The sequence below is a fragment of the Dipteris shenzhenensis genome, chromosome 16 (assembly GCF_047967505.1).
Source record: "Dipteris shenzhenensis isolate YYH24624 ecotype China chromosome 16, Dip_SZ_1.0, whole genome shotgun sequence".
NCBI classification, from domain to species: domain Eukaryota; kingdom Viridiplantae; phylum Streptophyta; class Polypodiopsida; order Gleicheniales; family Dipteridaceae; genus Dipteris; species Dipteris shenzhenensis.
In genome coordinates, this window is record NC_141611.1 from 16,278,120 (window position 1) to 16,350,208 (window position 72,089).

The window sequence follows — 72,089 nt, forward strand, 5'->3', positions numbered from 1 at the left end:
GAATTTAAGAAACACTTTCTTCCACCTGACGAAGAGTCCCGAGCTTGGGATGCTTATAGAAACCTTCGCCAGAGGAAGTTATCGGTGGCAGAGTACACTGACAAATTCAGGGAATGTGTTATGAAAATAACAGACCCTCTCCCTATGTCGGTTCAGTTGAAAGACTATATCTATGGACTGAACGACAAGATTAAAATGGAAGTTCAGGCTAAATATGTGACTACATTAGATGAATCTATTGCAGTAGCCCTAAACTATGAAGATGCCAGAGGCAGACCTAGTGGGTTTGTGCAGGCAGGGACTCAGCATGAGTACCCGAGAAAAGGGGGATTTTAGAGGAAATGGACTTCAAAGACAAGTGTCTCGCAACCAGCTGGCCAAACCAAGCAGGTGAAGCCGGTTGAGGGACCAGCAAAGACAAGTACCACCGTTGAAAAGAAGGATTGTGCTTCTGCTGCCTTCAGCGACATCAGTGGAAAGATTGTCCACTGAACAAAGACCGTCGCACGGCCAGTATGATAATATCTGAATGCGACGCGAAAATGCAGGAGAGTCCCAATGCGGAACATATGCAAATGCAATTGGCGGGACCTTCTCAGAGGTTAGTACCTGTGTTGTTAAGTGTGTCTGTTACTAAGTTAGTAAGCGGTGCACCTGATAACATCCTTTCAAAGCCCGCAGCAACGGGGTATACGTTTTTCGATGAGCTCGAGTTGATTAAAATGAAAGGGCAAGTAGCCAATCATGATGTGATTGTGTTGTTTGACTCAGTGTCAATGCACAATGTAATTAACTCGAAGCTTATTAAGAGGCTCAAGTTGAAAACTAGTCCGTCTGACTATGCTTATACGGTCAGGATGGTGGACGGAAGTTCAAGTAAAGTATGGGACCAAAGGGTTACCTAGTTGGAACTTCGAATTCAGGACTATGTTGAGAAGCTGGACTTTGAACTGACCAAGCTTGCTCACGCAGATATAGCCCTAGGTATGGCTTGGCATTTTTGGAAAAATCCAACCATTGATTGGAAAAAGCATATTTACCAGTTCAAGATGAACGGGGTAGAATATGTTTTGCGAGGTGAAAAGGATTTACCTCGAGGACCATTGATTTCAGCCATGGAAATTCGGAAGACTCCGAAAGAGTTTCTGTGTCTGTGTATAGCATCGGTAGAGTCGAGTGATAATGCGTCGACTAGCACTGAGGCTACACAAGATGGGAAAATGGCCGAGTTGGCTAAAGAGATATCGGAGAAGTTCTCTGATTGTTTTAGGAATGAGTTGCCTTATGGGTTACCTCTAGAGCGGAATGTTCAACATAAAATTGAGCTTATCCCGGGGGCATAACCTGTAAATAGACCTCCCTATAGATTAAGCTTTATAGAAGAAGCTGAGGTGCGAAGACAACTGGAAGAATACCTGAAGCTGGGACAGATTCAATCCAGTTTTTCACCTTTTGCTTCGCTAGTGATATTAAAGAGGAAGAAAGATGATACTTTTCGCCTCTGTATAGATTACAGAGCATTGAATAAGCACAGGTATCCAATGGCTCAGATCGATGATTTGCTAGATGCATTGCATGGAGCCGTAATTTTCAGTAAGATAGATCTTAAGTGTGGCTGCCATCAGATCCGTATTAGAGCCGAGGATGTGCATAAAACCGCTTTTAGAAGCAGGTTTGGTCATTATCAGTTTTTGGTAATGCCCTTTGGACTTACCAATGCTCCAGCTACATTCATCATGCTTATGAATGATTTACTACGTCCGTATATCGGAAAGTTTGTAGTACATTTTATTGACGATATTCTGATATTCAGTAAAAGTATTACTGAGCATCACAAACACTTAAGAATAGTGTTCAGTACTTTGAGAAAAGCCAGTCTTTATGTAAATAAGAAGAAAACTATACTGTGTATGGTTAGACTTGAATACTTAGGATTCATAATTACTCCAGAGGGGGTAGAAATGGATCCAAAGAAAGTGGCTACGATACTGACTTGGCCAATCCCTCAGAGTCTGACCGCTTTGCGATCATTCTTGGGATTTGTCCAATTTTATCGAAGGCATATCAAAGGATATTCCGAAATAGTATCGCCATTGACTGATCTGACCTCGGATAAAGTACCTTTTATATGGGGACAAAATCAACAAGAAAGTTTTAACACCATAAAACAAGCTGTGGTCACAGGTCCAGTGTTAAAAATAGTTGATCCCCAGAAACCGTTGTTCTTGGAAACCGATGCAAGTGGCATTGCGGTAGGAGTAGTTCTCCTCCAAGAGGGAAGGCCAGTAGCCTTTGAAAGCAAGAAGCTTTCTCCCTCTCAAAGAAATTGGCCAACTCATGAATTAGAGTTGTATGCTGTTGTCCATGCTTTGAAAACATGGTGGACAAGTTTGTCCAGAGTCTATGGCCTAAGGCTCATGTGTTAAAACCCGGGGAAAACGAAAAGGATGACCTGGCATCCAGAAAAGGCCAAACTTATGCAAGATATGCCATAAGAGATGGTATGCTGAAAAGAAATGGCAAGGTAGTAGTACCTAATCAGAATTATCTCAGGCAGAGTCATTCAACAATGCCATGATAGCCCGTGTGTGGGACATCCAGGAGTCGAGAAGACATATGATCTTGTGAAGCGAGATTTCTTTTGGCCAAAGATGAAAAAGCATATTCATGAATATGTGACACATTGTTTTTCGTGTCAGGTAAGGCCGAGCGGGTGAAGCCACCCGGACTTTTACAGCCCTTGGAAATACCACTAAGTAAGTGGGAGAGCATTTCCATGGACTTTATTGTAGGTCTGCCTACGACACAAGGTGGATATGATTCTATCCTTGTGGTGGTTGATCGTCTTACCAAGATGGCTCACTTCATTCTGACTAGAGAGTCCGTTAGTGCCCCGCAAGTGGCAGATTTGTTTATTAGACATATATTTCGTCTGCATGGATTACCTAGATCCATAGTGTCAGACAGAGATGTCAAATTTACCGGTCATTTTTGGACTGTGGTATTTGAAACACTAAGGACTGAGTTGGGAATGAGTAGTGGGGATCATCCAGAAACGGATGGTCAAACGGAAAGAATCAACCAAATTTTAAAGGATATGCTTAGAGCATATGTGTCATTGAGGCAACATACATGGGACAAGTGGTTGCCATTGTTGGAGTTTACCTACAATGATAGAAAACATTCCTCTACAGGGTTCAGTCCGTTTGAACTGAACTATGGTTATAGGCCAGCGAATCCAACTATAGTTGGAGTACCTCAGAAAGTGCCTAGTGCCGCGAACTTTGTGGTTCAGATGCAGGAGATGCTAGCACTTGCAAGAGCTAACATCCACCAAGCTATGGATAGAGCTAAGGTGTATGCGGATGAGAACCGATCCACTAGAGAATTTAAGGAAGGAGAAAAAGTTTTTCTCATAGTCTTTGACTACAGGAGAGTGTGCTAAGTTATCACCTCGATATTGTGGGCCATGGTTAATTCTAAAAAGAATAGGCAAGGTAGCCTATAAATTAGAATTACCACCGGGGTGTAAGGTGCACCCAGTGTTTCATGTTTCTCGTTTAAAGAAATTTTTGCATACTGGTGACTCATTAATCGAAGGCGTTTTGTTGTTTCAGGAGATAGAGGATAATGCAAGACGCAAACCAACAAGAATCCTGGACCGAGGAACAATGCAAGTGCGCAATCGGAAGATACCCACGGTGTTGGTTGCATGGCATCTACCTGGGAATCTGTATACCAGTTACGGAGAGTGTTCCCAGATTTCATCATCGAGGACGCTGATGCTTGAAGAGGGAAGGAATGTTATGCTCTAGCCGAGATAGCATAACCTCGGAAAGATCGGTGGGCATTTTCTCTTAGATGACCAACTTCTGTAATATTTTATGTGCGTAAATAAAATGGTCAAGGGTAGTAACTGCCAAGGTCCTAGGTGAGGGTGTATTGGCATCGACTAGGTGGTTCTAAGTGCTCAGGCCTAGGTGCACCTAAATGTGTAAAAAAATGCCAAGGGGCAAATGTTTTAATTGTGCCCCAAGAGAGGGGTAAATGGTGTACCAAGCTAAAGGTCTAGAATGATGACGTGTGGCAGAGGGAACCATCTAGGGAATTGTGGGCTTGTGGATAGGCATGAAGGAATGAATTACATATCTTTGTGAGCATGCCATCCATGAGATAGGCTGGGAGGATATTTGGGATGCCAGCGCCTGTGATTTGTCTTACCCTCGATTGACGAAATGAAAAGAGAGACATGTGACTTTGTATTGTCCGTAATTCGACGGAACAGTGAAAGAAAAAAAGGAGTTTAACACAGGAGGGTCCGAGGGAGGGGAACAGACCAGCCTTCCTCCACTATAAAAAGAGGACTTGGGCCTTATTCTTTGGCCTCTAGCAGCTACTGAAGCCTAAGAGGGCATGGGGCGTGCCAGGAGAGTAGGAAGTAGAAGCAGAAGGTACCACTCCTGAACAGCCCTGAGGCTGCAGGTGTTAGTAGTCTGAGGGCTACCAGTATTGTCCAGGCTTGTGAGGCATTATGCATACAACAGATTGTTGCCCATATGTGTGAGTATTCTCTCAGACGGTATACAAGTGGAATCTTCCATGATAGTGATTTCCAGCAATATTTCTGCTGCAGCGGTTAGGCGCAAGCTAGCTTCTCTATAAGGTGTCAACTTAGCCCTCATAGTTGACCACTATAGAGTAGGAGAATGACTGTTCCACTAATCTGTGGATATCATCTAGGAGGCTACTACTGTCTTAACCACATGTGGTAAGCTATACGGCATTTTCTGAGTTTGTACTTCCTTTGTAATGAGGACACCCAATACTTCTGTTGTGATAGCTGGGAGTATTTAAGCTCGTGTCGTCTGTGAGATGAGAACAACTCCTCTTGCCATGGCCTAATCTTGGCAGTAAAACATCACGTACCTTTCGAGACTTTGGCCACCTAATTTGGTTGCCATGTGAGTCCTATGACTGCTAGAATGGCCTAATCCCTATTGCTGCCCTATCTATCTCTGGAACTTTGGCCTTTGTTCATCATCCAAAATCCTACGTGAGCTCAAAAGCAATATCCCCAGGGCAACTTCTGTGAGCCCATTGCCATAACAGCTACCAGACTCTTGAGCTGCCAAATGCCTCCAGCATTGTCATTTCATTTAAATGCAAAATACTATGCATTCTGTTTGTTTTTTATAACTTACAACTGTGAAACTGACTAATGGATGACAAGACTAACCTAATGGATGACAAAAAATCTAATCTATGGCAAGATCACCAAGGATTGGATCTTGTCATCATATTGCAAAGGGGAACTCTGGCATACCAGATTTAGTGGTGGCTATGATTGAAATACGATTTTAGGCTGGTAACAGCAGAAACAGCTGCAAAAGTAATGACGCCAAGGAGCTCATCGGGGATGGAGAAGGGCTGGAAAGGCTTTGCAGGACAAAGTATGCCAAAGCTGCCATTTTTTTAATAAAAGGCTTTGAAACAGCGACAATCGCCATGGCAAAGAGAGCATGAGGGTGCCCCAACAGTGCTGTAGATGGGGTATCTGAAAATTACTGGCCTCAGTGTGCATGGCAAAGCGCAACAATAGCCATGGCAAAGAGAGCGAGATGGTTGCCCCAAGTTCCAACAGTGCTGTAGATGAGGAGTCTAAAAACTTCCTGGTTCAGGTGTGCGATGGAACTGCAATCACAATCAAGAGGGCAAGAACGTACCACAGCCAGGGAGCCAAATCAGCTCCAGCCCTGGAATCAGAGGCGACCAGCAGTTGGCCTTAGGACCTGCTTTCGGCCCTTGGTTAACCCTCACGGATGACTTTTGGATCTTGAACAAGCCCCATAATGCTCCCTTCAAGAATTCAGCATGTAGACCAACCATGGGAGTCCGGATGGATCCTCATTCTTGCAGGAATAATTCCCTCAGTGCAAATTTGATTCCTATTGGGCATCCAGCTTGCCGGAACGTGGCTGTCCTACATGTGCCCTCTACTCATATGGAGGCATACATATGGGTATACTCGCACAGACATGGCATTGCCATCATAAAACACCTAAGATGAGAAGATACATCTGAGACCAATGCAAACACCTGTCAGAAGGTTATGGGCCCCTGCCTCATCCGCCCCATAATGGTCCCTTCAAGAATTCAGCATGTAGACCAACCATGGGAGTCCGGATGGATCCTCATTCTTGCAGGAATAATTCCCTCGGTGCAAAGTTGGTTCCTATTGGGTATCCAGCTTGCCAAAACGTGGCCATCCTACATGCGCCCTCTACTCATATGGGGGCATACATATGGGTATACTCGACCCATGGACACTGACAGGGCATTGTCATCATAAAACACCTTAGATGAGAAGATACATCTGAGACCAATGCAAGAGACTCGAGATACAAGCATAACAGTGCCTAGGAGAGAAAAACCTACTTTGAATGGAAGGTCCAATATCTTCCAAATGATAAGTTATCAAATCTTCCATAACTATTCCACAATTATCAGCACTGGCAGAAGGCAGGTTCATGGTGCATCGAATAGAATGTGACATGATTGTGCCACTGGCAGGACGTAGGTGATTGCATTTAAAAACCCTTCACCGGGCGATGACTGCCAGGACCTAATCAAAACTCTGTGGGAATAGGGTGCAACAATTGCCTCATTCTAGTTTCAACAAGTTGCATGTCAAACGGGAAGCTCGATACTGATTGAAGGACCACCAAAAATCGAAATCAAAGTCAATCTGCACAAAGAGATGCTTAATTTTGGGGACAATTTCAATGCTTACAGACGTGCTGCGAGCTTCAACAAAAAACCCAAAATGTTACAAGTAGCCCCGACTGCATGGTATGAAACTGTAGGCGTACAGAAAGGATTATGTTAAACGACGACACAAGATGTTTCTGTAAGGGCGCCATAAATAAGCCACCACTTCTGTCATGCGATGGCTTTTAGATAACTTGGAATTGGACTCAGAAATTGTGTACGTGAGGGAGCAACGCAGAGTTGATTTCCGGCGATCCGCTGGCTAATACCAACCGGAAGAGTGGAGATATTGGGCCACAGATCATGCAGTTCCGACAATGTTTCGCACCTACTACCTTCGTCAGAACTATATAGATCCATGCCGCTCGAAACCTCTTCCGACTCTGTGTCGTCGTCCTCTGAAGGTAAAGATGCAATCACCGAAGCTATCATATCAGCAATAATGATCGAATCAGACTTCGGAAATTGCAGCGCTTGAACCATTTCTTCAGCCACGCTCTGCGGGGTGTCGCTATTCAAATCGAAGCGGAACTGGACTTTGCGAACGGGGGCAGCTTCACTGCGCTCAAAAATTCGGAACCGCATCAGGATTGTCGTTTCATTCTCTTGCTCCCCCGTGACTTCCATTTCCCTCTGCGTCCGATTTCGAGGACAGCCATATTGCGATGGCCAACCTGCATCATCAGCTGTCACTCCACGTTCTCGTCGCGCTTGCAGCATCAAACCGTGGAAATCTGGCACGGAAGAGGATTTAATCAAAGTGGCGCCTAGACCCGAACATAAGCTCCCTTCGCACTGCAGGAAAGGATCTAGCTGCAAATCTCTGGCGGAGGGTCTTTGAGCGGCAGGTGCCAAGCATTTTCTGATGAACTTCAGTGCCTGAAAATCCTTCACGTTGTCGAGAGCCTGTGGCTTCACTCCTGTACTGATTTTCTTGTAGACTTGAGCTAAATTCTTGCACTCACCGTAAGGGCACTCGAGCGTGAGGAGCTGCAACATACACATTCCGAAGGCGTAGACATCCACCAGCTCGTTGTAGTCCCCTTCATACATTTCTGGCGCCATGAATTCAGGAGTCCCGCCTAAGCTCTTGAGATCGCGAGTTTCCTGCAGAAACGTCGCCGACCCGAAGTCGCCAATCTTAACCTTGCCACTGCTGCCATTCACGAAGATGTTCTCGCATTTCAAATCCCTGTGTATGATCGGCGGATAGTGATTGTGCAGATATTCAAGCCCTCGCAAGATCTGCCTCGCCCAATCCTTCACTGCCTTCAAGCACACATGCTTGTGCTGCTTGCGATAACTCAGCAGCGTCCCCGAACAGAGCTCTGTGATGAAATTGATGCTTTCCTTCTCCACGTCCACCCAGTAGCTGTACAGCTTGATTATATTCTTGTGCTTCAGCGTCTTGAGGAAGTGCAGCTCCCGCTCGATGAGCTTCATATCCGGCAACTCCGCTTGATTCCAAGCGACTTCGATGCCTTCCTCCTTATCGAAGGCACGATAAACTTTCTTAGTAGCTCCTCGGCCGAGCAAGTCGGCGTAGCGCCCGTAACGGTCGGTGGGATCGATTTCGACAAATTCGTCTTCCTCCTCTGCGCAGGCAAGGAGCTGGGGAAGCTCCGCGGGAGGCTCGGAAGCATCGTGAGAGAGGGAAGATTCAGGCATGGTCTGGGGGAAGGCGCTGAGGGGGAGGGAGTGGAGCTAAGAGGAAAGAAGGAGGAGATGCATGGAGGGAAAATCGTTGGAGATGCTGGGGATGGAGGGTCGAAAATCGTTGGCGATGGAGAGGTGTAAGGGAGGAGATTGAAAGAGAGAGGGAAGGAGAAGGGAGGCCATAGCTGTGGAGCTTGCGAGCTCGCTGGCAATGGCTATGGCGATCTCGAGCTCGCTGGCTGGCGATGGCTATGGCGATCTTGAAGCTTTTGAAGCTCGCTGGCTGGGGCGTTGCCAAAGCTTTTTCACTAATCCTTAATTAATTAGTCTTAATTAATTACCACAGCTTTTCATTCCTTTCTCCCTACGACATTCAAAAACCTCAAAAAGTAAAGGCTAAAAATCAATCCATACCCAACCCCTTCTAGATTTCATTGAACAAAAAGCCACTCACACACACACACACACACACATGCGTGTTTCATGACTTCGTTTCTCGTGGGTTCCATTGCCTTCTTCACCTCATGATCAGCGCGCCTCAAGACTTCCCCCATTCGTGCGCTCTCAACACATCTTCATCACACGTGTGCGTGCTCAAAGTTCCCTCGACACCTTACCTGAGCCTTATCTCTCCTGCCCACCACCCTTTAGCCAATAGGGAGCATTCATCATCACTCGTGGATTTCGCATACTTGCATGGCTCAAACAAAGTTCTAACGTTATTACATTTCCATACTTGCATGGCTCAAACAAAGTTCTAACATTATTACATACGCCCAATTCTGTGTGCTAGTGCAAGACCTTGACTTCAACAATAGTTGTGTGCCCTCTAGCCGCCTATATTCAAATCTTATCTCCATGACATTGAGATGCCTTCAACACTTTACACCAAGCTTGTAGTTGAGAAGTGTGAACAAGGGCGATCCTTTAAGTCATTCTTTCTACTTAAACCTCTATTGAAATTCAACATATCTCTATTTTGCACAATGTTTGTGCGCCTTACTTGTCGGCCCATTCATTTGACATTCTCCTCACAAACACTTCCACATTCTTATTGAAAAAAACTGTCAACATGAAAATGATTAACATGCTATGTCACATAGCAAGGGCAAACATTCTTGTCCCATTCCACATAAGAGAATGGTTGCATGACTCAAAAGGCTCTTACCACACAAAAAAAACAAGGTTGAGCCCTATATGAATGCTTGGTAAACAATCGTCATCCCTTAGTAAAGCTATGCATATGCTCTTGAAGAAAAGGAACATGTCCTTTTCAATACATTGGAGGCAAACAATAGATCATTATATTATGATACATGATTCTCCTACAAAAGGATTATTTTCCCTATCTAATAGATAATATGATTCTCCTCCCAAATGACTATCTTGTCTACCTAATTCACAAATCAAAAGTAGCAAGGTGTTAGTCTTGCAAACTTTTTGAGCCTTGCTAAGGCAAAACTAATGAGGTTTCTGTTGGCACAACTGGAAAGGGATTCTCATTCAATTGATACTCTTCCTTTGAGCACCAGTCCCCATAACAATTATTTGCTACATGGTCCATACTTTTAAGATCTTTGCTAATAGATTGCAACTATAAAAGACATAAGCTCATATGAAAATCCAATCTCTTAACCCCTAAATTTTTGGAAGGCTCTTACATGTAATTGCATGCGAAGTGCATCACACCCTAGTGTTTTTCAACCACATCCTATGCATGTGCTTTTGGTACACAGATCTTTCGAATGCAAAATGAAGAGGCCATGCTGAGTCAATAATAAAAACCATCGATCTCCAAGAATTTTGTGTCACAATGTGGGATTTCCTGATGTTCGTCTTTAGTAAGCGGGGTGTCTATGGGAAATAGCTCCACAAACGAAAGGCATTGAAGGGGTGAAGGGGGTAGAGGCAGAGTAAGAGGAGCGAGTGATGTACCCCCCTGATGCTTGGCTCTGTGTGAGGGCTCCACATCACTCGTCCAGACTCTTTGAACCATGAGTCCTACTATTCATACTATTTTCTTCAAGATCATAACATAGAACATGACAAGGTCTTTCAGGTATGAAATATGTAAATTGCACGTATATATCTCAGTAGGATTGATTATATAGATTTTTTTCAGTCCTTTTCTTCTTAAAGGCTCTAAAAGAATTCATTAAAGCTTATACTATAAAATGTGTGGCCATGCCATGCTCTTGAATTGCATGTCAACTCAAGCCCTTCCACATACCCTTTGTAATGATTGCCTAGATTTTTCCCTTGACTATATAAAATCATCATCATATATGAATCTCATGAATGTTTATATACAAACATATTTACCATTTACAATTTATTGGGTAACTACTTCTCTATTGAAACTCTACATCGTTATTACATTGCATGTTTTAAGTGTATACATGAATATTGGTTATAAACTTAAATCATCATTGTTGTTCAAAATATATTAACAAAGCAATCTCGAAGACCCGCTCAATTTGATGTCAATGTGAAGGGACTAGATTTTATGCCTAGCTTATGATAGGCTATTGCAACTTGATGTTTAAATGAAGTGATTCTTGAAATCCTTCATGTCAATCAAGTCTTCTAAATGTCAATTGCAATCATTGCCTTTGTTTCTCTCATATTGATGCAATAACCATCATACAAAACTATAATATCTTGAAGTTGTCTTGAATTCACTTTAGTATATCTCAAATTGTGTGCTAATTTCTCGAGTAATCCACGAGCTTAAAAATTTTAATTATATTCAACTTGAGTAACATACTACTGGTGGTGTCCTTTGAAACACCAAAATTTCAATCCTCAAGGAGTCACTTCTTTGAAACGCCAAAATTTCAATCCTCGAAAGTAGTTAACAATTGTCCACAATTTTCATAGAGAAATATGCATCTTTACTATTGAAACCCCCTCCTATTTCAATTGATTATTGAAAAGATTGCAATCTATTTGGATTGTATGTTGCCAAAACTTTAGCACATTTCAAACTGAATACATTCATTTTTAGTGAAATGTAGAGCACAACATAAATCAGAATCTTATGTGATGTAATGCTACGTAGCCCTTTTCTTAACTACAATCGTAAACATCCAATATGTGTTCTAAATCTTTCCTAAACAGTTGCTTGTGCTCATATATTCTTTCAGTTTCCCTTATGCAGTTTGATGCAAAAGTGAAGAAACAGAAATTAAAATGTGTTTATAAGCTTAGGATAGTGCATATTGCAACTATGATGTTCAAATGAAAGGATTGACCTAAGGCTAGTGCTATTTAATTCCAAAAAAATATTAGGACAGCCACACGCACACACATGCATGTTTCATGACTTCTTTTCTGCGCTTGATCACAATCCACACTGTCCCTCTCAAACTTTTCAAAAGCCACACACACACACATGCATGTTTCATGACTTCTTTTCTCGTGGGTTCCATTGCCTTCTTCCCCTCATGATCGCCGCCACAAGACTTCCCCCATCCTTGCCTCACTCCATCAGCACATGAGTCTCTTCCCGCATCTCACCTCGGTGCTCTCAACACATCTTCATCACATGTGTGCATGCGCAAAGTTCCCTTGACACCTTATTAGAGCCTTATCTCTCCGGCCCACCACCCTTTAGCCAATAGGGAGCGTTCATCATCACTCGTGGATTTCACATACTTGCATGGCTCAAACAAAGTTCTAACATTACTACATAGTCCCAATTTTGTGTGCTAGTGCAAGACCTTGATTTCAATAGCAGTTGTGTGCCCTCCAGCCATGTATATTCAAATCGTATCCCTATGGCATTGAGATGCCTTCAACACTTTACACCAAGTTTGTAGTTGAGAAGTGTGAACAAGGTCGATTCTTCAAGTCATTCTTTCCAGTTATACCTCTATTGAAATTCAACATATCTCTATTTTGCACAATGTTTGTGCACCTTACTTGTGGCCCCATTCTTTTGACATTCTCATCGCAAACACTCCCACATTCTTATTGGAAACTGCCAACATGAAAATGATCAGCATGCTATGTTACATAGCAAGGGCAAACATTCTTGTCCCATTCCACATAAGAGAATGGTTGCATGACTCAAAAGGTTCTTACCACACGAGAAAAACAAGGTTGGGCCCTCTGTGAATGCTTGGTAAACAATAGTCATCCCTTAGTAAAGCTATGCATATGCTCTTGAAGAAAGGGAACATGTACTTTTCAATACATTTAAGGCAAACAATAGATCATTATATTCCGATACATGATTCTCCTAAAAAAGGATTATTTTCCCTACCTAATAGATAATATATAATTCTCCTCCCAAATGACTATCTTGTCTACCTAATTCACAAATCAAAAGTAGAAAGGTGTTAGTCTTGCAAACTTTTTGAGCCTTGCTAAAGCAAAACTAATGAGGTTTGTGTTGGCACAACTGGAAAGGGATTCTCATTCAATCGATACTCTTCCTTTGAGCACTAGTCCCTATAACAATTCTTAGCTACATGGCCCATACTTTTTAAGATCTTTGCTAATAGATTGCAAGTGTAAGACATAAGCTCACATGAAGCTCCAATCTCTTAACCCCTCGATTTTTTGAAGGCTCTTGGATGTAATTGCATGCGAAGTGCATCAAACCCTATTGTTTTTCAACCACATCCTATGCATGTGCTTTTGGTACACAAATATTTCGAATGCAAAATGAAGAGCCATGCTGAGTCAATAATAAAAACCATCGATCTCCAAGAATTTTGTGTAACACTGTGGGATGTCCTAAAGTTCGTCTTTAGTAAGTAGGGTGTCCATGGGAAATGGCTCCACAAATGCAAGGCATTGAAGGGGTGAAGGGGGTAGAGGCAGAGTAAGAGGAGCGAGTGATGTACCCCCCTGTTGCTTGGCTCTCTATGAGGGCTCCGCATCACTCATCAAGACTCTTTGAACCATGAGTCCTACTATTCATACTATTTTCTTCAAGATCATAACATAGAACATGACAAGGTCTTTCAGGTATGAAATATGTAAATTGCATGTATATATCTCAGTAGGGTCGATTATATAGATTTTTTTCAGTCCTTTTCTTCTTGATGGCTCTAGAAGAACTCATTAAAGCTTATACTATAAAATGTGTGGCCATGCCATGCTCTTGAATTGCATGTCAACTCAAGCCCTTCCACATACCCTTTGTAATGATTGCCTAGATTTTTCCCTAAATATATAAAATCATCATCATGTATGAGAATAATTATAATCTCATGAATGTTTATATACAAACATATTTACTATTTACAATTTATTGGGTAACTACTTCTCTATTGAAACTCTACATTGTTATTACATTGCATGTTTTAACTGTATACATGAATATTGGTTATAAACATAAATCATCATTGTTGTTCAAAATATATTATCAAAGCAATCTCGAAGACCCCCTCAATTTGATGTCAATGTGAAGGGACTAGATTTTATGCCTAACTTATGATAGGCTGATGCAACTTGATGTTCAAATGAAGTGATTCTTGAAATCTTTCATGTCAATCGAGTCTTCTAAATGTCAATTGCAATCATCGCCTATGTTTCTCTTATATTGATGTAATAACTATCATTCAAAACTATAATATCTTGAATTTGTCTTGAATTTACTTTAGTATATCTCAAATTGTGTGTTAATTTCTAGAGTAATCCATGAGGTTAAAATTTTTAATTATATTTAAATTGAGTAACATACTACTGGTGGTGTCCTTCTTCTTTGAAACACTAAAATTTAAATCCTCAAGGAGTCACTTCTTTGAAACGCCAAAATTTCAATCCTCAAAAGTAGTTAACAATTGTCCACAATTTTCATAGAGAAATATGCATCTTTACTATTGAAACCCCCTCCTATTTCAATTTATTATTGAAAAGATTGCAATCTATTTGGACTATATGTTCCCAATACTTTAACACATTTTGAAGTTAATACATTCATTTTTAGTGAAATGTAGAGCCACAACATAAATCATAATCCTATGTAATGCAATGCTATGTAGCCCTTTTCTCAACTACAATCGTAAACATCCAATATGTGTCCTAAATCTTTCCTAAACAGTCACTTGTGCTCATATATTCTTTCAGTTTCCCTTATGCAGTTTGATGCAAAAGTGAAGGGACAAAAATTAAAATGTGTTTATAAGCTTAGGACAGTGCATATTGCAACTATGATGTTCAAACGAAAGGATTGACATAAGGCTAGTGCTATTTAATTCCAAAAAAATCTTAGGACAGCCACATGCACACACATGCATGTTTCATGACTTCTTTTCTGTGCTTGATCTCAATCCGTGCTATCCCTCTCAAACTTTTAAAAAGCTACACACACACACATGGATGTTTCATGACTTCTTTTCTCATGGGTTCCATTGCCTTCTTTGCCATGGGGAGTCAATAATAAAAACCATTGATCCCCAAGAATTTTGTGTAACAATGTGGGATTTCCTAAAGTTCGTCTTTAGTAAGCACGGTGTCCATGGGAAATGGCTCCAAAGATGCAAGGCATTGAAGAGGTGAAGGGGGTAGAGGCAGAGTAAGAGGAGCGAGTGATGTACCCCCCTGATGGTTGGCTCTCTGTGAGGTATCCGCATCACTCGTCCAAACTCTTTGAACCATGAGTCCTACTATTCGTACTATTTTCTTCAAGATCATAACATAGAAATGACAAGGTCTTTCAGGTATGAAATATGTAAATTGCATGTATATATCTTAGTAGGATTGATTATATAGATTCTTTTCAGTCCTTTTCTTCTTGATGGCTCTAAAAGATTTCATTAAAGCTTATACTATAAAATGTGTGGCCATGCCATGCTCTTGAATTGCATGTCAACTCAAGCCCTTCCACATACCCTTTGTAATGATTGCCTAGATTTTTCCATGAATATATAAAATCATCATCATATATGAGAATAAAAAGATCTAATAGATTGCAAGTGTAAGACATAAGCTCACATGAAGCTCCAATCTCTTAACCCCTCGATTTTTGGAAGGCTCTTGGATGTAATTGCATGTGAAGTGCATCACACCCTAGTGTTTTTCAACCACATCCTATGCATGTGCTTTTGGTACACAAATATTTTAAATGCAAAAATGAAGAGGCCATGAGGAGTCAATAATAAAAACCATCGATCTCCAAGAATTCTGTGTAACAATGTGGGATTTCCTAAAGTTCGTCTTTAGTAAGCAGGGTGTCCATGGGAAATGGCTCCACAGACGCAGGGATTGAAGGGGTGAAGGGGGTAGAGGCAGAGTAAGAGGAGCGATTGATGTAACCCCTTGATGCTTGGCTCTCTGTGAGGGCTCCGCATCACTCATCAAGACTCTTTGAACCATGAGTCCTACTATTCATACTATTTTCATCAAGATCATAACATAGAACATGACAAGGTCTTTCAGGTATGAAATATGTAAATTTCATGTATATATCTCAGTAGGATCGATTATATAGATTTTTTTCAATCCTTTTCTTCTTGATGGATCTAAAAGAATTCATTAAAGTTATACGATAAAATGTGTAGCCATGCCATGCCATGCTCTTGAATTACATGTCAACTCAAGCCCTTCCACATACCCTTTGTAATGATTGCCTAGATTTTTCTCTGAATATATAAAATCATCATTATATATGAGAATAATTATAATCTCATGAATTTTTATATACAAACATATTTACCATTTACAATTTATTGGGTAACTACTCTATTGAAACTCTACATGATTATCACATTGCATGTTTTAAGTGTATACATGAATATTGGTTATAAACATAAGTCATCATTGTTGTTCAAAATATATTAACAATGCAATCTCGAAGACCCCCTCAATTTGATGTCAGTGTGAAGGAACTAGATTTTATGCCTAACTTATGATAGGCTATTGCAACTTGATGTTCAAATGAAGTGATTCTTGAAATCTTTAATGTCAATCAAGTCTTCTAAATGTCAATTGCAATCATTGCCTATGTTTCTCTTATATTGATGTAATAACCATCATACAAAACTATAATATCTGAAGTCATCTTGAATTTACTTTAGTATATCTCAAATTGTGTGCTAATTTCTCGAGTAATCCACAATCTTAAAAATTTTAATTATATTCAAATTGAGTAACATACTATTGGTGGTGTCCTTCTTCTTCGAAACACCAAAATTTCAATCCTCAAGGAGTCACTTCTTTGAAACGCCAAAATTTCAATCCTCGAAAGTAGTTAACAAGTGTCCACAATTTTCTTAGACAAATATGCATCTTTACTATTGAAACCCCCTCCTATTTCAATTTGTTATTGAAAAGATTGTAATCTATATGGACTATATGTTCCCAATACTTTAGCACATTTCAAAGTGAATACATTCATTTTTAGTCAAATGTAGAGCCACAACATAAATCATAATCTTATGTGATGTAATGCTATGTAGCCCTTTTCTCAACTACAATCGTAAACATCCGATATGTGTCCTAAATCTTTCCTAAACAGTCACTTGTGCTCATATATTCTTTCAGTTTCCCTTATGCAGTTTGATGCAGAAGTGAAGGGACAAAAATTAAAATGTGTTTATAACCCTAGGACAGTGCATATTGCAACTATGATGTTCAAACGAAATGATTGACATAAGGCTAGTGCTATTTAATCCAAAAAATATCATAGGATAGCCACACACACACACATGCATATTTCATGACTTCTTTTTTGTGCTTGATTTCAATCCGTGCTGTCCCTTTCAAACTTTTAAAAAGCCACACACACACACATGCATGTTTCATGACTTCTTTTCTTGTGGGTTCCATGGCCTTCTTCCCCTCATGATTGCCGCCACAAGACTTCCGCCATCCTTTATCACTCCGTGAGCACATGAGTCTCTTCCCGCATCTCACCGCGGTGCTCTCAACACATCTTCATCACATCTGTGCATGCGGAAAGTTCCCTCGACAGCTTATCAGAGCCTTATCTCTCTGGCCCACCACCCTTTAGCCAACAAGGAGTGTTCATCATCACTCGTGGATTTCACATACTTGCATGGCTCAAACAAAGCTTTAACATTACTACGTACTCCCAATTTTGTGTGCTAGTGCAAGACCTTGACTTCCATAGCAGTTGTGTGCCCTCCAGCCATCTATATTCAAATTGTATCTCTATGGCATTGAGATGCCTTCAGCACTTTACACCAAGCTTGTAGTTGAGAAGTGTGAACAAGGGCGATTCTTTAAGTCATTCTTTCCACTTAAACCTCTATTGAAATTCAACATGTCTCTTTTTTGCACAATGTTTGTGCACCTTACTTGTGGGCCCATTCTTTTGATATTCTCCTCACAAACGCTCCCATATTCTTATTGGAAACTGTCAACATGAAAATGATCAGCATGCTTTGTCACACAGCAAGGGCAAATGTTCTTGTCCCATTCCACATAAGAGAATGGTTGCATGACTCAAAAGGTTTTTACCACATGAAATAAACAAGGTTGGGCCCTCTGTGAATGCTTGGTAAACAATAGTCATCGCTTAGTAAAGCTATGCATATGCTCTTGAAGAAAAGGGACATGTACTTTTCAATACATTGAAGGCAAACAATAGATCATTATATTACGATACATGATTCTCCTACAAAAGGATTATCTTCCCTACCTAGTAGATAATATATGATTCTCCTCCCAAATGACTATCTTGTCTACCTAATTCACAAATCAAAAGTATCAAGGTGTTAGTCTTGCAAAATTTTTGAGCCTTGCTAAGGCAAAACTAATGAGCTTTGTGTTGGCACAACTAGAAAGGGATTCCCATTCAATCAATACTCTTCCTTTGAGCACCAGTCCCCATAACAATTGTTAGCTACATGGCCCATACTTTTTAAGATCTTTGCTAATAGATTGCAAGTGTAAGACATAAGCTAACCCCTCAATTTTTGGAAGGCTCTTGGATGTAATTGCATGCGAAGTGCATCACACCCTAGTGTTGTTCAACCACATCCTATGCATGTGCGTTTGGTACACAAATCTTTTGAATGCAAAATGAAGAGGCCTTGGAGAGTCAATAATAAAAAACATCGATCTCCAAGAATTTTGTGTCACAATGTGGGATTTCTTGATGTTCGTCTTTAGTAAGCAGGGTGTCCATGGGAAATGGCTCCACAGACGCAAGGCAGTGAAGGGGTGAAGGGGGTAGAGGCAGAGTACGAGGAGCGAGTAATGTACCCCCCTGATGCTCGGCTCAGTGTGAGGGCTCCGCATCACTCGTCTAGACTCTTTGAACCATGAGTCCTACTTTTCGTACTATTTTCTTCAAGACCATAGCATAGAACATGACAAGGTCTTTCAGGTATGGCATGTCTGCAAGTTTTTGAATCTCACAACATGCTTTCCAAAGATGCCAAGGGTAAGCTTTTACTATCCAATGCAATATAGTTGACGAAACAGAAAGGATAAAAAATATATAAAGTTATCAAAATATAAAAAAGGAATTCGAGTGTTGGTAATGATTGTTATTATGAGGTGGTGTATCCTTAAAAGTAGTTTTTATTGGTTCTTTGTTTCTACAAGTTGGTTAGTGAAGAGAATATTATCATATCGTTCTAAAAACATTGTATTCAAAATTTTTGGGCATTTTCTCTTATTTTGGAATATCGCCTCTACTTCATATTCATCTAGTATGCTAAAAAACTGGTGTTTTTGGAGCACTAATTCACCAACATACAAGTATGCCCGACAAAATAAAAATCGAGATGTAGGTGGGCAATAGAATTTAAGAGGAAGGATGTTTCTGATACACTATTATGCACGTATGACATAAAAAAAGAACCTCTCCCTTTTCAACCTATTTTGACCACAAACATCAAAAACTAACTTCTCTTGTTTTAATTTTTCTTCCTTATACATGTTCTTCATCTCTGGGTGAATTAAAATATCAAATTGAAAAGAGTGTATACATACACCACCTCTCTCTAAGAACACTTATCCTCCCATTTGTCCAAGGATCGAAATCACTATATGCAAGGAGATGTCTAAAGTTTCAAGCAATATTGCAATATTTGTTTTTCAATGGGTGAATTAAAACACCAAATTGAAAATGGATAATATATACACCGCCTCTCTCTCTAAACACTTATCTTCCCATTTGTCCAAGGATCAAAATCACTATATGCAAGTAGATGTCTAAAGTTTCAAGCAATATTGCAATACTTGTTTTTCAAATATATGGGAAAAAAACCATGTGGCTACGATATTCACAAAATTTGGACTTTTGTTTAGTCCAGTTCTAAAATTAGACTTTGCTAAAGTCTAAATATAGTGTTTAAAGATTCATAGTACTCTAAATGGCCTAAGAAAAGACATCCATCGACACAATAAAGCATTCATTATATCTATTACACATGTTGAAGCAAGCATTTAAGAGTCTAGTTATTTGATTCTATAAGTGTAGCACTAAATGAGGCTTCTCCATAGGGGTTCATTTGTGGCTTATGATGGTTTTCTTATAAGAATTAGCATGTACACATGAAGTACCACTTTATAACCTAGGTTATCTGTTATAGGGTTTTCTAGACTTGTGCTACGTGTGTGTGTGTGTGTGCTCGCGCGCGCATGCACCTGTGCCCTCATTAGTCTAAAATGAGTGAGAAATTTATGACACTAAGGTAAAAATGGTATTTAATGCTCGATCGACCATGCAAAGCATATCCGATGGCCACAATACTTTTCCTTAGCTGTAGCTTCTCTTCTTTTGAGCAATCCTTTTGCAGCTTTGTCTCTTCAACAGCAGCAGTAGGAGGAGCAACCCTCTGTATCTCGTGCTATGGTTGTTGGGATAAATATAATCAAGGGCTTGCTCTAAGGTGCATGTGTGCATCTAGGGGAGTCATGTGTGTGTGTGTGTGTGTGTGTAGTAGAAGCACACCTAGAGATATGAGGTGTCTAGTCTATGACATAAGTGATGATGTAAGTACAAAGTCCCCCACATGGGAGGTTCCTTTGATTTAGCCAGCTCCACTGATGTAGGGGTTGATTGCCACTGATGTAGGGAAGGCGCCTATGATCTAGGCCACTCTCTCCCCATTTTTATAAGAGAGAGTCACCTCTCTCAGAATCGATAGAACACTCATTTCGATATCTCATGTGTTCTCACTCCTTGCCATGATGCACCTCTTCTATCCTAATCACGTCTTCATTTGGTATCAGAGCTTTAGGTTCTAGATCTTGCCTAGCCTAGCATTAGATGCTCTCTCTAGCATGAATTCCTAGTTTTTTCAAAGATTCCTCACTTCTACCATCTTCATTTCTCCCCCAAATTTGTGAGAGCTTGTTCTCCCTCATCGTTTCACCATTGCTTAGGTACTTCCAGTAGGAGATTACCCACTCTAGGGTGCATGTCTGGATCAGTGGGTTTGTTAAAATTTTGCCTGAGCTACTTGTGCCGCTTAGAAAAAAGTATGTCGAACTTTTGCATAATTCTGTCTTTGTGGTCATTCATTTCAAAATTCCTCTGAGGGCAACTTGGGCGACACTACAAGAAAGTTGTTAATGAAGTTTAAGCTCATTTGGTCAAGTATTCGAGGAGAAACAGGCAAAAAACCAGTCGAATTTGCTAAGCTTGGCTATGGCGACCTAGTGCAACATTGCACTCTTTCTTGGTTGAGGATAATCTCTAGTATACAGCCTTCATTTCTGCATAAAAATGCTCGTGGAGCTACGAGCTATGTGAATTTTGGTCTCCAACTTCCATGTTTGTTGTTTGCAAAAAAATTACTCTCTGTAATTTTATACCAGAGAATGAAATTGCCCTCTTTAGTGCATCAAAATGGCATTTACTACATCATCGATGTATCACCTCACATGTGCAACCCTTTGGCATCAAAATCAAGCATTCACCACTTGCTAAATGTGCCAAAGTGACTTTCCAAAATGCCAACAATGCCCTTGGACTAGTATTTGGCTAGTTTGAAGTGATAGTTGAAGGGAATATGCCCAATTCTTGTTGTTATTGAACGAAACTCTAACTACTTCAAGAAGAAGAAAACAGTTTTGAGAGGTTTCATGCTTGAAATAAGTACAAATGTGTGTTGAGGTTGATGCATTGACAGGAGACTTCAGTTCTAAAAGCATTGATGCATAACATGGTGGAGACATGCCAACATATATGGAGATAAGCAAGTATGGTATGCATATGGTGAGACAAACTTTATGGAATCCTCCTCTACAATCATGAAGTTTATGTTCACTCACAAATGGATGCAAATATGGATGACTATGTTTCAAAGTATGTTTCCTTTTGGAAATGTTTTGTACTTCTCAAGTACAACATTCTTGCTGATGAGATATTCTTGGAGCTACCATTGAAAAAGGGAGATCTACTCTCTTCACACTTTAATTTCATGCCAACTTCATTGGAAAATGACAAGATGTATATGGATGTCAAGCATTGAAGGCTTCCTCAAAGTTTTCAAGATGAAGGATGATACTCATATTGCTTGTGAGTCTCTTCAACAAGAGACATCACTTTTGGACACTAGAAAGCTTGAAGATGATCAAACATTTACAAAGAATTCCAAGGCAAATATGATTGAGGAAAGTACATCAACAAATGCACAATCAAACTTTGTGGTAGAAGACAAGGACTATGCCTTTTGAGCACTTTGTCTTTGAAATTTTGTTTATCATCAATTGGTTAAATTTTGAGGTTCTTTGCCTGGAGTAGTACTCCAAAAAGAATAAACCTTGACCCTTGGGCACCTTTGCTAGAATGAGATCTTAGCCATAGATTTATCCTTGACCACCATTAGATGGCATGAGAAACTACGTGACTAGATGTATCCTTGACATAGCAAGAGGCAAACCCTTGAGGGGGGGTATGTTGGGATAAATATGATCAAGGGCTTTGCTCTAAGGTGCATGTGTGCATCTAGGGGAGTCACGTGTGTGTGTGTGTGTGTGTGTGTAGTAGAAGCACACCTAGTGCTATGAGGTGTCTAGTCTATGACATAAGTGATGATGTAAGTACAAAGGCCCCCACATGAGAGGTTCCTTTGATTTAGCCAGTTCCATTGATGTAGGGACTGATTGCCACTGATGTAGGGAAGGTGCCTATGATCTAGGCCACCCTCTCCCCATTTCTATAAGAGAGAGTCACCTCTCTCACAATCAATAGTACACTCATTTCTATATCTCATGTGTTCTCACTCCTTGCCATGATGCACCTCTTCTATCCCACTCACCTCTTCAGTGGTTTCCACGGATCCTTCTTTAGTTCAACAACACGGTCTTCTTTGGTTGGTGTGGAGCCTTAGCTAAATTTTTCGACTCTTGAATCAAAATCCTTTGAGCTACTGGTGGATCTCTCTTCTTCGGATCTAGTGTATGATGGCCTTATGGAACCAATTGTGGATTTGCAAGGGCAAGTTACTCAAACTATGGTTGCTAATATGGATACCTCTGTTGGACTAGATACTGATGCCCCATCAATGTCGGATCTAGCACCTGCCTCTACCTTTCGGTTGCAGTAGGTTTTTGACCCTGTAATTCAAAAATTTTGACTCCCTGCTTATCTAAAGAATAATCACAAGGGTAAAAAACACCTTCATTTTATTGATGGTGATGTGGTTCCTTTACAACAATTTTGGCAAGCGAATAATCTCACCGTGGTGGATATCCTGCTGGATGCCTCCGCTGGTGATTTGTGATTATTTTCACTTTTCCAGTTTTCAGTTAACCTCCTAGCTTTTTCCAAGAACCTACTTGTAATCTTTTTACTTTTGTACTTCATGGTGGGTTTTCACCTCTTCTGAGGTTTCCCATGCAGAAATATAAGATTTCACTTTAAAAATAATTATGTGTGTGTGTGTGTGTGTGTGTGTGTGTGTGTGTGAGAGAGAGAGAGAGAGAGATTAAGTAAAACCTAGGTATTGTAGATATTATGTTAATTTTTCACAATGCTATATTTTTGTATCTATGATTGTTGCAAATAAATGGAATCAAATGAAGCTAAACTTTTTACCTTGGTGCATCTCTACAAAGATTTGCTCCACTAGTATATTGGTTTGCTAATACCAAACCCACTAAGAACATTAAACCCTACTCATGAGGATCAAATAGGGGTTAGAAAGAAGACACTTAATGCTTCATGAGGCAAACGCAATGTGCCCAATCAAAACATATAAAATCACATGCATGATTGGTAGCAATGTGAATGGTGATGAGAGTGCCTAAGTGACACGTGGTGCCTACTATTCCTTCCATCCCAAGGTGGATAATGCCACTTCATGTGACCTGTTAAAATGTTTTTTTAGTAATGGTAAGTGCATGTTGCAACAGCGGATGCTTCAAACAAGGTAGGCCAAAAGAGTATCTCAATAGATCATGGAAGAGACAACCGTATGAGTTGAAAGAAGTAAGCATGAGAGGCCAATCAAATGCACCTGAGATGAAGCCATGAGCAATGGGGAAAGAGTAGGAAGTGGAGGAGTAGCCATGAGGATTGAGTCTAAGAGTTGGGAGGACGTTGACAGCTTGAAGGGGGAGGGAGCGGGGGAGGGAGCACTCTAGAAATAGCCCTACAATAAATGTCCACCATATGCACTGCATAGTAGGCCAAGGATGACAACCTCTCCCATCTTTTAATCTATCCGTAAAATTCTTAAGTCAGGTGCAAATCTATTAGTTCTTAGATACCATCAAAACCCATATGTTCATTCATAAGTCCATAGGGTGGCATATAATATTGTAGAACCGTAACCAAGGGGGGAGCGAGTAATGATAGGAAAAGAAAAGAAATCATATGCATTTTAACTACTACTAATAAAGACGTTAGAAAAAATTTTTGCTTGTTAAATCCATGTAAGGAATAGATTAGGACTTATTGAAAGATGTCATTAAAAATTGGATTAGCTAGTGTGTTGTAAACCCATGTGTGTGTGTGTGAGCCTTGAGGGGGTATGAGTGGGATAAAGAGAGAAAGTGTGTGTGTGTGTGACTATTGTAGGGCTAGGGGAAGATTTTCATGAGTTTTGGATTTTAACCCTTACTTACGAAAATATATTTAGAAGCATTATCTACTATTTAAATTTTTGTGAGGAGGAAAAGATTGTCAAAGAGACATCATAACAAGTATGGACTAGCTCATGTATGTAATTCCAAAAAAATGGACTATCAAAGTATAAAAAGGTACATTATGAGTTTGCAAAGATTTCCGGAGTCTCACCAATAAAGACTTCCAAGGTAGAAAAAGTTGCGTGTGCATATGCGTGCGTGTGTGTGTGTGTGTGTGTGTGAGAGAGAGAGAGAGAGAGAGAGAGTAAAACCTAGGTGTTGTAGATATTATGTTAATTTTTCACAATGCTATATTTTTGTATCTATGATTGTTGCAAATAAATGGAATCAAATGAAGCTTAACTTTTTACCTTGGTGCATCTCTACAAACATTTGCTCGAATAGTATATTGGTGTGCCAATACCAAACCCACTAAGAACACTAAACTCTACTCATGAGGATCAAATAGGGGTTAGAAAGAAGACACTTAAGGCTTCATTTGGCAAACGCAATGTGCCCAATCAAAACATATAAAATCACATGCATGATTGGTAGCAATGTGAATGGTGATGATAGTGCCTAAGTGACACATGGTGCCTACTATTCCTTCCATCCAAAGGTGGATAATGCCACTTCATGTGATCTGTTAAAACCTTTACCCTTATAAAATCATTATATGAGTGGAGATTTCCCATTAAAATGTGACTACAATGAGAAGCCATGAGGCCTAAATGGTCCTCCCCCACTCCTTCGTAGTGCTTTCGTTTCCTAAGACCCCCTAGCATAATAGTGCTACTCCCACTTACTTTATTTCTCCCCTCTATTACACTTTGTAAATGCTGGCAAGCAACAATTCATAAAATTTTCATAATTGAGCTTTAGGACAATGTAAGCTGCGGTGGGTTATTTCCATTTAACAAAACTTCCTACTCCTAAAGCCTCGTAAAATAACTTCACAAATGGTAAATTTCCACCTTCATGTTTTGTCGAAAGTGTGGTGTTAACATCATTTTAATAACTTGAAATTAAAAAGCAAACTTGAGCTTTGTGAACAAGTTGTAAGAGAGGGGGCCTTATGTTAAGTTTTGTGTACATCGACATTTGTGCATCTTCATTTACGAGTACAAGTCTGCACCACTATCTCCCTCGTGCTTCATGCACATCCTTCCATTCACCACTATCTGGCCCTCTTTAAGAGGGCAAACACACATCATGCAGCTTATACTTGCTAGCTCTTGCTTGACTGCTCTCTTAGCCATTCTCTATGACTTGTATTTGCTTCCTTGAATTAAGGTCTTACTGTGATATTACCAGATTCAAGAGGGAAGTCTTCACCTTGCTTCTTACCAACTCATGCTATTCTTGGAAATTTTATGTAGAAAGCTAGTAATGCAAAAGCTTCTTTCAAGAGTCTATTGCAAAACACATGCTAGAGAGAATCATCATATAGTGCATACCCCAATCAATTTCCAGCCTTTGTCAGCCTGCTAATGCTTTAAAAATGTGCATTGGGGGAACAGCAAGCTGCAGCCCACACTTCTGTGGTCCTATGGATGCCTTTAATCCATGGTCCTTTGGATGGCCTGTGTCGTCTCCTTAGCCTACTGATGCTTGCATGCAGGGCTCATCCAGGATCCTAAAACAGATATCGGTCGCCTCTTCAGGCCAAATGCTACCAGCATCCACGGCTTCAGCATCCCCCTTCCTTGAAAAAAAAAGTTCTCAGAACTGAAGAAAGACTTCTCGGAACTATGGTGCATTGGAACCTTTTCTTCCCAACCTGCCGTGACAACAATGTACCTCATTGTGCCTTTGTATCTGCATATAACTCCTTTCAGCCTGAGAGGAACAACCACCATGGCTATGGTGAAGCAGCAGCTTGTCATCTGGCTGCAGCTGTTCTCTGCGCATAACATTTCCACCTCCACCTCCGTTGTCAAGCTACAGCATCTTTTCCGTCATCCTCTTCTTTTAGCATGTCCCTTCTGTTTGTTCTTTTCATTGCTGTCGAAAAAGTGAGTGTTGGAACTTTGGATTTAGTTCATTGGTTCACCCTTGGGGTCGTTATGTGGTTTGGGTCATTGAAATCTTTAGCGTGATAGGTCAGGCCTTAGGGTCTCGGATAGATCACTAATCTACTCTCTCTCTCTCGCTCTCTCTCTCATATAGGTATCTGCATTCTGCAGCCCATGGGATGACTGCCTTGCTGGCAACAGCCCCACAGTAGACACAGCAGACAGCATGGCAGCCATACAGCCTGTACAGGCTGCTGACATCATCCACAGCAGCAGCAGGCACAGCCATCAGCAAAAATACTGACTGCCAGGTCAGCAGTGCCACATATCAAGCCTGCTGACAGGTTGGGTCTGACAGCAGGTCCAGCCACTCTGTGGAAGACTGCAGGCCACACACCAGTCAGTCAGTTCCTGCCCTAACACCTACACAAGGACCACTGCCCCTTCTTTTCCATGTTCCAACACAAGAACAAGCTGCAGATAACTTCCCCAAACCACTCTCCCTTTGACACGTTCAGGTACTTTCAACAATCGCTTGATCTTCCTTAGAACCAGGGAATCACGGTTAAGTTGTATACAGTTGTACATACTCTTTCCACTCTTTGCAATATTTTGCACTCTGTGCATAGTCAGATTTGGACCAGGGGCCTCAAAGTCCACCTTCAGTACAGCCACCACAGGAACCAGTGACATGCCAGGGATCTTACCCAGCAGCAAGGAAGAGGGCACAATAGATCTCCACCCCTGCCAGCTTGCACCTCTAGGAGGGAGCCTCTCCTCCATTACAGTTGTACCCATTCATTTGCTACAGTTGTCAGTAATACACGTGCGCAGCTTCAGGCCTAAGGATTACAAAGGTGCTTATGAGCTTGCTCATAATTTTCAGCTCATGAGCAAGGGTCGCAGACCCAAGGCATCCCTCAACAAGAAGTACCACGGTGGTTCTAACATTGGGAAGAAACCTAGGAACGGGCAATCAAAGTAGAACTAGACCACAAAAGACAGACATGACTATGGCCGTTTCTTGAATTCAACAACCAGGGTGACATATGCCAAGGAGAACCGTTGCTTTTATTGTCATATGCAGGGTCACAAAAAGTGGGATCACCCTCACTTCAAGAAACTCAGTTGGTTCTCTATTAGCTTCGGCACCCACGAAAACGATGTCCATGGTCATCAAGGAGATTCAAGATCAGCAAAAGGGGGTGCTTCACACATTTCCCACTATGTTCAAGTTTTAGGGCAAGGGGTCCTTATCCTCACAGCTAAAAGAGTTCATACGACATCATCTCCACCAAAGCTGCCAAGCAGGCCCGATTGACTCTCCCCAATAGGTACAGTCACCTTGAAAGGAACATTCCGGAGACGACAAGTAGAGAGTGGCATGGAGGCCACTTCAGCTACTATCGAGATTTCAGGGTGGATCAACAGCCGGCTCAAGGTTCGCACCAACGCAAGAAGAGGACATCATATTAGGTGCAAATAGGTTCAACCAAACTACCATCAGAAGGGCTTGGAACTCATATTCTTGGCCATGGCTTGAAGTTCATTGTGTGGCTTCAAGACACTCTTCCCTGATCTCTAGTCTCAGCAATTTGAATGTCCCACGAGATCCATTGAGGTGTCAAAGACGTAGTCTATGGCAATTTGGCCACAGCAACTACAGCCACAACCCCAAGCAAGACGCCTTGTCACATCAGTACAATGAGATTTTCCTCACATCCGATTTTCCTCCACGTTACCACCAAGTCGACTGAAAGATCATCACATTCAGCTTATTCCTCACGCATCACCACCTAGCAAGCATCCCTACCCTTTCAAACCAGAAGATGGAGGATGACTAACTAGAGGACTTGTTGAGGAGCAGCTTCATCAGATGAAGCAACTCTCCAGATTGGGTGTGAATTCCCACACACTAAACAAACTGACGATTTCCAATGGCCCAAATCAACTACATTTGGAGTGCCTAAAAAATGGGGCCAACATATTCTCAAATTGATTTGAAAAGCCGATACCACCAGATGTATTTTCCAAATTCAGCCTTCCCAACACTGAAGGCCCAATACAAGTTCGTTGTTATGCCCTTTGGCACTGGGGTGCTAGCAACCTTTAATCACAGGATGCTACAAATCTTCAAACCTCTAATTGTTAAATCAATCTTTGTATTCTTAGATGATATTCTGATTTTTTCGAAGGATCCAACACAGCATGCACGTCATGTCCAACAGGTTCTTCAGTTTTTGAGAAACAATCAGCTGTACATCAACACCAAAAAGGGCAGCTTCTTTTTGGAAGAGGTGCATGATTTGGGCCACATCATCATCCCCACAGGTGTTCGTTTGGATGCAAAAAGCATATCAAGGATCTGGCAAAGACTGGTTTCCATCGCTAACTTGCTACAAGGAGTTAGGATTAAGAAACTGCCCATTCACCTTACCCATTATAGCGTTCAGCTGTTTGAAGGAAGCAGTAACCACAGCACCATGCCTCACATTGCCTCAGTGGGATCAGCCCCATTTGATGTGTGGGTTCCTATGCCATTAGAGCAATCCTGGAGCAACATGGATGCAAGCTGAACAAGGCCAGGTATTCCATATAATACAATAAGTACTCTTCAGGGTTGGGAGGGCTATTGGAACCCAATCCCGCCTCAGATTCTCTCTCTCTCTCTCTCTCTCTCTCTCTCTCTCTCTCTCTCACACACACACACACACACACACTCAAAGGTAGTCGCAAGGGCTAGCATTCAAGTTAAAGTATAGCACAAAGTGGTTATTCAATACTGGCTTGAGCAATGGCTTCGTGCTATTCAGCTCTGAATACAGTTTTAAATATAGTAGGAATTGGAAAGCCACAGATGGCTAAATCTTTATCTATGCCAAAGAGTCACACTTGTGGACAAGTGAAGACGCGCATGTGAAGGACCTCCATGCATCTAAGACATCAAGTCACAAAACTATTTAAGTCTTTAGCTGCCTGAGTTGAGCCACCAACCATTTATCGCTTCCGTGGAAGCATAGCACTTTTTACCAGAGGGTCAAAAAGTTCAGACTTTTTCATCAAGCTTCTCTTCAACATGCCTTCCATCTTCTGCCAATGCTTCTTTCAAGGCTTCAAATAACGCATGATCTACATCCGGATTCTCGCATTTTTCACCATCCTAAATTTGCCAACCAAGAGTGTACTCCATTAAAAACCTCGTGACACAGCAGACCTGAAAAAACTAAAACCCTATACTAAAACCTGAACACACTGTAACAAGTATTCTAGGGGAGGGGTGAAAAGGACGGTCCCACATATATGCATGGACACGCCTGAAAGAAAGCAATACTTCGAAAAGCAGCCACATAAATACCCGCTCCATTGCCAGCGTCTCAAAGCACAGAAGTTAAAACTGAAACATAGGTGTATTACCTTGCTAATAGTAATCTGCTTCCGGCCAAGTTTTTCTAGGGTGCGCAGAAACATTTCCTCTTCCACCTACACACAACCCTTGTTTCAGCATGATCAATTTTCAGAAAGTGAGGTGAAGCTTAATAAGGGTCAACGATTGCATACCTGGAGGCGATGGAGCTCCTCAGAAATCTTACCGTGCATCTGCGTCAGCACCGATTCTTCCTCCTCCAAAATCCTGGAGAGAAGAATCAAGCTTGAGATAAATGGCAAAACGATAGGTCAATGAGCGAGAAAAGCGATGATGAGCACGAATGAACGATACCGAAGCATGTCAGGAAGACTGATACGATCCATTGGTACTTCTGCGAGGTTACATGTAATGGTAGTAGCAAAGCTCCATTGCTTCTGCGAGGCCGCAAGTCCTGGATGTCGCCTCCTCCCAAGCTTCTGAAAACAAGATAGCAATCCTAATTCAAAATTTTATACCTTGTCCTTCCAAGCCCAAGATTTTTGGCATGCCAAAGGGTTCTCTCCTTATGGGAATTGTGCAAGGAGTGGCTTTAAAGATTCTTTTACTTGTAATGAAATTTTCACTTAATTCTCACTTTGTTACCGTAGGCAGCCTAGAAGGAAGTTTTCCTTTTTTAAGCCCTCGTTAAGCCATGTGTCGTGATTATAGGCGTTGATCTTTATGAAGATCCAAGGGATTGAAAAGTGCTTTCTAGAAAAGCAAAACTTTTGTGAGCTCTCCTTAAGCCACGGGTACAATTTTAGGCCCTTGATTTTAGATTGATCTAAAGGACTAAAACAGTCCTTCCAAATTTGACCCAAAAGCATACTTTTTTATTCATTCTTCCCACAAATCTATTATATAAGGAGGGAGATAATTGCATATTTTCTTTCTTGCCATCACTTGATTGAGTAATTGTTGGACAAAGCTCCCGAACTTGCTCTTGAAACTACAATTGTATAATAGTGAATCCTACCTTGCTAGTGAAACTCCAATTGTATAATAGTGAGGATTCAGTTCCAATTTAGAGCTAGAGCCATGACGGAAAGGCTGCCTACCGCAACCTAGTTCTCATTTCAGTGGAAAATTCCCAAGCCCATGGGTGGGTTCATATGGGGAAGGGTCATCCGCCACATACTAGTAATCATTCGTTAATTTGCATGCACATCTTCGCGTCCGATTAGTTGAACGGCCTTCAGTGAGGGGGGGTTCTCTACTATTGGACATGCCGGCAATCGAATCAGCTTGCTACAAATCACTCCATGTCCCTTATGTAGTCACGACCACCGCCCTATCTGAACCGCCCTAACCTAACCTAACCTTAGCCTAATCTAACGTAGCCTAACCTAGCTGAGCGAGAGAGGAGAGGATAGGACAGGGGGAAGGGGAGGAGAGGAGGAAGGGGGGAGCAGAGCAGAGAGAGGAAAGGAGAGGGTGAAAGGGGCGAGAGGGTAAGCTGAGCGGAAGAGAAGAGGAGAGGGGAAGGGGGCGAGCAAAGCACAAGAGGAGAGAAAGGCGGGGGGGGGGGGGGGGGGAGCGAGCTAAGCAAGACATGAGAGGAGAGAGGGAATGGGAGGAGAAGAGGAAGGGGGAGAGAAGGAAGGGGAGAATGAGCAGAAGAGGGGAGGATAGGGGAAGGCGAGGAGACAGGAAAGATGGGGCAAGGGGAGGAGAGTGAGGAAGGGGAGAAGAAGGAGTTCTATGGGAGAAGAAAGGAGAGGGGGAAGGGGGAGGAGAGGACGAGAGAAGGAAGGAGGTGAGTTGAGCAAGAAAGGAGAGGAGAGGGGGGAGGTGAGTGCTAAGGAGGAAGGGAGGGACGCGGTTATCCTGGGATCCTAATACTAATCGATTTTTGTTTGTTTGCTCAATAGGTATATAGGTACCCCCATATTAATTATGGGGGCATTAATTAATTTTCACGTGGGGGCGAAGGGCGATTTTGACAAAAATTAAACCTGGCGACAAAAAAAAATTAAGGGCGATATATAACGAGAAGGCGAGATATGTAGCGATACGTATCAGAAGCTTCAAGATAAGAGGGCAGCTTCTTGGAGAAGCTTTTGCCCTCCAGAAGCCGCTGCAGCTTCCTATAAAGCCCAGACAGGGTGAAGAGAGGATGGTAAAGCAGGAGGAGGGGCCTCTAAAAGGCTCTCATAGAGGAGGAGAGAGTGTGAAAGCCTCTCTATGCCTCAAAGTGGAGATAGGGGAGGGAGAGATAAGCGAGGAAGGGGTAGAGGGGAGGGAGTTGAGGGTGGGACAGGAGCACATGAGATGAGCGGAGAATGCGAAATGAGGCACAAGAATAATCGAGGCGAATTAATTGAAGAGCAATAGGTTAATGGAGGCAAAAGGAAGAGCGGAATAGGCAAATTAATTGAATAGCAGGAGGAGCTGAATAGAGGCCTAGATCAATAGAGCGTATTGGAGGCCTTGCTATCTTAATTGCGAGCAATTAAATGTTTTGAGCAATTAGCATCAATTTGAGAAAACAACGCAAAGGACATAACCATAATGAAAATACTACACCTCTAGATTGGGTGTTGATGGATGGCTTATAGTGTCCCCATAGTGTCTTTCCTTTTGTTCCTATTAGTGAAATTTGTGCTTCACTGCATGACATTTATTGATTGATAGTGGGTTGCATCCCAAAGTATTCTTCAAGTATTTTGTTAGTAAAAGAGTGAATCTACTAGTGATGTAACACAAGCAATTTGTCAGGTAATGGAAATAAAAATATTTTCTCACTTTTGATGGGGGCGACATGCTAGATGTATTTCAACACAAGAGAAGACCAATTCAATAATAAGTTTCAAAATACAAATACACCACATAATTTATCATTGCAACACTCATAAATGGGCAATCAAGGCCATTCAAGATAAATTCTTTCCTTATCATGTGGAACAAATTTAAAGAATTTGTTTAAGTCCTTGAGGTTGGTAAGACAATTCACCTCTTTGCTTCATCTTGCAAACTTCTAAAAACTAGGATTAGGTTCAAATCGTAGGTTCAATTTTCAAATACTTTTCCTCCCCTAAATCAAGTTAGTGTACACGAGAGAGAGTTGTGTGTGTGTGTGTGTGGTGACTCACCCCATCACACAATGTAGTGGTATACATTAACATACATCTCTCGTACAATATTGCTAGAAGCAACATTCGTACATTGCATACTTCCTTTTTCTTTTTTTCATTCCATAATAATTTTTTAAGTAGAGGCACAAAAGTTTTTTCTTTTCCTCCTAATAGGTTCTCAAGTAAATAAACGCAAATTTTAAATTCTTAAATAAATAATAATAACATAAAAATTTATTGTTACAACTCATAAATGGGCAATTAAGGCCATTCAACAAAATTTCTTTCCTTATATGCATGTGGAACAAAATTTAAAGTATTTCCTTGGGTACATGAGGTTGGTAGACAATTCAACTCTTGCTTCATCTTGTAAGTTTCCTAGGCTCAAGTAGTAGGTTCCATTTTTTAATACTTTTTCCTCCCCTTAATCAAGTTAGAAAGCATTGTGTGAGTGTGGGCGCACAAGTTTGGTGACCCATTCCACCACACAATGTAAAAGTTGACATATATACATACATCTCTCCTACTGCATCCCTTGACGAGATATTCCTTTCTCGCATTCCATGACCACAACTAATAGGTTCTCACCTAGAGGTAGGAAAGCTACAAAACACGTAGATCAAGTCTCTATGACTACTATTATGTTCTTGGAACATTGAATTTCAAATATTGCAATACATAATTGATAAAGAAGTTCAAACCACCACTTCAAGCACATCCCAATCTCAATGTAACCAATTCTTTGGCCACAGACAATCGCACCCTTCTTGGATTAGAACTCCTAGAAACACTAATCACTTCAAGTGCATCCCAATCTCAATGCTTTTCGAAGAGAGACACGGCACTTGACCTTGGCAATTTGACTGGTAAATTTTGTATTAAGACACCTCAAAATATAAGGTTACAAAATCTAGAACTCCCACATCATTAAAAACTTCGATCTCCATCTACAGCAGCCTCAGCCTTAAGCTACAAAGTCGTTATGGGGCTCGTCCATAGAATCAGCACGAATTCGTGTTGTAGTTCATTCTATGAGATGAGCCCTGGGGTAAAGAAGGAGACGAAAATGATACAACTCAGTGGCATCTGCAATAATCATGGAAGGTAAGAGTCGACACTCAGTAAGTGTAGCCTTTGACAAACATTCCCTTCTTGGCCTCTTCACTTTCTCCTTCTTCGGAGTATTTCCCTAGTTGAGCTAAGGAATTGGCCTTGGCTCGGATCAGAAGACCTGTCTGAGCTTTCTCTACGTTCTCTGGCTGCCCACCCCATGTCTTCAACACGGTATTTTGCAAAGCTCGGGCATATGAGAACGATACATGCCATGGGTTAGGGGACTGGTTCATGGCATTCAGATTGAGGGTAGCCTCCACTTCTGACTGGCCTCCTGACAAGAACTGCACAAAAAGAAGTACGCAGCTCAATACTGCTTAAAAAAAGAAGACGACAAGGAGAGGAAAATTTCCAGAACACGCAAAATTACCATAATTCCAGGGACTGATGGTGGCACTCTCCTCTTCAGCATCTTGAGAGTGTACTCAGCAACCTTCTCAGGAGTGGCTCTCTCCTTGCACTCAGCTCCAGGAGTAACCATGCTGGGCTTCAACAAAATACCTTCATACATAACGTTGTTCTTGGCAAGGAAGTAGAAGACCTCATTCCACACCTTCTCAGCCACTTCTAGGGTCCTGTCAATGCCATGTTCGCCATCCAGAAGAATCTCTGGCTCAACAATGGGTACAAGTCCGTTGTCCTGCACACCGAGGCGTAGGTGAGCAGTGCAAAAACCATTGCAATAACAGTTTCTCATTACGAAGACTGCACTCAATCCTAACCCATGCTATGACTAAGTAATACAGATAGGAACATACCTGAGAAATTGAAGCGTATCTGGCTAGTCCCCATGCAGCCTCTTGAACTGCAAGCTCCGATGGACCATTGGGAATGCTGATCACAGTTCTCCTGCAAAGAGATATGCCATGTGAGTGAACTTTTCAAATAGAGTTTGTGTAGGAACTGAGATTGTTTCAATCCAGAATAGAACAACAAACCCAACTTCTAACGGGCCAAAACTTTACACAAAGGAGAGATGGAATATCTCACTAAAGCTGAACACGAAATCTTACCACTTGGCGAAACGCGCACCCTGCTTGTAGTATTCCGCGGACCTAGAAGCCAAACCGTCTAGCCCCTGGCACCAGGACTCGTCGTTCGAGCCTGCCAACGGCACAAGACCCTGCATGTATCACCTAGTACAACGTTAAACACTAGAAGAGGCTGACCTTTAGATCAGGAAATAATGCCTCCCTCCCTCCCTCCCTCCCTAGTGCAGCTGTCTGGCTATCGAATTGTCGGATTAAACTCCGCAATCTCACATAACATTTGGCTTACCTTGTCCACCTTGATCCCAGGAGCGATGCCCTGTGCTTTAAGGCAGTCTACAAACTTCTTCCCGTCCAGTGTTGACTGATAGAGAGTCTCTTCGAAGAGGATGGCACCCGAGATGTACTCTCCAAGTCCAGGGGTGGTGACGAGGAGCTGTCTGTACGCTTGGCGACTAGCCTCCGTGTTCTCAAGGCCGATAGAGGCGAGACGCTTCCCACAAGTAGCGTTAGACTCGTCCATGGCCAATATACCTCGACCAGGCGAGGCGATAGATTTCTGAGAAGGATTCAGATTCAAAATGAGTACTTAGCGGAGGAAGCGCAGAGAAGCTCAATGTGGCACTCGCTTGTCGCCTTTTAATAGTAAGGAATGCTAAGAAATTCCTTGCATCTTGCAAAGATCGTGTATAACAGCCACGTCAAAGACAGTAACGAAACTCATGAGCTGCTTCAAACGTGTAGACGAAGATTAAAAGCGTCTACCGAGACGTCAGGAACGCTCACAGCATTACGTGCAGCACATACGTGATCTGAACGTTCAGCTCGAAATACCCCGTAAGGAAGACTCAGAAGTGCTTTGTGACACACACAGGAGGCTTCAGAGTCACTTCCAAAGTTTTGCAAGACACAAATAACGCTGCAGAAATGACAAAAGACAAGAAATTAGAGCGAGAGAGAGCAGTGAAGGGGAGGCATACCGCGGTTTTGACGAGCTCATCGGAGTAAGCCCCAGCGCGGACAGACAGAGGGGAGAAGTGCTGGGAGGAGGAGGAGGAGGAGGAGGAGGGAGGGGAGGAAGGTTTAAGGGATTGGCCAAAGAATTGGGAAGAGGCGAGGGAGACGGCGGGCTTGAGGAGGGCAGCCATGGCTATGGCGACGGAGGGAGCTTGAAGGTGGCGGCTGAGGCTGGTGCTCGTGAAGATAGAATGGAGATGATAACAAATGGAGTGCGTAATATTAGGAAATGGCTCACCCAAATGAATGGCTGTCCTCCCTCCCCTCCAACGTGTGGCTCCCCTCCAACGTGTGGCTCACACCCCTTTTTTTTTTTTTTTTTTGGGGCCCCGGGGGGGGAAAGGGGGTGGGTTTTAAGATACACAACACCCTTGCACACTTCCATTTCCCTTTCCCTTTCCCTCACCCATCGAAATTTACCATTCATCACCTTTTTTCATACTTGCACTTCAATATCAGAGTCACACAAGTTATAGCCCTCCATGCACTCAATGAGACTTGCCGAAAACTTTGCCCTTGGGACCACTTCGTCATGTTACTTTGTGGCATCAATTGATTCATTGCAGCCTTTTGATGCTCCAATGGGCCCTAAGCATTGGGTTGCCATGAAGTTTCTACTCTTACTTTGGCATCAATGGCAACCTCTCGATGCTCTGATAGGCCCCTAAGCTGGAGGCTACCAGGAGGTATCGATTCATCATCACCTATGATGCTTGTAAAGCAGAGGCTCCCTCTTCTCTTATGCTCCACTATAGTACATGAACCTTGCTAGGCCTACTCATGTCTCCTCTTGGTTTTGGCTTTTCTTTGTCGTCTTACCTTCTTTGAAGCTCACTATCATGGGAAGTTTCGTAAGAGCTCCTTCCAATCCTACTTATTGAAACATGAAGGAAAATCACACGAGGAGCTACCTCATGAATTTGTTTTATGACACCTTCCTTGCCATCTTGATGATCGTTACATTGACACACCACATCCAATGCTCTAAATTGTATCTTTTGCTACCAACTTTTAAACACTAAAATTATATTGCATTTGATATTGCATTGTAGCTCCTATCCTACTATCAAAAGCAATTTTATCATTTTACTATCAAATGCAATTTTATAATTTTACTATGGAATACAATTTCATAATTCTACTTCCATGAAAGATACTTGCCCCCGCATTTCGTCGTGATCACCTAGATCATCTCCTCCATGAAATTAAATAACATATAAGCTGTAATCGTATCAATCCTAACCAATACCTTCTTTAACCTACTTGGATGATCGTCACTTGCCACATCACCAAAAGGTTTCTGCATTATTAAAGATGTTTGACTAGGTTTTGTTCTCACTTGGCCTAATGGTGCTCATCTAATTCTTCCATTGGTTTGCTAATCTATACTTTCCATCTACCATTTTTAAAGGCTCTTAATCCCAACAAATTATTCCATACATATAACTTAGCCTAAGAAGAACATTAGTTGGAAAGGCCTTTATTTTTCAATGGAGAAATTCAATGAATATGGAGATAGCACAATAAAGCTAAGATAAAACAGATACCTCCAAAATTAATTGGAGGCCTTTATTTTTCAATGGAGAAATTAAATTATTTCTTAGGGAAAAGATGGAGATAGCCCAATAAAGCTAAGTTAAAATCCAATTAGAACTAGCCATGAGCTGCACAAGCTATAGTATCCTCCAAGACACGGGATTTGTCTAAGCTCTAGGGTCCAAAGGATCCTCCAACTAATTACAACATAATGTGATGCCCCCATGAGGGTCACACACACCAACAAGCCCCCCTTGAACCGAATGGGGGTAACACATAGTCAACAAAAAAAAAACAATTGAACACAACTAATCATGAACATCTAAAATATGATCAATTCAATCAAATGAACCCGATCATCTCAACAATTGCCAACCCAAAGCAATCTTAGACATGTTCATGATTCTAAAAAGACCAGTCATCTTCTATAATGTCATCTGATACTAATCCTGCTACCTCTAATGTCGTTGATGAAGTGTCACTCGCAATACAGGCCTTCTCTCTTGCTTTTGGTTGTTCTTCATCCTTTTTCTTCTTAAAGCAATACTTCTTTCCATGACCAGCCTTACCACAATACTTCTCTCCATGACTAGACTTACCACAATAATATCACATGCGTGTATCATCCTTGGTAGCTCGTCACTTGTCTTTCACAATGTATGCATGTTCACCAGGTGAGAAATTTCATGCTTCTCCTCATCCAATCGTAGGATCTTCACCGTATCGTGATATTTTGAAGGCAAGATCTTTAGAAGAATGGCCTTCCTATCTTCATGTTCCACCCTGGACCTGACTTCATGGATTTGCTTCAAGACGGATTGCATGTGATTAAGGACAATTTCTAAACTTTCTGTTTCATCCATCTTTAAATTAAAAAGTCATTGCTTCAACATGGCTTTCAAGTGTTTCATACACACTTCGAACAAGGTTTCTAGGACAATTCAATTCTCAACTGCGGTCTTTCCTTGGTCTTTCCAACATTGATGTGATGGAAGAATTCTTGTCCTAGTGCTCAACGTAATATCCATATTGCATCCTCATTCTTGTTCTCCTACACTGGTATCTTCTCTGCTTCATGTCCTCTACATTAGGTTTCTTTTTCGTACTAGCTACCATGCTCCAGAGACCTTTTTGCATCAGATACAAGCACATTGCCAATTGCCAAGAAGGAAAATTATGACCATTGAACTGCATGATAGCTCCCAAACCAGCTTTGTCTTTTTTTGCAAGATCCATCATATTCTTTGATGATAGACACTTGAAATACAATCGAATTCCTTACTCAAAACTATGAAATTGCTCATAGAATGATCGACTGTCAGCTCGATACCAATTGTTGGATATTTGCATGCAATAATTTATTTTAATGAAAGTCTTTTCTACACAAGGTTGCAAACCAGAAACCTCCAAAACTATCAATGATAAAGAACTCACAATGTACTCTCTCAAATGTAAAATTGTGGAAGACAAAAAGAGTCGCAAATAGACTTGAGCCTTTGTAGGAGAAGACACGACTATATTTTATGGACCAACGTATTTCAGGAATCTCATCAACCTACTCATGTTGTCCGAACTAGCCACGAACTTCACAAATTGTAGTACCTCCAAGACATGGGATTGCCCAAGCTTCAGGGTCCAAAGGACCCTCCAACTAATTATGACGTAAAGTCACACCCCCATGAGGGTCACACACTCCAACAAAAATACCTTGTACGAATTTCGGCCAATCAAAAAGGGCTCCAAAAGGGGCACTATGTGCTTGACCAACACTACACACAACAAAGATGAGAGACACGCACCCTACCAATGGTTGAAGATATGCCAGGCTCGATGAAGCATCTACTTACTAGCGGGTCCCTAGGCTAATACAGATGCAACAGGCTCACTAAAAGGTGTTTTGCAAGTTTGCCTCTCACCGAGAGTCATTGATGAAGGACTTTCCAGAGGAGAAAACTAGACTTGCCCCCACTGAACATTGCTTCCAAATCTCTCCAAACCTTAGTTTGCACCACGCAAGGCTTCTCCTTAGAGCCCATCTACAATTCAGTCTGGCGACTAAGGATTGCCCTCAAAATAAGCAAGAATAAACCAACAATATAGATTTTTTACAGAGAGATGTATTGCCCAACACTCACCGATTCACTCTCCAACTTGTCCCACTAGCATAGAATTCAAAAGCCAAGTCACCAGAGCTCTTTCCAGCACAATGCATATTAGATCCACTTCGCCCCTAGCTTGAGGAGGGCAGCCATGGCTATGGCGATGAAGGGAGCTTGAAGGTGGCGGGCTATGGCTGGTGCATGTGAAGATAGAATGGAGATGATAACAAGTATAGTGCATAATATTGGTTTGTAATGAGGAAATGGCTCACCTAAATGAATGGCTCTCCTCCCTCCCCTCCAACGTGTGGCTCATGTCCCTTCCCATGTCTGCCCTATGCCCATAGTGCACACACCCTTTTTTTTGGGGGGGGGGGTTTTAGATACACAACACCCTTGCACACTTCCATTTCCATTTCCCTCACCCATCAAAATTTACCATTCATCACCTTGTGTCATATTTGCACTTCAATATCATAGTCACACAAGTTATAATCCTCCATGCACTCAATGAAACAACCGGAAACTTTGCCCTTGGGACCACTTCGTCATCTTACTTTGTGGCATCAATTGATTCTTTGTAGCCTTCGATGCTCCAATGGGCCCTAAGCATTTGGTTGCCATGAAGTGTCTACTCTTACTTTGTCATCAATGGCAACCTCTCAATGCTCTGATGGGCCCCTAAGCCAGAGGCTACTAGGAGGTATCGATTCATCATCACCTATGATGCTTGTAAAACAGAGGCTCCCTCTTCTCTTGTGCTCCACTATAGTAAATGAACCTTGCTAGACCTACTCATGTCTCCTCTTGGTTTTGGCTTTTCTTTGTCATCTTACCTTCTTTGAAGCTCACTATCATGGGAAGTTTCGTAAGGGCTCCTTCCAATCCTACCTATTTTGTACAATGAAACATGAAGGGAAATCCCATGAGGAGCTAGCTCATGAATTTGTTTTATGACACGTTCCTTGCCATCTTGATCATCGTTACATTGATACACCACATCCAATGCTCTATATTGTATCTTTTGCTATCCACTTTTAAACACTAAAATTCTATTGCATTGTAGCTCCTATCCTACTATCAAAAGCACTTTTATCATTCTACTATCAAATGCAATTTTATAATTTTACTATGGAGTACAATTTCATAATTCTACTTCCATGAAAGATACTTGCCCTTGCATTCCATGTTGATCACCTAGATCATCTCCTCCATGAAATTAAATAACGTATAAGCTTTGACCGTATCAATCCCAACCAATACCTTCCTTAACCTACCTGGATGATCGTCCCCCTTGCCACATCACCAAAAGGTTTCTGCATTATTAAAGACTTTCCATTTTGTAGATTGGCATCTCTACAGCTAGGTCACACAGAAACAAATCAAGCTCTTGTTACAAACATTGTTAATTTCTTGCAAGCACATGACCCAAAAAAGTACACAACACAAAGTTTCGTTACCAACCCTTTTTAATAACTCTAACACATAGCCTCATTTCTAGTCATTCCATGCTATTTGCAATGCTAATCATAATATTACTTTTTGTGAAAGTTTGACTAGGTTTTGTTCTCACGGCCTAATGGCACTCATCTAATTGTTCCATTAGTTTGCTCATCTACCATTTTTAAAGGTTCTTAATCCCAACAAATTATTCCATACATATAACTTAGCCTAAGAAGAAATTAGTTGGAAAGGCCTCTATTTTTTAATGGAGAAATTCAATAAATATGGAGATAGCCCAATAAAGCTAAGATAAAATAGATACCTCCAAAATTAATTCGAGGCCTTTATTTTTCAATGGGAAAAGATGGAGATAGCCCAATAAAGCTAAGGTAAAATCCAATCAGAACTAGCCATGTGCTGCACAAACTATAGTATTCTCCAAGACACGATATGAAGGATTTCATATTCACGTAATCATGTGAATTTTCTTGTGATTACATGTCGTGATGACGTCTTTCACACATTCATGGTTACAATCATGGCTTTGCGCTATTAGGTGGCCTTGACCTAGAAACCGGATACATACTAGCGGTAATAGTAATACTACCTCTCTCCATCTCTTGGCCAAGGGGCCTAGTCCAGGAAGCGGTTCCTGGTCCCACGTCCTAAATAGGATGGGGGTCTAGTTGGGACCACGACCTGGTACTAGGTTTCCTTGGCCCTCCACTTAAAGGGGGGGTGAGTTTTTCAAAATTTTTATAAAATTATCTTGCATTTCTTGCATGCATGCATTGAAATGAATTTTTTTACGAAATTATCTTGCATGCATGCATTAAAAGCAAAAATTTTACAAAATTATCTTGCATTTCATGCATGCATGCATTGAAAGAGTCATTTCTTACATGTGTGCACACTGCATTTCATGTAATTAAAAAATTTGCATTGAAATCATTTGCATGCGTGCATTGAATTCATCTGCATTTGCATTTCATGCATGCATAGGGTGGGGGTTATTGTTAGATGCTTGCTTGCTCACTATTGTGTGGCAACTGCAGCTATTTGCTAGTGTCACGTGAGAAAGCTTTTCGCACACACACAACAAGATCTAATCACAATCATGGCCTCAACCGTTGGCACTAAGCGAAAACTAGGGAAACAGCTAAGTAAGGGCGAGCACAAGAGAGTGATGAGGAGCATTCGGGATGCCTTTTTTATTAGGGTGTGCAACATGGAGGAGAGTGGGATGGAATCAACCATATCTAGTTTAGAGGGAGTTAGCACTATGAAGAGGAGGATTCTTGGTGATGCTAAGATCAGTGTGCAGTCTGAACGTCAAGATGACCTTGCAAGCCGAGTGCAGTAGGAGACAAATGCCATGCTTTGGGTTGATAGCTTTATTGGGAATGTAGAGACCTACTTCAGCAAAGCATGCAATACAGACCCTACTCTTGCACAAGAGTTTGATGTCTTCAAATTGACACAATGGACACTCGGTATGGGCCAAGCACAAGACTAAGGTCGTTGCATTGGATCGCCATGTCATAGTGGCTAAGAGTTGGGAAAAGAAGGCTGCAGTAGCTTATGGCAAGCTACGTCCTTGGCTATAGGAGAAGAGTAGCTAGCCTCTACACCCTCTCAACCATTGAGAGGTGATGAGGTTCAAAGGGCACAACACTTGGCTAGTAACATAGACAGAGTGTCATTCTTGGCCTATGTCACAAAGAGGGAGATCCATGTATGCGAGAAAATCGGCTCAAGATCCTATGGCACTATTTTTAAAGTGCAGTTGGTAGGAGCTGCAGGGTTGCCATATCACGTGGAATATGCCAAAAAGAAGTACAAGGGAAATATTGGGACGCATACATGAGAAGCAAGGAGAGAACAACTCATGCAGATTTTACACCCATTCCTTGTACGTGTGATCGCAGCAACCTGAGAAGAGCCATTGTGGACCATCTTACCTTACTTTAATGGTGGTAGCTTGTTGCAGAGTTTCTTCAAATTCTACAAATGGACTAGGGCAGGTTCACACGCTACTTCCACCATGTTCTAAGAGGAGGAGCGGATCTGATGGCCACAACAAGTGGGGAAGTCCCATCTACATTAGAGAAGGAAGATATTGCTCGAATTAATGTCTTTTGTGAGAATCTCCTCCATATCATCCATGCACTTGTGGATGGTTTGGCAAGGCTGCACATGGGAAGGTGGATGCACATAGACTTGCACCCACGCAACATCTTATTGGATTTTGTTGGAAAGTCTAGATGCCGAGTAGGCATCATAGATTGGAGGATGGCCATGGACTTCTCGGAGAGTCGAAAGGCATTCAAGCATATGAAGAAGCAGTCTTCGGAGACAGATGCTGACTTTGCTGGGAGTGTTCACAGGAAAGAGGAAGAGCATGGGTGAAAAAAGTGGCTTGCACTTGAGCCACAAGAAGTAGCCTTAAGAGGCAAATATACATGCCATGCAGATACCTATGCACTAGGATGGATTATTGTTGAGATGATTCAATTTTTTGAAGATGCTTAGGGTTACCTTGAAAATGATCGAAAAATGCCTCCCTCTCATGTTGTTAATGCCATTAAACATCATGCGCATGAACAAATGATGTATCGCATTGTCGATCACAGAAATCCGCCTGCAGAGACCAGTGATTTGTTAAAGAGATTGGAATGTGAGGGAGAATTGGCTATGAGGCCTATGGAAGAGATGCCTCTTAACCTTAGGCTTGCAACATAAGCCACATTTTTTGCCTTGTAATATTTTTGGGACACCATGTGTCTGTCAAACTTATTGTAATAAACTTTTTATTTAAAAATAAAATTATTGGCCTTGAAAGCCTTTATAAGCCAAAACAGATGCCATTTATGTTGTGGATGTATAGCCTTTTATATTTTGTAAACATTGCAACATTTGAAAGCATTCATTCAAGATTGCAACATGTACATTTTGCATGGCATTTGTAACATCCTTCATCAAGCATATTGTACATCTTGTGTCCTATCTCACACAAGATGAACTCACAAATATTGATTTTGATGCATGCAGACTTTGCATACTCAGGGCATTTATCTAAATTGAGCTATTTGAACTACAGTATCCACATTGCACTTTTGGAAAATGTCACAAGGAGAGGATACTCCTCCTCTGCACAGGGAGGAGGAAGTCCCCAGAAGAGTAGGCAAGTGTCCATTGGGAAAGTCAAGGTATAAGTGGAGTAGAGTCTGTAAGCATACACGGTGACGGAAGTACTAGTGTTGCAGGCTCCCATGCCAGAACTCCTTGTGTGGATACTAGCATGCAAGATAGATTGCCACCTATGGCTCGTGAAGCTAGATCGGCAACTGCTACTCCTAACTTGAGGCAACCCATGATAGTTGAGAGCATCGGGGTTCAATACTTGGAGAATGCACAGTATGTACTTGGTAGATCAATCTTGCGATCAGGATATCCACTGAGCATGGTCGATAACGATGATATGAGAGCTGCATGGAATTGCATTTCTAACTATGGGCTGGGCTTTGAGCCGCCTTCTTACCACACATTGCGTACATCATTGTTAGATAAGGCATATGCAAAAGAGAAAGAGCACATAAATTGTAGCATTTTCAAGCAACTGCATAACACCGGATGCACAATTGTCTCAGACAGGTGGACAAGCATAAAACGCCATGCTTTATTGAATGTGATGGTTATATCACCACGTGGGGAGGCCTTCCACACATCGATTGATGCCTCACATGTAAAGAAGATGGGGACATATATGGTTGGTGTGTTATCCAAGGTTATAAGAGAGTTAGGCCTTGAAAAGGTTGTTCAGGTTGTCATGGACATTGCGAAGAGTTGTAAAAGGCGGGAAGAATATTGCAAAGAGAGTATACCAATTTATATGCATCTACGTGTTGTACACATACTTTAAATCTTGCATTGAAAGATTGGTATAAACAGGTGCCATGGTTCAAAGAGATTGTTTGTGAGGCTCGCGACATCGTTAAGTTAGTACAATTGAAGCAACGTCTCAAAGCAATCTTTATGTCTCGTGATGGTTCTACGATGTTGCAATTGCCAGCAACCACGAGATTTGCCATGTACTTCTACACTTTGCAATCTCTAGTGAAAAATAGGAGTTTTCTTATAGAGACTTTTCATTGTGATGCATTTGAACAATGGATGTCAGAGTTGACCGATAGGGCAACAAAGGAGAAAATGCATGATGACATGACATTGGGATCCCTTGCATTATGGAAATGGTTTGAGGATGCCGCTAATGCTACGAAACATGTTTTATATGTGCTTAGGGCATTGGACTCAAAGTCTCCAACAATCATAAAAGCATGGATGCACATTTAGAGTATTGAGCAAGCTCTTATTGCGAGGAGCCCCCCTGCTTGCCCAGGCCAAGAGAATGAGAGAAGACCATTTAATGCTACAAAAAGCAAGGAATTGTGGCAATTGTTTAGGCCACAATGGGAGCAAGCTCATAATCCATTGCATAGTGTTGGGTACCTTTTAGATCCCGAGTGGTGGAATATGAAGCCCGAAGAGATCCCAATTGTTATGCATGACTTTCATAAGGTGGTGCGACAATATTATCCCCACAACCATGAGTTTGCAAAGTGTTGTAACGAGTTAGCCAAGTATCGGTGCAAGGAGGGGTTGTTTGCATCAAACGATGTTTAAGCATTGGCAAAAACTACACCTGCTTGGAAATGGTGGATGATGAATGGTGGCACGTGTGAGCTTCTACGCCCGATTGCAATGAGGGTTCTTTCTTAGACATGCTCAAACTTAGGCTCAGAAAGAAACTGGAGTCATTACAAGTACATTCATAGTACTTTACGAAATAGACTTCTAGAGGATTGAGCTGAGAAGTTAGTGTACATCTATGCCAATCATAAAATCCTAGAAACATTAGGAGATGTGGGATATGAGGAGAAAGTTCCAAAATGGACCTACGATATCCCGCCAGATGCTATACAACCTAAAGCAGTCCCATCATTTGCAGATTCCAGAACCCCAAGAAGAGGATGAAACTAGGACTAATGGTGCAACGTCCGAGGAAGATAGCGATGAGGAGGATGAATCTGATGAAGATGAAGGAAATAATATTCACTTACCACATGGGTCTGAAGATGAGGACATTGATCTTCATATTTTTCTAGAAGCTTGCATCTTCTCTGTCAAGGTACGAGCTACTGCAGCAGCTCCTAGGGCCGCACAATGCTGAATGCTATTTCTTGAGTCACCAAGCAAGTGGCCTCTTATGCGAGGTGCTCCCCCAGATTTTTATATTCCACAATACTTGCATTTCCACTCAACGTAGTCACAAATATTAATAACAAAGTCCCACTTTGGACCATGTGACTTATGTTTTTCCCCCTGTGCATGTGGAACAACTCTTTGAGAGGATTGTGACACCCACATACGCTATTATTCATGGGCGGTGTACCAACCACATCTACAGCTAACAAGTCGGTGACATAAATGCACAACGGTCACCCTGGCATATCACGAGTGGAGCTCGATATCTCAACACACCCCCTCCAGCTCAATCCCAATTCCTGCACACCAATCAGTCTCTAAACTTGCACAGGTTCTCTGCACCCAATGCCTTTGTGAATATGTTAGCTACTTGATCCTCTATGCTGACATAAACTAGATCAATAAAACCTACTAGAGCCTTCTCTTGCACATAGTGATAATGCACTTCAATGTGCTTTGTTCTAGCATGATAGACTGGGTTATTTGCCAAGTCTATACTGCTCATGTTGTCACAATAAATGACAACTGGCCTGATGCATATCATAAAGTAGCTTATGCAACCAAGCTATCTCACATGCAGCCATTACTGCACCCCTATACTTAGCCTCTGTGCTCGACGAGGCAACTGTAGGATGTTTCTTGCTACTCCAAGTGACTGCAGCACTCCCAAAAGAGAACACATATCCACTGGTAGATCGTCTATCAGAAATACTACCAACCCAATCAGCATCAGTGTATCCATGCAACTATATCTGAACCCAGTCTCATAAAATAGTCCATACTGTAATGTGGACTTCATATACCTCAGTATGCATCTAGCTACATCCAAATGCAGTTTCCTTGGAGCCTACATAAACTGACTTACCAACCCAACAGCATAGCTCAAATCTGGCCTAGTAATAGTCATATAAATCAAACTTCCTACTATGCATTTGTACATACTAGGGTCTTCCAGAAGCTCACCTGCATCTGTGCTCAACTTCACATTTTGCTCCAAAGGAACTGAAATAGGCTTACAGCCTATCATCCCATATTTGGACAGCATGTCCTATCCATACTGCCTCTGCAAGAGCCATATCCCACTTATGGATCTAATCACCTCAATGCCCAAGAAGTAACGCAGGTCTCCCAAATCCTTCATCTCAAACTTCTGCTTCAATAGCATTTTCACGTGAAGGATATCTTCATCACTATCACCTGTGATGATCAAATCATCAACATAAACGACAAGCAGCATAATACCAATCTCTATTTTTCTCACATAAAGTGAGACATCTGCCTTGGAAATCTGAAAGCCAATAGTGACCTATCTTGTCAGACCATGCTCTGGGTGCTTGCTTCAAGCCATACAAGGCTTTCTTCAACTTGCAAACAAACTCAGGATAAACAGCATGAACATAACCTGGTGGCTGCTCCATATAGACCTCTTCTTGCAAATCACCATGCAAGAAAGCATTCTTTACATCCATCTAATGTAAAGACCATCCCTGTGATGCATCCATAGCAATGACTGCTCTTACGGTTACCATCCTTGTAACTGGACTGAATGTTTCTTCATAATCAATGCCATATATCTATGCATACCCCTTGACAACTAATCTTGCCTTGTATCTGTTCACATAACCATCTGCATTGTGCTTCACCTTATAAACCCACTTGCAGCCAATTGCATTCTTGTCCTTAGGCAAAGGCACCAATTCCCATGTCCAAGGCATCCATTTCTTCATCCATGGCTTTCTCCCATTTTTCTTTTCCCATGGCTTGCTCAAAAGAAGTGGGTTCTGGTTCATGTATCACTTTGACCATATAGGCATAGTGAATGGCTGTAATCCATCATATTTTAGCCTATCCATAGGATACCTAGCTCTGGTAGACCTGCACAAAATAAGTTCACTACGAGGTGCTCTCAAAACATCCCTTGTCTTCATTACTCCAGGTGTAACAATAGAAGGAATACCCAACTCATCATCAAGGCTCTGTTCCTGAGCCACTGAATTCACCATCCACATAAGAATGACCTGCATTCACATCAACCATGGGCTGATCTACTTCCTCTTTTCCTTTTCATGATACTTGCATACCACTATCTGCATTGCTTTGAGGAGATCCTCCTGATCTCAATCTGCTTGTCCATGGCAAAGTATGTGAACCACTGCTAGAGGACACTATAGGTCCACTAATATTTTGTGATTGCTGCTGTGAATTCTATGCAGCATTACCATTTTGTGCATCTATATCGTCAATCACATTTACTGGTTTATACCAGCTGCTCATCTCATCAAAAACAACATCTCTGCTCACTGTAAACTTACGAGTAGAAGGGTTATAGCATCTATACCCTTTCTACTGTAGAGAATAACCAATACAGATGCACTTCTCAGCTTTTGCATCCAACTTGAATCTCAACTCATCTGGCACATGAACATAGGCAATGCAACCAAAAACTTCAAATGAGAAATATCTGGTTTCCTACCAGTATACCTCTCCTCTAGTGTCATGCCATGTATTGCTATAGTGGGAGTCCTGTTCATTATGTAGACTACTGTAGCAACTACTTTAGCCCAATAATAATCTAGCAAGTCTTTTTCGTTAAGCATGGCACGAGATACCTCTCCAATATGCTTGTTTTTCCTTTTTGCAAGTCCATTTTGCTATGGGGTATGACTGCATGAATATTGTTGCTTTATGCCATGCTCCTGTAGGAACCTTGCAAACTCATTTGAGAGGTACTCTCCCCCTCCATCTGACCTTAGAGGCATTTTATTTGCAAGCCTGTTCCTTTTCAACCATAGCTTTAAAGGCTTTGAAATGCCCAAACACTTCACTTTTCTTTTTCATAAAATACACCCAAACTTTTCTATTGTAGTCATCAATTAACTCTCTTGAACATGTCTAGGAAATGGTTTCCTTGCCTGTTTTCCAAATTGATAGGCTTCACATAACTTATGCATTTTTGCAACCTTGAACTTAGGCAATCCTGCAACAATATTTTGGGCCTGCATTAATTTAAGTCATTGTACATTAACATGACCAATGCATTTATGCCAGATATCAATATCTGCAACTACACCGGTCCCATGTGCAAACATTGCTACACTCAATTCAGGCATGTCCACATCCAATGTAAACATCCTGCCCTTCTTCTTTCCTTTTGCTATCAAGCGACTTTATTTTCATATCCTCAACGAAGCATCCATGAGGATTAAATCTAACCTACAAGCCCTACTCAACCATTTGACCAATAGAAACCAGGTTCTTGGTGATATTCGAGACATGAAATACATCAGACAGGTATTTCTTTTTTCCATCCTACATAGACAAAGGAATTTTACCAATCTGCACAATAGGATGTGCAGTATCATCACCAGTCTCCACAAATCTTGGTCTTTTCATTTTCCTTGCATCATCCTACATCCATTCTGCATGACTTGTCATGTGGTTTGATGCACCTGAGTCAACATACCACACATCATTGCTTTCTTCTGCACTTGTCACAGAATTGGTCATGTGCTGCACCATAAACAAATGCTCATTTCTATCATCACCTTGTCTACTAGAGGATGCATAATTGCCTTGCTGCAATTTTCTAGTCATGATGTCATTCTTCTTTTTAAAGCAGTCTTTAACCATATGACCCATTTTACCATCGTAGTAGCATTCAACATTGTTGTTTGCATTTTGGCCTCTCTGCCATCCACTGACACCCCTTTGGCTCCCCCTGCCTCTAAGGTTACCATGTCCTCCTCCATAGGACTGGTTTTCTTGAATTTGCTACATATTTTGATTTCTGCCATGGCCTCCAGATCTACCTCTGCCTCTACCTCTTCCAGCATTTGAGTAGAAGACAGCTTCTTTTGAAGTTCCTCCTAAAGAAGATGCACCACCATTTCTTTGCTCTTCAGAAATTAGAAGAGCAATCAACTCCTCAAAATCAAGAAATTTTTCACGGACGGCAATGGATGTGCGGAAGTGTGCATAATCCTTTCCTAGACCATTCAAGGTCACAGAAACTAAATCATCATCTTCCACTGGCGACCCAATGCAACCAAGTGCATCTGCAATCTTCTTCACCTTCATGTGGTAGTCATTGATGCTCATATTTTCTCTCTACACATTATGCAACTCTTGCTTGAGCTGCATTTTCCTGGCTTGCATATTTATGCTATACATTTTTGTCAAAGTATCACACTCCTCCTTTGGCATGCTTGCATCCTGAATATGCACAATCATAGAATCTGAAATACTGATAGATAGCCAGTACATAACTTTTTTGGCTCTCTAATGCCAGCCTTTAAATGCCTACAACTCCTATTGATTGGAAACATTAGGAATAATTGGTTCTTGTTCAGCTCCAGTAATGAACTCCCAATAGCCTTTTCCCTTAAGGAAATTCGTCATTCTAAACTTCCATGCTTGGAAGTTGTTCTTGTCAAGTTTTTCAGTGAAAATCTATGAAAGAGCATCAAACGCCATTATAGAACACTGCAAAAATATTCTGTCACTATAAAAAACACAACTTCTACCTCACAAGGGAAAATTTGCAAAACTAACGAAAGTGGTATTTGACCACGTAGTCACTTCCTAGTGACAATTTTGCATCAACAGGCAATAAGAATGATTCTGTCACTCCCAATATCTCTGCGCACAAGCATATGATGCAGTTTCTGAGGCAAGTTTTCACTGACGTGCAGAACAGTGGTCGCACAACAAAAATAGGGCACTTTTCTGAGTGCCTATGAAAAACTTCTGCCACCAAAAAGGGCCTTAAAATGGCCTCGAATCAAGAAAATACCACCCTCTCGCTGCACCGTGAAGGGCGTCCCAATCTGACATACTACACTCGCACTTTCCGGCTGTGCTACTTGTAGAGAACCTGGTTTGCTTTCTTGGTCTCCTTACCACGAACCGAGCTCTGATACCATGTGAAGAGAGTGGGAGAGAAGTAAGGAGACTCACTTGCAGCTTTCTCACATACACAATGGGGGAATACACACAAAGGTGGAGGTTGAAAACAGTTTTCTTCTTCTTAGTTGTGAAAGCCCAAAGAACTCTCTAAGTACAGAAGGAATAGGTGAGCCCTATTTGTGGGTCTCAAACCAAACTGAGCTAGCCTAGGTGGCATACTAACTGAGCCACTAACTAGAGTACATAAAGATAGCTATCATCTAGCCATTATTCACGTGCAGTGTACCAACTGCATGTGCAGCTAACAAGTTGGTGACATAAATGCACAACTGTCACCCTAGCATATCACGAGTGGAGCTCGATATCTCAACACCGGTCAAGAACACCTCCTAACGCCAGGCTTGTCTCAAGCACTCTAATATGGCTAACACAAGTGCTATTTCCACTAGTAGGGAGAGATGGTAAGAATAGCAATATGCCTTGGCACTCTATGAGCCCAAGAGCCCTTGGTTGTTGTAAAGAGAGAGAGAGTGCTAAAAAGGAAAAGGGTTGGCCCTCCCTTCAAAAGGTGACTTGTATAAAAGGCCAAATGGTTGACTTTGGTCTTCATTGTTGTTTGCACAAGTTGAATACAAGTTCCCTCTTCTCTTCCAAGAGAGTGGTTTGGGTGTTCCCTTATTTCCTTCATAGTGCCCTTGTGTCTGCCACTCCACCCCCCTTCACTCTCCTCTTCTCTTCTCTTCTTCTTCCTCATCCCTTCCTCCTCTCCTTCCCTCTTCCCTCCCCTCTCCCCTCTTCCTCTTCCCCCTTTCTTGTGTGGACATACATTGCAACAATCTGGAGGCCGCTTGTGTGACACTTGCGGATGACTCGTGCTATGCATTGCTCCCACAAGGAGTAGCTAGGAGTGGAGACTCCGTCGGCATATCTTCAACATCCCCACGACACGTGAGTCACCGTCGAGACCCACAACATTTTTGGTGCCACTGCCGGGGATAAAAGATATGCTTTTGCATTTGCACTTGTCTTCCTTTGATATATTCCCATTGCACAAGTCTTCAAGCTTACCTTGGAGCTTGTTAAGTAGATTTGTAGGAGAAAAGAGAGGGAGAAAGTGAGAGTGAGGATGGAAATCTAATTTTTCTTGTAGGAAAGCCATTTGAGAGCATGGGAAGCTTGTATTTGATGATTTTTGGTATTTCAAGTTGATAGAAACTTAGTGGGTTTGATTGCTAAGGTGTGTGTGAGGTCAAATTACCTCAAAAACAACAAAAAATAAGGATTCTTGCCAAAATTTTGAAGTAAATCTGTGTCTTAAAACTCACCTTTTCTGAAATTTTGCATTCTGGCTTTCAATTCAAGTTTTTTTCATTGAGTAGCTAGATCAGGTAGTTTATCATCCCTCCATCACAAAAAATCACGAACAAAAAACTGCAAAATCTTCAGAAATCATCAAAAATCAGTCGGTGACACTGTGTGACTATCCTATTGAGTCGGTGCCAGAGCCCTATCTCGCCAACCAAATACCCCACCGATCAACGCGTTAGCTGTATCCCGCCAATCAACCTACATTGACCCGATGCCATAGTCCTATCCCGCTGACCTAACTTCTAACCATGGTCTACCCCCTCGCACTGATTTAATGCATGTCAGAGTTACTATCCCATCGATGTAACAGTCGTTGATCCATGGCTGTCGGGCTACCCCCCCGACATTGCTATCCTGCTACTCTGCCGTCGATGCGGTGAACCCACCCCGATGCACGTGGTCATATTTGTAGCCCTCCCTTGTCGCATTACTCCCATTACGCCGCTCGTGTCGCTATTTGCATTCAGTTGATCGTCACAATTTTGATCCCACCATCCAATGTTATACACTTACTCTACCGTCATCACAATACGCTTATTCCATCGATCATTGCCGTTTCGATCCCCATGCCCATTGCAATAACTATACCACCAACCGACGCATTGGTAAGATCCCATCAATTCCCTATCCCTCCGCTCACTGTTATTCCTTATCCCTACGATTGCAGGGATAGCACCTGCATCCGTTTGCGCCAACCACGTGGCAATTTCTATCCTGCCAATCATCGCGATACATCTACCCCACCGCCCGTGGTTATTCTTACTCCACCGCCGTCCCTATACAATTGCATCGATGATGCCACTAAACCTGTATTCCACCACCCAATGCTATACCAGATCCCTCCAACCGTCACTATAACTGCTTAAGGCAATGATTGAACAGGTGCAACTAATGGATGTGCTAACAGTAGAACCATCCAAGTTGCTTGTTCAATTGTAGGTTCTGCGCATGCACATCAAAGCACTTGTGGACCCAGGAGCGAGCCACAACTTCCTCTGTCAAGACGTATGGGAAAAGCTACAGGTACCCCTAACCCTCACCGTCGCTTCAATAAGAGCTATAAACGTCCAACTCCTACAAACCTTGGGTTATGTAAATCTAAGTCTAATGGTTGTTCGCCAAGCAATGGATATACGATTTTATGTTCTCCCTACAAAAGCAATCGAAGAACAAATTATACTAGGAAGAACCTGGTGCTACACCGTCAACTGTCAAATTGACTGGCATGTTCGAACTACTTCGCTCACCAGGTGGCCAAACGACAGTAGTTCTGCTATGCGGACCAAAGCCCCCCACTTTAGCTCTGACCTCGTCGATCCACGATAATGAAGCTACACAGCAACGTCAACTGAAAGCCCTAGCACCCCACTCAAGGTCCCAGCTCGAAAAGAGAAGAAAGCTCGCCGCTCGATCGATGTCACTATCCTCCACCCAAGAAATTCGAGAGCTGCAAGTACAAGAGGCTATCCTCTGTGCCCAATGTCACTTCGATCGAAACCGGCTCCCAAAGAATGGTAAGGTAACAACGATGGCTCTGGTCACAAAAAGCCTCCTTCGAACCCATCCATTACCAGAAGAAAGCCACACTGCTTGCCTGTAGCCCCACATCATCCACAGCCACATACCGTCAACAATGCGAGCAACATAAGCGGCCAAGGCAAGAAGGTTGCCTGGGTCCAAAAGTTGATGGTACAAACCCTCAAGGCGTCGCAAGCAGCACCATAAGAACATGTCTCCCTGAGGTTCAATATGAGAAGAACTTGCTGGTACACCAAACAAATTAGGCCAGAGCCTCAAGGTACCAAATACACACTAGTGCCATAGGTGGTATGACTCAACACAAGTATCACCACAATCAATCGAGGAACTTCCCAGGGACCGAATTCCCCCCCACCAAGAGTTACACAGGAACCTCCCTTTGGGGACAAACACTCGAAGGTAATGGCAAATATACCCCCTCCAATGGTACCGTGCTACTCACGAGAGCAAGGACTGGCTCCACAGGCAGACACACGAAAGCTCGCTTATCCCAAGAAGACGAACCACACTGCAACAATGAAGTCTGACACAAATGTGCCCCTAACATCCAATCTAAAAGACAAGATGGACATGCACTCGACATGGCTCCTTACACGCTATGCCGCAGTACAGCATCTGCCTACACCACATTCATCATATTCATCGAGTCCAACAGGTCTGGATGAGTCGATACAATAGGCATCTCACCGCCACACCCGCAACCACTAGTCCTTGCCGAACACACTGCACATGCACACACGGTCAACACCAAGTGATTAGAATCTAATTTTGCATTTGTTCATAATTTGGCACGCTAATCTCGCTATCACGTCCACACCGCGCACAACTGCACTCTGCTCACTCACCCTATTTCCCCCCCCCCCCCCACCACCACTCTTTCTTTCTTTTTCTCTTTTACACAGTCAAGTATCCCACTTGTCGTTGCCATAATGGTATCCTGCCGACCGTCATAATCCCAACATGCTGCCGACCATCACGATGCCAACATCCCACCAATCGTCGCCATCACCATCGACAAATCACGCCAGTGATCGCATTGGAAGTATCTTGCCAACCGTCGTGATCCCAACATCCCACCGGTCGATGCCAAGGAAGGACACCGCCGCTCATTGCCATTCCAAGATCACAACGCTCATATTCATACTATATCATGCCGGTCACTGCCCTAGCCACATCCCATCGACTGTTCCCATCGATTTTCAATGCCAACTGCTGCCATCGATTTTCAGCATCGACCATCACCATACCCGTATCTTGCCGATCAGGGGGATAGGAAATCTATATAAGCAGGCTTACTCCGCTGGGTTGTTGCCATAGCAGTTGCAATAGAACTCTTGCAAAATTTGCCTAGAAATCTGGCAGTTTCCTACCTCCTTCCACTACAATCTAAACAGCAAGTTTATGTCCTCTTGCTCTTCCTCATCCACCGATTCCCTCGTTACTCAACTTCCGTTCCTGTTTGCGATGGATACTAATGAACATGATTTCTTCGAGTTCAAAACCAACCTAGGACTCCACCTTCGTCCTAACCCAGAGGCTAATGGCCCATCAGACTCCAAAGCACTCCCTCTACCATGATCCACATGCCAGCTGAGATACCCTTGGAAGACTTACAAGGTGAAGAGACTTCCACCAGATAGGCCACTCAAGAGGATCCAACTATGGCAAGCATGCCTCCCTCGAGGTCACGAAAGTGCACCCCGGCGCCAACAACAGGCGAGTACAAGGTTGTGCACTCCGAAGCACATTCGCCACTTGGAGAAGCATGGCTCCAAGAACTAAATGCTTGCGTGATACACTCACACTTTGCATATGAGGGCCATGATTACACCCTCCACTACCATACAACAATAGCATACGCAGCCTTACAGGACCCAGCAATAGTGGAGGCACTCAACTTTGCAAGCTTGGGCAGAATAGCCGCGCGTCTCCCATGCCACCTGGACATGACACTACTGGCAGAGTTCCTCAAAGCATACACCAACACCAACATTGGTGTCCTGCGCAATGCAGTAGCCAATACCCACCACTACCAAATCAATCAGGACACGGTGCGGGCAGCTTTCAACTTGCCAGTGGTTGAGGAGAAATACTCCAAGAAGAAGAAAATGCTCGACGCCCTCAAAATAATCTGTCACTACAACTGCCACAAGTGCAAGGGCCACCTCGAGTTCACTGCCATCTACAAGCCTGAGTGCAGTGACCAAGAAGAGCCTTGCAATGGCTCATTCAAGTTAAGCACACGGACCATCATCAGTCCATTGTGCCCAATATCTTGTTGCCGATGGTGAAGTTCCAAGAGACAAACTGGGTTGACTACTTCTCCAGCCAAATGCGAGACGATCTTGGCACCCACAGAGACGTTATCGGCAATCCCATGCTATACATGCCAATCCTCTATTACTTAAAGAGTCAACATTCGCCATCGGCTTTGGCCTAGCAGGCGAAATCCGCCACTGGCCCAGTACGAGCAAGAAGAAACAGAGGTGAGGCCTAAGAGAGCAAGGACAACGCCCAGTGTCACTCCGATAATTCATGTACAACCAAACACAAGTCAGCTGCTCGACCAATATGAGGACTGCCAGTTGCACGAATTCATGCGCCAGCAATTGCGCCAGGATCCTCAAAACAAGGGAAAACAGGTTCAAGGGGAGCCCATTCTCATTGAAGACTTCTAGGGCGATGAGACAATAGAAATTGGCCTCCATACAGGAGCCGAAGCTACGCCGACCACCCCCGCTGCGCCCTACGTCTCACTCTCCACCACCCCTCAGGAGACAAAATTTTTTGCCATCGACACCTCTTTCACTCCTTGGGCAGGCCTAGTGGAGGCCTTACAAATTTGTAGTGCGTCTCAGTATAAGGCATCAAGTGGCTATAGCCACATGACGGCAGAGCAGTTGTCACGCGCGGACTTGATGGAGCTAAACCTCTTTGAATCCATGGCACAACTCCCACAGGTCACCCGCACGATTTTACAAAGGAGGCAAGAACAAGCCTCACGACTCTCTACCAATGTCATCCAAGCCCAGCCCTTTGCACATGAAATCCAATCGACAATGGTTGCAGCCCAAGCAACAGGCCATGCCGCAATACATAGAGCCAAAGAATATTAGGCCAAAGTTGAAGAGCTCGAGCTCACTCTTACAAAGCTCAAGGATGACCTCGCCAACACTAGTGAATCCCTGGTCCAGATGCTCATGGACCAGGCAGACAAGGCAAAGCCGAACCTGCACACAACGCTGGAGCAACAGGCACAAGCAGAGAAGCGATACGCCCGCTCATAAGAGTCCCACAAACAATAATTCTGCTCCTTATAGGATCTCCTGGCACAAGAGAGGAACCTAATGGTCTCCCTCCAAGAAGAACCGAATTGTCTTCAATGCCGACATCAGTTCGACTCGAGCTCAGTTCCAGGACCTTCGCGTCTGTAATCTCCACGAGCATCATCTCTGCACGTATGAGGATATGCACACCACCCATTTTTTGGAAGTACCGCATGTACTTGACTCGCCTCACATCTCGATAGCTCGACTACTATGGCATCCTATAGTCCGTCCTCACGACCAACCTCCTCCAACGTGGCTAACCCGAGGATAGATCAACAACAGGAAAGGGGGCATGTTGACATCCATAGAGTATAGCCGCTAAATGCAGGGTAATCCATGAGTAAAGGTGACCAGGCCACGTGATCTACTTCAATGGACAAGCTTAGGGAGTTTGACTCGCAAATACCCCAAGCCCAGCGATCACAAGCAATGTGCACACGGAAGGAGTGTGGCTCAATCTTAGGGAGCTTGATCCCCAAATACCCAAAGTCCGCTCCAAAGTCCAAGGATTCTAGGATTCTAGGCACAGGTTGTATGTTCCAGCTACCACCAAGACCAAGGAGTGCAAGCAACGTGCACATTTCAGGTCCATGTGACATGTCTATGAAAATAGCCACACCAACAAAAATAGCCATGAAAGGAGTACAGCTCAAACTCAGGGAGTTTGATCCCCAAATATCCTAAGGCATGGTTACTATTGACTGTCTCGTCGAAGCTAAGCCTCACCACTCCAAGTTATGAGCCTCAGGCGTGGGGTTCGGGGTTAAGGTGTGAGGGCACTCACGGAGTTTGAGTCCCAAATCACCTAAGCCTAGGAGGCGCGAGGCTAACACAAGCGCTATTTGGGAGCTGGTTAGGAACACCTCCTAACGCCAAGATTGCAAAGCACTCCAATATGGTTAACACAAGCGCTATTTCCGCTAGTAGGGAGAGATGGTAGGAATAGCAATATGCCTTGGCACCCTACGGGCCCAAGAGCCCTTAAATGTAAAGAGAGGGAGAGAAAAAAAAGGGTTAAAAGGCCAAATGGTTCACTTTGATCTTCATTGTTGTTTGCACAAGTTGAATACAAGCTCCCGCTTCTCTTCCAAGAGAGTGTTTTGGGTGTTCCCTTGTTTCCCTTCATAGTGCCCTTGTGTCTACCACTCCACCCCCCTTCACGCTCCTCTTCTCTTCTCTTCTTCTTCCTCATCCCTTCCCCCTCTCCTTCCCTCTTCCCTCCCCTCTCCCCTCTTCCTCCTCCCCCTTTCTCACGTGGAGATACATTGCAATAATCTAGAGGCCACTTGCGTGATATTGGCGGACGACTCGTGCTATGCATTGCTCCCACAAGGAGTAGCTAGGAGTGGAGACTCTGTCGGCATATCTTCAACATCCCCACGACACGTGAGTCACCGCTGAGACCCACAACAGTGCCATACATAATACCACCTATATTGAGGTGTATGAAAATTATCTTTTCCATCGGATATGCTTTGCATGGTCAATCACGCATTATACACCATTTTCCCCCATGTTACACACAACTGTTAAAAAACACGCTCCCAAGTATGTTATCCAAACAAGTACTTCTCAGATGGGAGTTCCACTTTGCACACAATGCAATCCCACCTACGTTGACACATGTGCAAAGTATGGTGCCCAATAGATAAGCTTTGCATGGTCAATCACAGTTTTTCCTGGAGTGTGATGCACATCCCTCAAAAAACATGATCCTAGGTGTGTCATCCAAACAAGTACTTATCGGATAGGTGTTCCACTTTTTGTGCAACTCAATGCCACCTAGTTTGAGGCATTTGCAAAGTATTTTGCCCATCATATATGCTTTGCATGGTCGATCAAACATTAAACACCATTTTTGCCTCAGTGTCATGCACAACCGTAAAAAAAGACGCTCCTAGGTATGTTATTCAAACAAGTACTTATCAGATTGGTGCACCACTTTGTACGGGCCTCAATACCACCTACATTGAGGTGCATGCAAAGTATCTTATCCATGAGATATGCTTTGCATGGTCGACCACACATTATACACCATTTTCCTCGTAGTGTTATGACAAAGACACGCCCAGGTGTTATATCCGAATAAGTACTTATCGGATCGGTGTGCCACTTTGCACACAAGTAGATACCACCTATATTAAGATGCGGGAAAAGTTTTATGCCCATTGGATATGATTTGCTTGGTTGATCACGCATTAAACACCGTTTTTCCCTGAGTGTCATGCACAATCATTAAAAAACACAATCCTAGGTATGCTATTCGAACAAGTACTTATCGGATGGGAGCGCCACTTTGCATGAAACTCTATACCACATAGGTTGAGATGCGTGAAAATTATTGTGCCCATCCGATGTGCTTTGCATGGTCAATCAAGCATTAAACATCGTTTTTTCCTTAGTGTCATGCACAGCTGTAAAAAACACATGCTCTTAGGTGTGTTATTCAAACAAGTACTTATCGGATGGGTGCGCCAATTGACACGGGCCTCAATACCACCTATTTTGAATCACATGCAAAGTATCTTGTCCATCTTATATGCTTTGCATGGTCGACCATGCATTATACACCGTTTTTCCCCTTGTGTTATGACAACTGTCAGAAAAGACGCGCCCAGGTGCTATATTTGAACAAGTACTTATCGAATCGGCGTACCACTTTGCACGCAAGTCAATACCACTTAAATTGAGGTGCGTGCAAAGTATTATGTCCATCGGATATGCTTTTCTTGGTCGATCATGCATTAAACACCGTTTTTCCCCTAGTGTCATGCACAACCGTAAAAAAATAAGCTCCTAGGTGTGTATTCAAACAAGTACTTATCGGATGGGAGCACCACTTTACATGCAAATCAATACCACCTTGGTTGAGGCACGTGAAAATTATTATGCCCATCGGATATGCTTTGCATGGTCGATCAAGCATTAAATAACATTTTTGCCTCAATGTCATGCACAGCTGTCAAAAACATGCTCCTAGGTGTGTTATTTGAACATCGAATGGGTGTGACACTTTACACGGGCCTCAATACCACCTATGTTGAAGCACAAGCAAAGTACCTTGTCCATCGTGTATGCTTTGCATGTTCGATCACGCATTATACATTAATTTTCCCCTAGTGTTATGCACAACCATTTTCCCCCTAGTGTTATGCACAACCATAAAAAAACACGCTCCCAGGTGTGTTATCCAAGCAACTACTTATTGGATGGGTGTGCCACATTGCACATGATGCAATCCCACCTACATTGAGATGTGTGCAAAGTATGGTGCCCATTGGATATGCTTTTCATGGTCGATCACACATTAAACACCGGTTTTCCCCGAGTGTGATGCACATCCGTCAAAAAACACACTCCTAATTGTGTAATTCGAACAAGTACTTATCGGATGGGCGTGCCACTTTTCATTCAACTTAATACCACCTAGATTGAGGCGTGTGCAAAGTATTGTACTCGTCAGATATTCTTTGCATGGTCGATCAAGCATTAAACGTCTTTGTGTGTTGCATTGCCTTCTTGCTTGCTTGTTAACCGTTCATGTTTGAAAGTTATAAATGCATCATTTTTGTGTAATAAAATTGTTCAATCTTCTGCAACTATATACGTGTGGCATATGCCATGGATTATATTTGGCCTTCCATGTGATCATGGAATATACCTTCTAACGATTACCAATGTGGACAATCTAAGCGTTGATCTATTAGAAACAAGAGGCCTGATCGTAGAACGAAGATTGCTGGAAAGCAAATCTCACGTTAATTTAATTAATGACAACCTTTGCACTCTCGGTCTTTTTTCCTGGACCTTGCATTTGAAGGGAAGAGACGTTGAGAATAAGGTAGGGAGTCCATACTAGCTTTGATTTCATATGAAGTCTATGGCCAACTAAGAGGAAAGTGCAAGCAGCTAGAGAGAGCTCGAAAATGCTGCTATTAGTAGCAAGCTTTCAGTATTTCTTTACTTTATTCAGGAGGCGACCACATTACAGCAAAAGCACTCTTTTGAAACTGTCCAAAAGCAACCAACTGAATATTCAGTTCACATGCACTACTGTCCTACTATGTAGCCAGTTCACTCAGACAGGCATCCCAATAGTCCAGTGCAAAATTATGTGGCAACCCTTATCAAGCGAAGTAATTCGAGACTCAAGATTACTTGCAATGGAAGATTACGATTCAACATTTCTTCAAAGAGTCGATTGTCCGACAAGACCAAAAGCCAAGCGACCACAAACAAGCAGTGAAAAGCATTAATATAATTTTAGACCTTTTAAGCTTTTTTAGGAAACACTTTCAAGATCAAGGGCTCATAATGGCACATGTGGCTTAAGGAGAGTTCAGAAAAACCAAACTTCCCTTTAGACTGCCTATTGTAAAAACTAATTGCTATCCAAAAAGCCGTTTGCCAAAAAAGCAAGTTTGCCTGTTTAAAAAAATATGTTTTCTTGTTGAAAGGGCTTTATGCCAGCCAAACGGCCTTTATGCTTGCCGGTGAAGAGATTGTTATCTACTGGATCTATTTATAAAAATAAAGCCAAAAAAACCCCCAGAAAGTTGACATCAAAACTTTGCATGTATTATTCGTAAAACCTTCAAGGAAAAATAACACCAATTTACCTTTCAGTCTTAAATTATAGTTAAAAAAAAAAAAGGTGGCTTTGCAGACAGTGTGAGAGCATGCAAATAGCTATAGAACCTTGGGAAAGCCTAATGGATCTTACGAGTCCTGAAAGTGTTTCTTTTTTATTATTTCTTACTAAACAATCTATAGCGTCTAAAGATCGGTAAAACCCACAAGTTGGAGCCAAGTGCTTTCGTGCGTAAATGCACCCTTGTTTTTCTTGTGTTCTAGTGGATGAAGGTTATTCAATCTCGCTCGCTAATGTGGGATGGCTCGCTTTTCACCACTCGCTTTTTGGTAATCCTCTCATTTTTATTAGCACTGCCCTCTAGGCAACGCTATAGTTACACTTTTGTAAAAAAAGTGTCCAACACACTTCTTGCCAAGTGTCCCCTTTCATTTTGGTTTAATCTCTCTCTCTCTCTCACATACACACACACAGAGTTTGCAAATCAGTCGGACTTTTGCCAAACCTTGGACCCGCTTGTCCACACTCTCCGTCAAGTCCACGACTCATATGAGGAACTCATGGGGATAGAGTATTTTGACTCGGGAACGGAGGGTCCTTCGGGAGGCAGAGAGGATCTCGGGGATTCGTGGCAACAGAATGCCTAGCCTCCTGGCTCTCGTGGATGGCTGCGGGGATCGGCAGCCATCCAAGGCTACAGGTACGGAGTCGAGGGGGTAGGATTATAAGCTATCTTTTTCACCCTGTTAGCCAAGGGTTAGCACGGACTTTCTTATGGAGAGGCTTCCATCTTGACAATTGTTTTCCTTTGACAGAACCAATTTGAAGGCAGTGCTGATGAGTACGTGTACTCACTTGTTAAAATAGGTGGATGATTCTACTCAATTGGCCGTGCACGATAACAGGCTTGCTTAATTCTCTACATGAAATCGGGGTTCTCTATCCTATTAAGGACAGACGAGGCTTGCTTACGCGGTTGCACGAAGGAGGGTGACAGAGAGATCTTTGGCAGCAAGACAAAAAGCCTCATGATTCAACATTTGGCATTAAAACTTGTTGGCTTCACATATTCACTGGCGATTCTTCTACAGAGCTGCCATTTCATTTCCAGAGAGGGATACCGATTCTCTTCTTCAACGAATCTGTGTGGTGATAATCTCAGGTTTGAAACTCTTTCCAAGAAAAGTTCAAGTGAATCAAATACCTGAATCAACACTAACACGATCTTCTGCGAGGACTGTAGAAAAGTTGCCATATGCATATCTTGGTTTTTCTTCTTGCACCTTCCATAGTGTAAGTTTTGCCAGTCCTGGGCTTCCCATACGGGAATATCATGCAATTTAATCCCCGACGATAGGGTAAATGGCTTGGTTGTCGAGGTCTTTCTGCTGTGCTTGTGAATATAGTCATTGTTCTAGGCTACATCTGTAAATGCGATTCAGCAGTTTATTGTGGTGATGGCTACAAAAATGACACCGAATGTCAAGGTGTGTTAACATAATATTGCATTACATTTGAGGGCTTAATATAATTCGCAATCATTTTGGACGTTCACATGCCCTTGTTGATAATCAAATGCTACATTCAAATCCATATGTTGCATCCTTGGCCGTTTCGGCGGAGGAGCAACAACAGTAGTCCAATCAAACGTGCACAATGCTAATTTGAGTTTTCCTGATAGGTTTCTGTTTCCTTGTCATGATTCTATCTTCTTTCTGTGTCACGGTTCTAACTTCCGTTTGTCAGGTTCTTTGAGAAGTCGGCCATCTGATTCAAATTTTTGCCATGCCATCCACTTCGTCGAGACAGCACTTAACGATTACATAACCACAGCTTTCAGAGATTTTGCGGTTTTGACGGTTATTCATGTATTTGCTGAGGATCTCCATTAGAAGACTTAGGATGTCTTCATGCTTGATTGATTCTTGCAATATCTTTTTGATTAGGAGATACATAGTTAGGTTTGAGTGTTGCTCTATGTTTTGATGAAGAGAGCAGCAATACTTGTTGCGTCTCCAGAACTGTGAGACCCAATATTGCTGTTGTCTTTTAATGCCTCCAAGAATTAGTCACCTAACTGAGTAGCGCGTGTTTGTATTCCATTGCATGTATGAAATTGAATCTGGCCACACACAACTTAAAGTCACATCGAGAAGTGTTGTGATTTTTCGATGTCAAATTATGTTGATATACTTGGAGTTAAGAGTGTTATATTAGCTGTCTTAACAATTGCTTCAATAATGTGCACAATTGCTTTAGCCACAAATAATTTCGAGGTTAAATTATATCAAATGGAGTTAAGAGTGTTATATTAATTGTCTTAACAATGGCTTAAATAATGTGCATGATTGCTTTAGCCAAAAATTCACTTTTACTTGGAAATTGATTACTCTAGAAATCTTTAATGGAGTGTACACCATATCTTCAATTTCTTAGTCATGTTGCTTTAGTCTGCATCCAAAAAGTGATTGATTTAGCTAAGCATGTACTTTCTTTAGGTCTCTGAGATAGCCAATTGTGCACTAGCTGGATTACTTCAATAATGTGCATGATTACTATAGCATGTAAATTGACTTGAATTGACTAAGCATCAGTTGGATTGCTTCAACAATGTGCATGAATGCTTTAGCCACTCATAATTTTGCTCTAACCTGCAAATTGACTGTTGTCATTGTGTTATGTTCCATATTTTTTTAAAGATAAATGGAGTCCGCATTCTTGCCACATGAAGATGAAAGTTTTGTGTGCAGGGCTCGAATGAGAGAGAGCCCACTTCCAGGTAGATGTTGAGTTTTGATGTTTTAGTAGTAGATGACATAAATAAAGATAATAGTGGCTTACTAATGGTTGGTTTTTGTGAAAGGTGCTCTTCTTGAGCCAGCTTTGAAAGAACTAGTTGGACTGAAGGACTTGGAGGATGCACCTCCGGAGAAGATCGAGAAAGTTATACTTCTTCTAGAAGGATTAGGTCCTGGGATTGGTGAGTTTGTTCGATTTTGGTTTTACTTTAGCTGCACTTAAGTTTGTTTAAAAATTGTTATTAAAAATTGGGTGTTGCAGATGGCAGGGGTGAGAACAGAAAGGGGGCCTTACTGTATATGCAGTTTGAGCCCCTCTGGGAGAAGTATTTAGAGGCCCATGAGGAGGTGAGGGCACGTGTGGATCCGTATTATGTGATCGTGGAAGCGCCTATACCTGGAAATTTACCGGCTGTTGTAGCTGCATACAACAAGGGTAATTTTTTCCAAGGTCCGCTTCCTCCTTCGATCCATAATACGAATTATTCATGGTGTTTTACAAACGATCTTCAGGGAAAGATGCTTGCCATGCATTTTGTAGGCCATTTGACAAATAGCTTGCCCAACATCCGAATTTGGTGCCATGGGTGTGCTGCACCTTTTCTTTTATTTTAGATACTTTCACATTACGATGATATTTTTTTAGTCTTATCACTATCCATCTAATGTACTTGCATTTTTGTTAGAAAAGATAGTTTCTTGCTAGCGAAAGATAGATAATAGTGCAGTGTCAATATCAAATCCAACTTCCTTCTCGTGATGTATACTGGTGTAGAGAAAGATAGAAAGAAGCGCAGACAACAAATGAACTGTGGTAGAGAGTGTAGAAACAACATATATAATTCTGAGGAAGAGATATGGACTGACTTCTTTCTCATCATGCTGCCCCCATTCCCCCCCCGCTTATCTCCTCTCCCCCCTCATTTCTCTGGCTTCCCCCTTCCTCGCCCTTCCTTTACTGCCTCTGTTGGAATGGTCACCTCCCCATCTGTGAGCCCCCAAATGAGGAATGCATCGGGGGGTGGACACATAGGTGGAATGACCTGCCAAATGGACAACACCTTGGCTGTCATGTGGGCAGGGGACTCATGGTGAAGAGGGGGCTGCCACATGGGCAGCACTTCACAGGGACAAGACAGCCAAAGAGGCTGCCACATAAACAGCAAACAGGCTGCCAGTGGGCAGCACACAACAAAGGAGAGAGGCTGCCACATAGGCAGCACACAGGCTGCCATGTGGGCAGCTGTCAAGGCAGGGCCAGTGGGCTGACAGAGGCGCAGCATGGCGTGAATGTATGGGCTGGAACAGGCCCCTGACAGAGGCGCACAAGAGGCGAAACAGAGCTGGTACATGGCAGCATGGCGGGCCAAAAGGCCGCCTGCGGAGGGCAGCACATGGGCTGCAAAAGAGCCGCGACAGAGGAGCTACCAAGCGGGAGCATTGGGCAGGCAAAGGGCTTGCAATGGGCTCTGACTGTGACAAGGCAGCAGCCTAAAAGGGCCTGGCATAGTCTCTTATATAGGGCTGGTTAGACCAGCCAACCAAGTCGGCCAGCAAGCCAGTCGGCCATTAGGGCTGACTGGTCGGTTTTTGCAGCAGGCCTTGGGGCCTATATAAAGAGGCCATTGGGCCTCATTCAATCATCACCTAGAGCAGCCAGATGTCAGCAAATTGGAGCAGCAGTAAGACCTACCTTGGGCCTATTTTTCTGGAGGTAAAGGAGGTACATCATAGCCTGCAGGCAAAGCTGAGAAAGGGCTGCCCACCTAGGCTGGCTTCCAGACAGCAAGGTGGAAGGGATCTAGGCGGAGAGTCTACATAGGCTCGAGGTGGAGCATGCGGGCTCGAGTCTAGAGATAGCGGGCAGATAGTAGAAGTACCTTGTGGTAAGATCAAAGTGCCACGCTCTGGTGGGACTTTGGATCTCTCTCTCTTTTGTTGTGTCAATAGTTTTGGACGGAAATATATTGTTTTTTGGTAGCCTCTATATCTGGCTGGTTCATTGTCTATTGAAGGAGTCTGTACATCTATATAATGCACTTAAGTTAAAGAAGTTTGTGATTCCACTCTCCACATACAGTATGTGAGCTCCTAGGCTATTCTATCAGTCTTCCGCTGCGCGTACCCTTTGTTGATTGATTTCTAACATGGTATCAGAGGCCAAGTAGGAGGCTCCCAGGTGTGGAAGCTTGAAAGCAGGGACCTTGCTGAAGGACGACCCTGATTCAGAAGCTCTTGGGAATTGGCTTCCACAACTAGAGGACAGTGCCCTTGCCAGAAGGAGGGTGACTCAAGTTCAGTCAGGTGCGTTCAGAGGGGGTAGGCCATACTGAAGGATTTGTACGAGACAGATAACACATCTCGGATCTTGCTTCTTCAGCATTAGCTCTACAACTTGGATATGAATGAGGGAGATTCAATACATGACCACTTGACGAAGGTCAAGGTTGTAAGGGATCAACTAACATCGGTTGGTCAGAAGGTGGACTCGTGCCAGTTGGCCTTGATGGTACTGAGGAGGCTACCTCGGAGTTTCAAAAGCTTTGGTACGACTCTGACAGCAGGACAGAGGAACGATGTGACACTCCAATTTTGTATATGAAATATTTTGGAATATATATCACAGATAGTGTTCAAAAAGGATGGTTTTGATGTTTTGAAGGTTTTGGAAAAGTTTGGTGTTGGTTGAAAAATTTTGGTTTTTGTCCATTATGGTGTCGGCTGGATTTTGCGGCTTGATTTTGAGTTGGTTAGAGAAATAATTTGAAGAAACTCTGTATGAGAGAGTTTTAGATCTTGTTGAGTAGAAAAACTTTGTCCTAGTGAAAAATTTGTGGTTCACTCGTTTGCATGCCTGTATGGAGGTCAGAAGTTGCTAACAAAGTGGTTTTGAGCTAAAAGTGCATCTAGATTTCCGTGTCAAGAGTTGCAGGCATTAGACGGAGGTCGAGATGGAAGAGTTAGCCATGAAAGGTCAAATGCAAAGGGAAAGAAGAGGGTCCGATCTTCGAGATGAGCTATTGAGCTTGTCCATTGGATCTACGAGGCAGGCGTGGTGATGCTCCAAATAGGGCCGTTTTCATGTCTTTAAAAAAAAAAAAAAAAAAGAGAGACACGTCGAGATTCCGTACGCGTTTGCTATCAAAAGCGCACGCAAAAAGATGGTGAAAAGCACACGCACGCTTTTCGAGAAAAGCTATTTTTGGCCGATTTTGGGGGCTTTTGGCCGCTTTTTGGGAGTCGTGAAAGGCTATAAAAGAAGAGGAGATCGTGAGAAGGAGAACACACAATCCAACGCATGCATATCGAGGCTGTGCGAAAGAGAAGAGAAGGCACGCATCTCGAGGTTGCACGAGCGAAGAGAAGGCACGCATATCGAGGCGCTGTGAAAGTGACAATAGCGCACGCGAATCGAGGCAGCGCAAAGAAGAAGATAAGATCAAGATATTTTGAGAGTGAGAGTGAGAGTGTGATTGAGATTTGATCATTTGATCATCTGATTTGAACATCTTCGTGCGAGTGAGAGTGAGAGTGAGAGTGAGAGTGAGAGTGTGATTGAGATTTGATCATTTGATCATCTGATTTGAACATCTTCGTGCGAGTGAGAGTGAGAGTGAGAGTGAGAGTGAGATAGCTCGGGGGTGGACGGGTGGTATCGAGCTCCTTCACGGAGTGATTCTTCTCCAAAATTATTGTAAAGACTCATCAGTTTGATTCATACTGGAATCTCTCTTCTTGTTCATTCGTGATTATTATCTTGCTACAATTTTGATCGTGATTGTGAAAGAACGGTGCGTGACAACCAAACCTCTTACTTTTGAGGAGTTGGGTCCATTACTACTCCAGAAAGGAGCTAGGGAGAAGCTCTACAACAACGACAAAGAAGACAAGGTGTTTCTGGCAAAGGGAAGAGTAAGCCTAACGGTGGCACTTCCAAGAGGACAGCATGATGACTCTGATGACGAGGACACTTCCAAGAGGAGGCAAAAGAAGAAGTGCTTCTATTGTGACACGCCATGCCATGCTGCAAAGGATTACAGAAAGAAGAAGGCGGATTTAAAAAACAAGGAGTCCGACTCAGATTCAAAGGGTAACGCAAAAGGCAAAGCTAATGTGGTAATCGAAGAACTCTTCTTGGTGATATCTGCATGTGTTACGGTCAGATATGCCGACCTAGAAACCATAGTGATGATGTCCGACATTGAGATGTGGGTCGACGGGGAGTCAGAGACCTTTGTGAAGGTGAAGGATAGCATGGAGTGCTTGGAATCTTCCAGGTTGTGGGTGTTGATACTGACACGAGAGTGGATTTCATGGAGTGCCCTAGTGTTTCATTTTCACATGGTTGCTGTACTTCGGAAGGGGAACATGTTATTGGTATGTGCCTCGATGAGATGCATGGTTTTCTTTCAGAGCAAGCACACAGGCAGTATGACGATCTGGTATGTACCTGATGTTCTTAAATTGAGCCTTTATTGCATGCTATGGAGAGAATCTGCTCTTCATCTGTCTCAGGTCATGCGAGATTGGAAGGAATAGGCCTTCTTCGAAGGCAGAAGGGGAAGTGTGGGTGCTTCTTCAAATCTTGGACACAGATTTCTGGAAGGTGATCGACAAGGTGAACTGAAGCTAGAAGAGTACCTGCTCAAGAGCTCAGTGAGAGTTCGTGGTCTAGGTTATCTGGAGATATTCTTTTGTTGCAGACCTTGCCAAAGGAAGACGGGTTGAGAGCATGGTGCTTGGAAGACTCCAGGTATTCAGTCATTATGAGGGGGACAATTGGAAGATCGTGGCGTTTGGATTGCTCGAGTTCGAAGGCGGGAACATGACTGAAGGTGGTGGTGCCAGGAGGTGCTACTAGAGATGGACCTGTGTAAGATGGTGTGCGGAAGCGGAACCAGACCTGGTGGAGCAGGAGCCATTGGATGAAAAGCCAGGAAAAGATTTTGACATCGAAATGTTCGAGAGGACTACGACCAGGCATTGTCATTGACGTGTTGGCATTGGGCCTAGATGTGTCGGTGAGGGGGCGTTGGAATGGTCACCTCCCCATCTGTGAACCCCCAAATGAGGAGTGCGTCGGGAGGGGGGGGGGGGGACCATAGGTGGAATGGCCTGCCACATGGACAGCATCTTGGCTGTCATGTGGGTACGGGACTCATGGTGGAGAGGGGGCTGCCACATGGGCAGCACCTCACTGGGACAAGACAGCCAAAGGGCTGCCACATAAACAGCAAACAGGCTGCCATGTGGGCAGCACACAACAAAGGAGAGAGGCTGCCACATGGGCAGCACACAGGCTGCCATGTGGGCAGCTGTCAAGGCAGGGCCAATGGGCTGACAGAGGCGCAGCATGGCGTGAATGTATGGGCGAGAAGAGTCCCTTGACAGAGGTGCACACAGGAGGCGGAACAGTGCTGGCACATGGTGGGCCAAAAGGGCGCCTGCGGAGGGCAGCACCTGGGCTGCAAAAGAGCCGCGACAGAGCAGCTATCAGGCCGGGGCATTGGGCAGGCAAAGGGCCTGGAATGGGCTCCAACTGTGACAAGGCAGCAGCCCAAAAGGGCCTGGCATAGTCCCTTACATAGGGCTGGTTGGACCAGCCAACCAAGTCGGGCATTAGGGCTGACTGGTCGGTTTTTGCAGCAGGCCTTGGGGCTATATAAAGAGGCCATTGGGCCTCATTCAATGATCACCTAGAGCAGCCAGAAGTCAGCAGATTGGAGCAGCAGTAAGACCTACCTTAGGCCTATCTTCTGGAGGTGAAGGAGGTACATCATAGCCTGCAGACAAAGCTGACGAAGGGCTGCCCACCTAGGCAGGCTTCCGGACAGCAAGGTGGATGGGATCTGGGGGGAGAGTCTACATGGAGAACGTGGGCTCGAGTCTAGAGATAGCCGGCAGATAGTAGAAGTACCTTGTGGTAAGATCAAAGTACCACGCTCTGGTGGGACTTTGGATCTCTCTCTCTTTTGTTGTGTCCATAGTTTTGGATGGAAATATATTATTTTTTGGTGGCTTCTATATCTAGCTGGTTCATTGTCTATTGAGGAGTCTGCACATAAGTTGAAGAAGTTTGTGATTCCACTCCTCCGCACACACTGTGTGAGCTCCTGGGCTATTCTATCAGTCTTCCACTGTGCGTACCCTTTGTTGATTGATTTCTAACATGGTATCAAAGCCAAAGTAGGAGGCTCACTGGTGTGGGAGCTTGAAAGCAGGGACCTTGCTGAAGGACTCCCCTGATTCAGAAGCTCTTGGGAATTGACTTCCACAACTAGAGGTCGGTGCCCTTGCGAGAAGGAGGGTGACTCAAGTCCATTCAGGTGCGTTCAGAGTTCTGGTCTATGGAAGGTTGAGTTTGTTCGACTTTGTTGTGTGGTTTTGCAGCAGAGATGTCGATCTCACAAGCCTCTTCAGCCCCTTCTTTCCCTTCCTCCTCCCCGAGATTTATTTCTTTCACTATCCCTAAGTTTGGAGAGTCTAGGAAACTGGATGAGACTCATTACCCAATTTGGAAGATGAAGATGCAGAGTCATTTAGTGGCTCGGAAGTTGTGGAAATTGACGACGGGAGCTGAGGCGAAGCTGAAGGATATGGTGGGTAACAAGGGGAAGATACTCATATCAGTAGATGGAGAGGAACTCGAAGCTTGGGAAGACGGAAATGCCCATGCGTTGGCATTGATCATAGGGACTACGACAGACTATGTGCTTCTTCACATCCAGATGGTTGATACATCCGTAGAGACGTGGGCCATTCTGATAAGACATCCCGGATCTTACTTCTTCAACATCAGCTCTACAACTTGGATATGGATGAGGGAGATTCAATACATGATCACTTGATGAAGGTCAAGGTGGTGAGGGATGAACTAGCATTGGTTGGTCAGAAGGTGGACTGTGCCAGTTGGCGTTAATGCTACTGAGGAGGCTACCTCGGAGTTTCAAAATCTTTGTTACAACTGTGATAGTAGGACAGAGGACCAAACCTCTGACTTTTGAGGAGTTGGGTCCATTACTGCTCCAGGAAGAAGCTAGGGAGAAGCTCTACAACAACGACAAAGATGACAAGGCGTTGCTGGCAAACGATTACGCTGGCAAAGGAAGGGCGAGTCTATCATTCAATGATCACCTGGAGCAGAAGTCGGCAGATTGGAGCAGCAGTAACACC

General features: G+C 42.8%; 4 protein-coding genes across 6 annotated transcripts in view; 1 reads left to right on the forward strand and 3 right to left on the reverse strand.

The window, feature by feature from the left end:
* Positions 1-6,744: 6,744 nt before the first annotated feature.
* LOC147892613 (putative serine/threonine-protein kinase WNK11) lies at positions 6,745-8,663 on the reverse strand. The gene has a single exon (XM_087387600.1). It carries the CDS (start codon positions 8,434-8,436, stop codon positions 6,940-6,942), a length of 1,497 nt encoding a protein of 498 aa, XP_087243726.1. The 5' UTR covers positions 8,437-8,663; the 3' UTR covers positions 6,745-6,939.
* A 20,526-nt stretch (positions 8,664-29,189) lies between these two features.
* Positions 29,190-30,402, reverse strand: LOC147892614 (uncharacterized). The gene is made up of 4 exons (XM_087387619.1): positions 30,163-30,402; positions 30,003-30,075; positions 29,859-29,924; positions 29,190-29,604 (listed from the first exon to the last, which is right to left on the reverse strand). The coding sequence occupies exons 1-4, from the start codon at positions 30,192-30,194 to the stop codon at positions 29,491-29,493; spliced, it is 285 nt and encodes a 94-aa protein (XP_087243745.1). The 5' UTR covers positions 30,195-30,402; the 3' UTR covers positions 29,190-29,490.
* Positions 30,403-33,759: 3,357 nt separating this feature from the next.
* Positions 33,760-36,255, reverse strand: LOC147892615 (fructose-bisphosphate aldolase 1, chloroplastic-like). Its single transcript, XM_087387800.1, has 6 exons — positions 36,007-36,255; positions 35,316-35,585; positions 35,051-35,160; positions 34,796-34,886; positions 34,408-34,677; positions 33,760-34,321 (listed from the first exon to the last, which is right to left on the reverse strand). Exons 1-6 carry the CDS (start codon positions 36,172-36,174, stop codon positions 34,043-34,045), a joined length of 1,188 nt encoding a protein of 395 aa, XP_087243926.1. The 5' UTR covers positions 36,175-36,255; the 3' UTR covers positions 33,760-34,042.
* Positions 36,256-62,911: 26,656 nt separating this feature from the next.
* The window catches only part of LOC147892616 (uncharacterized), a 20,338-nt gene continuing 11,160 nt past the window's right edge, over positions 62,912-72,089 (forward strand). For 2 of the 3 annotated variants that reach the window (XM_087387694.1, XM_087387695.1), the window contains exons 1-4: positions 62,912-63,280; positions 64,818-64,897; positions 64,982-65,098; positions 65,179-65,367. In XM_087387694.1, coding sequence (XP_087243820.1) covers positions 64,822-64,897; positions 64,982-65,098; positions 65,179-65,367 — 382 coding nt within the window. In that variant the 5' untranslated portion in view covers positions 62,912-63,280; positions 64,818-64,821. Of the gene's footprint in view, positions 63,281-64,817; positions 64,898-64,981; positions 65,099-65,178; positions 65,607-72,089 lie in introns of those variants that run through there. The other variant, XM_087387693.1, reaches the window with a different exon arrangement.

Bases quoted from the DNA above. Each gene is read 5' to 3' on its own strand.
- LOC147892613 (XM_087387600.1), bottom strand. From the start codon at position 8,436: ATGCCTGAATCTTCCCTCTCTCACGATGCTTCCGAGCCTCCCGCGGAG.
- LOC147892614 (XM_087387619.1), bottom strand. From the start codon at position 30,194: ATGGATCGTATCAGTCTTCCTGACATGCTTCG. The intron at 30,076-30,162 runs GTATCGTTCATT...TCTTCTCTCCAG, and splicing joins AGTCTTCCTGACATGCTTCG to GATTTTGGAGGAGGAAGAAT. The intron at 29,925-30,002 runs GTATGCAATCGT...GGTTGTGTGTAG, and splicing joins AGGAGCTCCATCGCCTCCAG to GTGGAAGAGGAAATGTTTCT.
- LOC147892615 (XM_087387800.1), bottom strand. From the start codon at position 36,174: ATGGCTGCCCTCCTCAAGCCCGCCGTCTCCCTCGCCTCTTCCCAATTC. The intron at 35,586-36,006 runs GTATGCCTCCCC...AATCCTTCTCAG, and splicing joins ATGAGCTCGTCAAAACCGCG to AAATCTATCGCCTCGCCTGG. The intron at 34,887-35,050 runs GTAAGATTTCGT...ATCTCTTTGCAG, and splicing joins GGTGCGCGTTTCGCCAAGTG to GAGAACTGTGATCAGCATTC.